The 71800-nt window shown below is 40.3% G+C and overlaps 2 protein-coding genes across 25 annotated transcripts in view; both read left to right on the top strand.

Moving 5' to 3' along the window:
- The first annotated feature begins 13176 nt into the window (after window positions 1-13176).
- SH3BP2 (SH3 domain binding protein 2) lies at window positions 13177-52650 on the top strand. Of its 7 annotated transcripts, XM_062638715.1 has the most exons (14): window positions 33945-34083; window positions 35849-36042; window positions 39507-39646; window positions 40674-40776; window positions 43152-43269; window positions 43858-43928; window positions 44330-44418; window positions 45874-45939; window positions 46468-47050; window positions 48640-48748; window positions 49096-49151; window positions 49558-49639; window positions 49892-49951; window positions 50416-52650. In XM_062638715.1, exons 3-14 carry the CDS (start codon window positions 39511-39513, stop codon window positions 50551-50553), a joined length of 1611 nt encoding a protein of 536 aa, XP_062494699.1. In that variant the 5' UTR covers window positions 33945-34083; window positions 35849-36042; window positions 39507-39510; the 3' UTR covers window positions 50554-52650. The 7 variants fall into 7 exon arrangements, with proteins under 7 accessions (XP_062494698.1, XP_062494701.1, XP_062494696.1 ...); XM_062638714.1 differs by lacking the exons at window positions 33945-34083; window positions 35849-36042 and adding an exon at window positions 13177-13269; XM_062638717.1 differs by lacking the exons at window positions 33945-34083; window positions 35849-36042 and adding an exon at window positions 33622-33643.
- Window positions 52651-60012: 7362 nt separating this feature from the next.
- Window positions 60013-71800, top strand: part of ADD1 (adducin 1) — a 59211-nt gene continuing 47423 nt past the window's right edge. For 16 of the 18 annotated variants that reach the window (XM_062638680.1, XM_062638686.1, XM_062638683.1 and 13 more), the window contains exon 1: window positions 60013-60144. The gene's annotated coding sequence lies outside the window, so the exon portion shown is untranslated. Of the gene's footprint in view, window positions 60246-60333; window positions 60473-71800 lie in introns of those variants that run through there. The other 2 variants (XM_062638681.1, XM_062638682.1) reach the window with 2 other exon arrangements.

Consider the following 71800-nt stretch of genomic DNA (forward strand, 5'->3'; position numbering starts at 1 on the left):
CAGAAGTCAGGATGCTGTATGACTGAGCTGACTAGCAGACTGCTCACCAGATAGAAGCATCAGAGTCAGACACGATGGTGAGAAAGGCATGCTGGTGCCAAAGCCTCGTTTCCATGACAGCTGATCCAGTTTAGAGAAATCTCTAAGAATTTGTAGCAAATTGCCTAAGAGTTGACAGCAAATTTAGATTTAGACAAGGAAATTCTTAGGGAAATGTCTCAAGGCCTCAGGTGCCGCACAGAGCGTAACAAGTATTGGAGGGCGGATAAGAAAACGTGTTGTAGGGAAGTTGCTCTGAATTTTCAGTCGCAGCTGCAATTCTGTACAGATGTTGGTGTAAGTGTCAGCACCCCGAAAGGTGAGTGAGCAATGACTTGTATTTGTTTAAATTATCTTTAGTACTAGTGAAAATTGGAATTTCACTCTAGCGTCATTTAATATTGTTAATGCCAAAATAGATCAAGAAATATCAGTAGGCCATAGTCTGCTTTTTCACAATTCCTGGGTGCAAACAATGCAGGCTGGATGACGTAACAGTATTTATCCCGGGAGCTGCATTTTACCATCATCTGACTTGACCGCAGTCCATCATTTTCATGTGATGTGGGTATATCATATTCCTTCCTCCAAATATAAACTAACCCCCTAAGTACTTCTGCATTTTCTGAATCATTATTGACAGTTTTATAATTTCCTTTGACTGACTGCCCTTCTACAGTAGCTGGGTTTATTTTCTTCCTAATGCGTGTTCAAAATTTCTTCTTGCTATATTAGCTTCACTCCCAACTTCTTTGTAACTTTAGTCTCTTTTAACAGTTTTCTGCCATACTCTAGCAGTCACCCACCCCCATGGCAACCTGTTATGAAAACCTGTCTCTGGTTATAGGCTACAAAACAACCCTTATAAATGTGCTTCCTGGAGAAAAGACCGCTGGCACATATCAGGATCTGAGTCACCTGCATCTCAGAAGACACAAGGGCTCTGTAAATGTTTGATGAGACCATCCATACCTCTGTGCAGGGTTTTAGCTGCAGGGAAAAAAAACATTTCTTTGATAAGCAGTGATAAGCAGTGCCCATTTGAGTTCAAGGAATTTAGTATGTATTTACATGACTGAGCTGCCTCTGAGTGCTGCTGGGGTACCAACTCATTGCATGACAAGCTGAAGATGTCTTTAGTGAGGAGGTAGCCAGAAAGCCTTGAGGTCAGGGTATGGTTTTGCATGAACATGCCAGACCCCAAGAACATGAATTTTCCCTCGGTTTCTCTCACCATCGTGGTAGTGAAGGATGCAGTGGAGGGTTCATTTGCACAGACCACAGAGGGGGAAGAAATGAATGCCTAGCATATCATACCTTCAGATATTAGCATAAATTCAGATATTAGTAAACAAATCTTCCCTGTGAGGGTGGTGAGGCACTGGCACAGATTGGTCCGAGAAGTTGTGGCTGCCCCATACCTGGCGGTGTTCAAGGCCAGGTTGGATGGAGCTTGGAGAAATCTCATCTAATGGAAGGTGTTCCTGCCCATGGCAGGCAGTTGGAACTAGGTGGACTTAGAGGTCCCTTCCATCCCAAACCATTCTAGGATTCTATGATTCTGCACAGTAGCAGAACCTTGGCTTGATGTGGTTTTCATAAATCAACTATACTGATTGTTCAAGGAGAGAGAGCACACAGACATATGGAGATTCTAAACATGAGCATCAAGTGCCATTTGAGGTTCCCTGAGCTGGGGGACCATGTCTGCAGGTGCAGCTCCAAGCACATGAATACCTCATAGCTCCTATGTTATACCTGGCAGCTCAGTGTGAAAGTTCAGGATACCTTAATGCATCTCAAATGGAAAAAAATTGCAGATGTTTAGACATATGACTTAAGCCCATTGAGTGGGAGTCAGATTAATACGCTATAATTGAGGTAGTGAAGTAGAGGTATTTATTTGCAAATGAAGCTTCTTTCTTAACCAGTGGAAATCTAGTGAAGGCACCCTAGTAATTTGATAGAAGAATAAGGGGATGCATCTGGACAAGCTGAGTTGCTCTTTCTAAATGCTGCCCAGGGATAAGAAGCTATTGCCTCAATAGAGGCACAGCGTAGCTAATCAGATGCCTTGGATACCTCCTCTGGCCCCTGGCTGCTGCTCCTGGGTGCAGGCACTGTGTTGTAGCTACCCTCCCCATGCAGATACTTTAGGGCATCTTAAATAACATTAGCCATTTGTGTGTGAGCAACAGGAAAGCTATAATCAAGCTCTAGAACTCTACTGGCTGAATAGGAACATTACCCAGTCAGCTCCCATATCGACATTTACACTTCTACATCTTAATTTGGAGCTGAATCTCACCTGCTGTGTTTGAGACAGGACTCACATAGTTTAAAATAATTGTTATTTTGAAGGCTAATGTTATGCTTTGTCTGGCTCAAAAGATAACATTTCTAGATTGCATGTCAAAATGTAGCTGCAGCAGGGAATACTTTGGTTTATTTTTAACTGATGCAGGATGTGTCATAGGTTCAGATACTCCATTTGTAGAAGCAGAATTTACCATCAGTTTTCTGTCCTTTGCACCACTGAGATCTGCAGTCTGTTCAAGTGCTTGATGCACATCAGTGAGGACAGGAAGGGGAGCGTTAGCATACCTAGCAATGTACATGCATGGCCTAAAGTGAGGGAGGCATATTAATGTTACGTGAGCAAGGAGCTGCACTGCTGTGTGATTGGCCCTTGTAACATAAATAACAGCTTCTGTGACCTTGGTTTTGCTATCCTTTATTCCTAATGTAAAGTGATGTTTTGCAATAAAACAGGATATTGCAAAGACTTTCTCAGGAATCAGTCTGGTCACGTCAGAGGCAGGGAGTCTTTCTACTTCTGCAGACACATCAATTCCGATCAAGGCAAAATTTTCTCCACTTCCCTGGAGGAGAAAAAAGAAACCTCTGGAAATGTTTTGTGGCATCAGTGAGATTTGTGTGAGCAGAAACAGAAGAGAAATATCCCCTTTTTCTCAGTGGTTCAATGTACCATCAGATAACTGTGCCCTGATTCACTGGAGAAGAAGATTCAGCTTTGAACAGGGATGGCAGAATGTAGTGAATAATTACTTGAATATATGACACCTTTCATGAGAAGATTTTGAAGTGCTTTTCAGACAGTAAGAACATAAGCTTTGTACCACTTAGTGATGTAAAGCCAGGTGAAGGAAAAATCATGTCATACTGAAAATATGTGGTTGGCTCCATTTCATTAATATAGGGCTTGGAAAAATAAGCGAGCTCCCTTATCATTGTACCAATAACAGAAATAATAATAATAGTTACAAAACATATGGAGAAACAAAATGAGCACTGATGTTTACACATTAGTTTGAAATGGGAACAGCTCAAACCCTTCAGATTTTGACAGTAGGAATGGATCCTTGCATGCAAGGATGGTTTTATTCTGTGCTGAAACTTCAGTTATCTTGTTTCACCAGTGGTTTGGTAGCCTACGTGTTTCCTGAAAGTTTTCCTAAAGACTTTCAGTTGTTCAAGTAACTCTATGCTTTGTAGCTAGCATTTTTTCTTACCATTCCTGTTACCTGTTCTTGATATACAGACAAATATTAACATAGAGGTGACTGGCTTCAAAGATCAGACTGGTGTAATTCGTCCTATATTCTTACATCCTGTTGTGATGTTTCACAACCCATGGTCCCAGCATCAGCTCTGTTCTGTAACTCCACAGCATCTCTTGTGCTTGCTTATAGTGATCCATCCTATATTGATTCTGTTTCTGCCTCGAGACTATCAGGGCATGGATATAACTTATTGTTTGGATAACTTTGTCCCTTGTAACGCATTATGTTCATTTATGGATATTAAAATTGTCTTCAAGTGATGAGTCATAGAAAATGCCAACCCATGTCTCTCTTGTTTCTTTGTTCCTGGCTCACATAATTTCATTTGAGCTGTTCAAGTTTGGTGTGTAAACTTGCCTTGAAACACTGCATTTCAAATACATTCTTCAATCTAAAGGGAGTGTTAGGGTTTACAGTCATCTGTACCATGTCTTTCACAGAGTATGTGCTCTTCAGAGCTCAACTGCACGGTACCAGACAGCTTCCCCAAGGAGACAGCACTCCTTTGTTCATTTCTTGCTTATTAGTTGAATTCTTGGCACAGTTGTTGGACAGATGTCCACAGCAGTCACAATCACAAGACTGTTTTGAGTCTTCTGGTTGTTAGGGTTGGTTTCTAAGGAGCTTTCAGCTCCCTTTTCATTGTCTGTGCCCTTTTGAGACATAGCTGTCCTTTCCACCACCTTTCTGAAGAGCAAAATAATTTTCTCTATGATTCTGAGTGTAGAACTTTCTTATCTGATAGCACTGCTTTTTCTCAATAATTCAGTTATCATACCCAGTCCACAGATAGTTCAAATCTAAGAATTGGATCTGTATATTAAAAGGAAAGAAAATTCAGAGGTGCTACCTCTGCAGAGCTTTTACCATTTGTATTAGCTTCACCTGGATGTTACAGAAAGTCCCAGCAAAATTCATGCTGAATGTAGCAAGAACGGATTGACCTGGATGAAATATAACATGATGACTCGAGTGTTATGAACCCATCTGCTGGTGCAGTTTATCTGGTGGCTACAGAGATATCAGCTTATGGACTCTCACAGTGACAAGGGAGCAATTTATATAATATATTTTGAGAGCAGTGATGATAATGTAAGAATGTTTTTACTGGTCATATGAAAGGTCCATCTAACCCAGGATTTTTTTTCTCAAGTACTTAGAAACACGTGAACTTTCTCCAACACCTAGAAAGGGGCGGTATATTTTTTTTTAACTGATAATGGGGTTTGCAGCTTTAGGTTTTCCCAGGCTCACTTGAAACTTGTCTGAATTAGCATCTACAGCATCCTGAGGCAAGGAGAACTACAGCCTAATCACACAATTGCCACCTTCTGTGGTATTTGTCTTATTCCTTTTTTGCAATAGGGGAACTAGCACTGTGAGGCTTGATACGATGAACAAATCTCAGATTTGTTCTGGGTTCTCCTGCTAATGATTGCTAATGTTCTGTTTGCAGTTTTACTCACGCTAAGCACTGACCCACCAACTTTTTGGAACTGTTACAGCCCAAGTGCTCATTCCTCAGTGGTAATAACCAGCTCAGGGCCCATCATTTCATATGCTAAGTTAGGAAGATTTTTGCAGTTATTTGCACTGCATTTCTGCTTGCTCAGTTTCTCAGTATTATTAAGTCCTTCCTCACACACAGCACTTATCTTTACTATCCCAAATAACTTGATATCAGCACGTTTTATCACTTCCCTTCTCACAGTAAGTTTTGCATTACAGTACTTATGTATGACTATGTTGAACATCTTTATTTCCATACTAGCTCCCAAGGAAGGAAAATGCTGTTCCTCACTGTGAAGACTCTCTGTTTAACTCCTGCCTTCTTTTTCCCAACTTTTAGCCCTTTTTTTTTTTGCCACACATGCTCAGCCTCTTGAAAAGACTTTAATGAGTAACTGCACTGAGGTTTAGAAATGTGAATAGGCTCTATCAGCCAGATTTCCCTTTTCACATGACTCGTGACTCCTTTAGGGAACTCCTACAAATTTACTTGTGAGGCACAACTCCTCTTTCTAAGAGCTATGCTGACTCCTTCTTAACACCTTATCTTTATTGCCCATCCTAATTATTTTATGACACTCTATTAATTCACCCTGGTCCAGATACATGTCTGAAGATCTCTGACTCTCTTGGAACCATTAAAAAAAATCACGATCACATTTATTACCTTTCTCTTCTCAGATGAAATGCTGCTTTTAAGAAAGAGGTTATACATCATAGTTTGAGTTATATTCACTTAGAACTTCTGTGATAATACAACCTTGTTCTTGTGACTATCTGTCTTGTTCATTTAAGAAATCATCTTTCCTACTGATCCTTCCATTTGTCACAGATTCTCTAATAATTCCCCCCAAAAGAAAGGGTTTTGCATGGAAACTTCCCTAACGCTTTTTGCCTGTTTTACTGTGCTTTTAAGTTTTCCTATTAAATATTTTCTTCATTTGGATATGCATCAGTTTTTAAAGGACACTGTAAGAGATCCTGCATCCTCGCAGGATGAACAAGCAATAAAAGATCTGCTACAGTTTTGCTCAGTTCAAAATGATGATTGGAGTGAGGATTCCTGCCAGAAAGAAAAGCGGTAGTTAGGAGAGTTAAATACTCTTCATGCTGTCTCACAATGTTTTAAAGGTAACTATGGGAGAAACAGTGCAAACACAGCCCACATATGAAGAAAGATTTGAGAAAGGGTGTAAGGATGTCAGCACATCAAAGGTCAAAGGGCAGGATAGGGGCAACTCAGCGTCCTGTTGTTAGGGAGCAAAGCTGGAAAAAGCCCTGGTTTCCTTAGCAATACTTGCCACCCACACCAGCAACTTCAGCTCTCTCCATGAGGCAAGCGTAGGCAGGTGCTCCACGCTTCCTCACACTGAAGGGTTTTAGTGATGCTGCTGCTTTCAACCCTGAGCTGCTCCCTCCTTTTGTTATACTTAAGATCAGCCCTGTTACTGAGAGATGCCTGCTTTCCCATTCTTCTAATGATGATTTCATACCTAAGTTGTCCTACACAATACTGAAACCCTTAGCCACAACCTTTTCTGGTGTTCATGCCTTCTTCAACACTTCTGGAGCTGAAAAGCTCTGAAAGGTTGTATTCCTGTGCTGAGTTTTATGTCTTGCCCTTCACTCTCCTTGGTGTGAGCCATCATAAAAAAGCATTAGTTATGTGACTAGTAATTTCCTGCTGGAAACTTCACAACCATTAAGCTTTATCACTTTGACAAGATGAAAATAATCTTACTCACTAGCATCAGACTGGAATTGTTCTGATGATTTCCGTTACCATGCAGTTTGCTGTAAGGCATTGGAAAGAGTAGGAGGAGATCACAGCATGGTGCACTCAAATCACGAATCATAGCAGCATGTTATTTGGGATCCTCTGCCCCTGCAGCTATGGCTAGATTTCATTTACTCGGTTTGAGAAGCAAAAAAAAAGAGGAATTTATCTGGAGATAAGTTTAACTGTTGGTATAAATTTGGTGTTTACTGTCATTCTTATTTATGTGCTCAGTGTAAAACCGGTTACTGCATTTTGGACTGTAAAGAAATATGCCTTTGGAAATATGATAGAAGCTGATGCTTCTCCTCTGTCTTATCAGAACACATGTTAGCAGATGAGGCCATGTGGGAGAAGTTCATGTTTTCTGCCCATATGAGCAGGAGAGTTAAGGAAAATGCATACTTTTAGTCTCAATAATGGCCTTCACTTAGTAAGTATAATCATGCAGGCTGAAAATCCTAGCTATCCAGAGTGTGGTGATTTCCTCTGAACACCAGGTAGGACACAGACTACTTTCTTGGAATTTTTATGAATCCCTGTTTTTTAAGTACTTTTCACGTTCTTTCTAGATGTTCCATACAACTGCAAAACATGTTAGTCAAATGGACATCCTTGCGTCTCCCATGACAGAAATCAGTAATGTAGATGCCAAACAAGTTATAGCTTCTTCAACACAGAGACACTAAAAACCAGACAGAAGATATTGTTGTTTTCTGTAGAGAGGAATGATACTATTTGATTGCAAATGCAGTGCAGCAAAACAGAAAGGGAATGATCTGTGTTGCCAGCAGCAGTAATGACTGTAGACAGATCACTTTCCTCTCATCCTGCGCATCAGCAAGTCTGTAATACTGAAGACGAGGAGGGATGTACTAGCTGTCAGCCAAACATGTTGGAGAAGTATTAGTGAGTGTATTTCCTTAAAGCTTCAGCTGGAAAGCATGACAGGAATAGGCAAAATGCTTTTGTGAAGCCTTGCTTTTTCTGGCATGCTTCCTCCATCCATAATGAATTGTTCTGTCTCTGCAGGGATACAGTTGAGCCCTGGAATAGGTTATATAAAAAATTAATTTCAGTATTTGTCAGCATTAAGAAACAACAACAAAAAAAGCCAAAAGAGAGGTTTTATTTTTACCAAAAGCTTGGTAAGAGTCCTACAAACACAGCAGAGAATGTCACTAATGAAAATGTTTACTCTTTTTTGGATTTCTTTATCTTTTAAAATATTTTTTCATGCTTCTCTGGCACTTCTAACAAAGAGAAGTATCCTCTATGCACCTAAGTATATTGTCATTTTAATACGTGCCTTTTGGGAGAACAATTGGAATTCTTGTAACTCTTGGAGCAAATGCTATTATTTATGAGTACTGCACTGTTACTGCCAGGCCTCCACTAGGGCCCCTTGTGATAGCGTCTCTGGAGCCGGACTCATGTTTTCAGTCTGCATTCCCAAGTTGGGATAACAACTGAAAGAAACAGCAGCAAGCAAAATCAATACTGGACGTGATTCTAGGGTAGAACAATAGACTTGGAAATACCTGAGCATATTTAAAGCATTAGGTGTGTTGCATATTTAAATAAGTAACTCAGTCCTGAATCTCATGATCGGAAATCTTGCAAGTATAGAATCAAAGAATGGTTGGGGCTGGAAAGGACCTGAAGTGTCACAGTACCAGCTTTTAATCTGGCACTTCTATATTTCTATAGTTATACAGTTCTCTGATGCTTTTCAAGCAGAATACAAATACCTGAAATTTGACACAAATGCTTCTGTCCTTTGGGACTGAACATGTTTTAGCACTTGTTTATAGGGTAATTGACAGAATTACAAATAAACAAAACAAAAACCCAAGCAACATTCCCACCTCGTTGTTACCCCCACTCCAGGTTTGCATTTTGGATGATGCTCAGTTTGGTGCAGGCAGCTTACACTGGGCTCTTTACAACTTTCGTGCCACATGACTGCATTAAAAGCAAGGAATGAAACTTCTGCAGAGCAGCTGGAGCTCAGAGTGTGTAGCAAGCCACCACAAATGGGAAATCAGGTATAACCAGAAATTATGCAAGAAACATAAAGACTGATCAGCAAAGGTAAACCATATCTCGAGGCCAGGAAATGAGACTTGCCGAAAGTCAAGCAAGTGTGAAGATAATTATAACAAATAGACCAAGGGTTTGCAGGCACTTAAAAGGAGAAAGATAACAAGAAAAGAAGAAGCAGGGCCACAGTGCAGCAAGGGCCAGTGTCTTTCTCAGAATTCAGGGTGAGCTGGCTAATGAAATCACAGATACATATTTTTGAACCTCTGTTAGTTTGGGAATCTAGTCCAGCTGAAAATCACGTACTGTTTTTTATAATGAAGCTTATGCAAATTCTGTATGTAAGAAGAATGGAGGTGAAAGCAGCATCACAGCTATAGTCCCTTCAATCTAATGTTATATGCAAATTTGAAGAAAAAATAATTAAGGATGTAGAGGTAAATGCCTTAAAATGGAGGTTTTTTTCCCAAAGTAGACCATGCCAGACAAGTCTGACCATTCTCTTTGATAAGACCACAGATTTTTTACATGGGGGTATTGTTATATTTACTGATAAAATGAAGTTGGGATGTTTCCTCGCTACAGAAGATGATTGTAATTCAGAATTACTGGATGGTCTCAATAACCAGAATAATACTAGTTCAATAGCAGATAATACAGTTGTGAGGTCAAAAAAGCTTTAGATACAAGTAACAAGTTCATCAGTCTGAGACAGCAGAGAAAGAGCAAGCTCATAAGTAACTATGATTTCCTGACATTACACAAGTGTGATCCTAAAAGACAGTGGGCACAGCTGGAACACTGTGCGCAATTTAGGTCACACAGAAAGCTTAGCTCATACAACAAAGGCAACAAAGCTGGTGAAGGGTCTGGAGAACAAATCTTATGAGGAATGGCTGAGGGAACTGGGGCTGTTTAGTCTGGAGAAGAGAAGGTTCGAGGGGACCTTACCACTCTCTACAACTACTTGAAAGGAGGTTGTAGTGATGTTGGGTAGGTCTCTTCTCCCAAGTAACAAGCGATAGGACAAGAGGAAATGGCCTCAAGCTGTGCCAGGGGAGGTTTAGACTGGATGTTAGGAAAAATGTCTTCACATGTCTTTTCCATGAAAAGGAAAACTCAGCTCAGAAGAGTGTGGAGAATGGCCTGTTACCCTGTGACATGTTTTGTATACAGGCTTGTCAGTTTAGCCTTCAGTCTGGGTGTGGGGAACATTTTTCTTCTTAAGGACCATATATGCCTTTCCAACACACTGGGCAGACCACACGCTAATATGCTCTGCTATCCAGTAATAACACACATGCTCATTTTAATCATGGGCTGTACCCTGCAAAATGAAGTCACAGGGCATATTCAGCCAACAAACTGAAGGTTCCCCCACCTGCTTCAGCTTTGTGCTGTCAGTGCACTAATCTGTCTTCTCTGGAGACTGAAAGTTCTGGGTTTAGTCAGGCAGGAAAATAAATGCTGTAATTTCCAGCAGCAAAGTCAGGATGTTCTGACACTGAACTCACACTGAAGTCAGTGGAAGAGCTACATACAAACAGCTTTCCTGCCTGCAGTCTTCATATGAGACTTACATGGGCTGCACTGCCTGCCTTGGCAGTCTTTGGGCAACAGAAAGTTAAGGCCAGGGCAAAGGCTGCTGCTGGCTGCAACTGAGAGACATGCCGTGGGAAAGTTTAAGAAACTCCATTTTCCTTAGGCTCTGCCAGCGCAATTATTCCCTTGCACTCAGAAACAACCATTTTCTTTACCTAAAGTCTCCTCCAAATCCAATAGGAGGAATTAACAGCACTGTACTTATGTTGTAAATCAATCCAAGATCACTAAATCCCATTTCCAAACTAGCTTTTGCTAGTCTATTGTACTTAAAACACAGGGCTTCTTTTCACAGACCAGCCACTCTCTCCACTGTATTTAGAAAAGGGATTGCCTTTACTATTTCATACCATGAGTTTCTGTGCATGACAAAGAAAAATAAATGAAACTCAAAGGAAATATCACACCACCTTGTTTTCTGACCACAGAAACTACTCTGATACCATTGTAAAGGTTAAAGGCTTTAAAAGTAAAATTTTATTCAAATAAATCTACAAAATTAAGCAAAGATCAATGATTTAGGAATATTGCTTTATTAAGTGGTCTGTTTTTCAGTTACCTTTTTGCTTCAAAGGTAAACGGAGTTAAAACTGACCACTTTGTATCTCTCATAGCAGTGCTCTCACAGTACTAACACCACTTTGTGTATCATTTTTACAAGACAAAAAAATGCATTCTGAGTTGCTGAGAATTTTTAAATGGCTTTTGAATTGATTTTTTTTTCATATTTTGCTTCTGAATGGATAGCAAATGGATAAACAAACAAATGTGAGAATGAAGAGAGCTTCATCTTATAAAATTAAAAGTCACCTTTTATACCACTTTAAAATATCTTTCCGACCACATGACATCTCTCGTTGTACAGGTAAGCTTCAGAGTAACGGGTCTAACTACCATATGGGGAAAAACCTGGTTAAAATGAGGGGTGAGTGTAGAGACAACCCAGTGTCTCTGGTGCAGCCAGCCTGGCTGGTGGGGCCCTGGGCTAACTCTGCAGTGGTAACAGCAGCAGGGTGTTGATTGAGGCACCCTGGCTACTTCATGGAGAACCAGCCTGTGTCCACATGAGGTGATTGTAACTTACTGCTGTGCCTCCCCCACAGCATTGCCACACAGTCCAGCCAGACCTTTAGCTGTGCCTGCATCTACTTCCCAATGGACATAGGACACTCACAAAATATCTTCACCACTTGCAGGTACCATAGAATATCAGGTTGGAAGGGACTTCAAGGATCATCTGGTCTAACCTTTTTTGGCAAAGCATGACCTAGACTGGATGTCCCAGAACTCTGTCCCAGTGTCTTCCAGGCAGGGACCTGTGACAGACAGATAACACCCAAACCTACCAAGTCATGGGGGAGATTCAGGCTGGATGTCAGGAAAAAATTCTTTACACTGAGGGTGGTAAAACATTGGCACAGGTGGCCCAGAGAGGTGGTGGATGCCCCATCCATGGAGACATTCAAGGCCAGGCTGGATGTGGTTCTGGGCAACCTGATCTGGTTGAAGATGTTCCTGCTCACTGCAGAGGATTTGAACTAAATGACCTTTAAAGGTTCTTCCAACACAAATTATTCTATGATTCTGTGTCCTCCAGGGCTGCAACTTTCACCCCTTCACTGACAGACCAGAGACAGTAGCTGCCTCCAACAGGGCTCAGAAGGACATGGGGATGCTGACTGATGGCTGCTGAACATGAGCAGCTTGTCCCAGGTAGCCAAGAAGGCCAACAGCATCCTGGCCTGTATCAGCAATGATGTGGCCAGCAGGGCAGGGCAGTGATCATCCCCCTGTACTGGGCACTGGTGAGGCTGCACCTTGAATCCTGTATTCAGTTCTGGGCCCCTCACTACAAGAGAGACACTGAGGTGCTGGAGTGGATCCAGAGGAGGGCAATGGAGCTGGTGAAGGGTCTGTAGCACAAATGTGATGGGGAACGGCTGAAGGACCTGGGCGGGTTTAGTCTGGAGAAGACAAGGCTCAGAGGGTACCTTATAGCTCTCTACAACTGCCTGGCAGGAGGTTGTAGTGAGGTGGGGTCGGTCTCTTCTCCCAGGTAACGACTGACAGGACAAGAGGTAATGGCCTCACGCTGCTCCAGGGAGGATTCAGATTGGGTATTAGGCAAAATGTCTTCACTGAGAGGGTGCTCAGGCATTGGAACAGGCTGCCCAGGGCACTGGTGGAATCTCCATCCCTGCATGTGTTCACAAACCATGTAGATGAGGCCCTCAGCCCTCAGTGACATGGGTTAGTGGTGATCTCGGCAGTCTTGGGGTAATTGTTGGACTTGAGGATCTGAAAGTATTTTCCAGCCTAGTTGAGTCTATGATTCATGGGCCTGCCCAGTTTCTGCACAGGCAGCACGGTGTCGAGCGGTGGTACAGCTTCCAAACCTTAACCCGGCCGCCCTTTGGGCTCCAGCAGCCGCTGCTCCGGCACGGCCTCGTACGGCCCAGCCCACTCCGCTCTCTCCGGCGGCCTCCGCCCCACGGTACCCCGAGCGGAACAGCGCTGCCTCGACGGCCGCCGGCTCCCAGCGCCGGCGGCGGGCAGGCTGGGTGAGGGAGGAGGGCCAGACCCGTCCCGGCAGGTGAAGGAAGGGGCGGGCACTGGGCGCGGTGACCGCTGCGGGGCCGGGCTGAGGAGCGGGGATGAGCGGTCGGCGTGGTGGCTGCCGCCCGCGGAGCTGAGCCGAGCCGAGCCGCGGCTGAGGTAAGCGTCTCCTCATGGTGTTCCCGCTCCCCCCGCATCACTCTTCCTCACACCGCCCCTCGCACCGATCGTGTGGGGCCGGGAAGGGCCTCTCTCACGTCCGCGCCCCTTCTTCGTTTCCCCCTCCCGCCGCCTCAGCGCGGTGCCGCCGGGAAGCTCCTGGGGTGAGGTCCCGGGAGCCTGGGGAAGCGCCGTGAATTGTCCCCGGCCGCATGGGGACAGGGACGGGCGAGGGGCCGGCCGGCTCCCCTCGGCAGCACTCTTTCCCCCGCCTCGGTCTGCGTCCCTCGGCTGCCGTGTGTCTCTGGGAGCACAGGTAATCCTTGCTGCGGCTTCGTACCCGCTGCTGTGAGGAAAACGGCGAGAAGACACCTCGTGTTTCTCCGTCCCATGTGTTGACACCTTCATCTCGGTGCCGCAGGTGGGACGCAGTCAGCTTGGCAGTGTGAGCCCGGCCGTGTGAGAAGGAAAGGCTCTTCAGGGGGAAAAGAAGCGTAGGTGCTTTCCTTCAAAGGCGACAAGATGAAAGGGCTGTGCTGTTTGCACATTTATGCCTGGTTGCTGCTTTGGTGTTGAGTTGTGAGCGTCATGAGTAATTTCCTAGCATGTTTCCAGTGGTAAGTATATGTTGAAGGGTGAGGCAAGACTTTTTAGTGGTAAAGTGCAGAGTACAAATGCATTTTTTACAGCATTTTCTTTAGTGTTACCATCTTGTTCAAGCCCCTTCAGTTCTGGGAGGCTGCTCATATTTACTTGGGCACATTGTCACTTCTATGTAGGTTTGAAGTTCCTGTTCATCTGCAGGTGTAGCCTCTGTGCAAACTATGTACTCTGCTTCTTGTGTCAGCAGAGAGCAAGGACACCACATATGCTTATGGGTCTTGTCAGCTTGTAGCCCATAAGTAACCAGTGCAAATTGGTAGAAACTGAACTAGATCTTTAAGATCCCTTCCAACCCAAACCATTCAATGATTCTATGATACTGCTATCCAGAATGAATTAAGAAGGTGGATAAATGTTTCCCCTCCCACCATTCTGTCTGGTAAGACCTCTTTTCTTGGGTCTTGACGAATGGTAGCAAAGAACAGTAGTGGGACTGAACCAGCCTAGTATCTTGTCTATCTTCATTATTACAGAGAAGTAATGTTGCTGCTGAGTGGATGTCAAAGAGCCTCTCGTGCTGGTGTATGCACTCTCCCTGGCCAGTGCACAGCCAGGACTTCAATTTCCTGTATGAACTTAGTTGCACTAAACTGGTATATTTCCTACTGTGAAAAGCAGATTTCCACTTTTCACTCTGCTTTTAGTCTTAGGGGTTATGCAACAAATTCAGATCTAAATGATTATACACCACTCCTGTTTATTTTTAGTTGTATTTATGCAGGAAACATAGAGCTGGAGTCTGCAGTTTATTTCATTTATGTACATCTTTCATGCTACAGCCAAAAGTAGAATTAACTTGCTATTTTTCTTTTAGGCTTAACAAGTTTTTTTCCCGTCCATTTACTGTGTTTTGGAGCCATCTTGCTGTTGCAGTAGAACTGATTAATAGATACCCCTTGCCAATATTCCATTGTTGAGAAGTCAGTTCTGGGTCAGCTTAGTGGTGGGTTAGATTCTGTTTCCTGTTTGTAATTGTTTTGGTTTTAAGTCTCCTAGCTCTCCATGAACTTTTCCACAAAGCATGACAAACTTCATGCTACAACATCCAGAAAATAAAGAGCTTTTTTTAAAAAGTTATAAATGCAGAGATGCCAGTTCTGGAAAAGGTTACGGTTTTCAAACCAGTAAGAATGAATGTAGCAAGATAAATTCCTGCAGGCATCTCGGGCAGAGCTGTCTAAGTGAGAATTCCTGTGTTTGAGGCCAGTGTGGGCAGTTGACTATGAATCTGTAAGCTCCCACAGAAAGATGAACCCCTTATACTTCTGAGACCAGACTTCCAATCTAAATTTATTGTTAGAAATCTCAGCTTACAGACCACCCCCCCCCCCCCAAAAAAAAAACAAAAAAACACAAAAAACAGGAGGTGTATGTGAAAAGTCTCCTTCTTCCGTTTCTTACTTAGGTGGACATGGAGCAGTCTCCTTTCTATAAAACTGACCAGGGCAGCCACTTTGATAATACTAAGTAGAAGTGGAAATGCTTTAGGAACTGTTAACTTACTCTTTACAACACTGAAACACAAACGTGGATGACCAAAAGGCACGTACATATATGTCATTCTACCTGCAGGAAAAGTACTTTTGACACTCAAACCCCAGCGGCTACACTGTTTGCTCTTTGTTAGTACATTTATTGCTCTGCTTTACAATACCATAATGTTGCAGTAATAGAAGGGTATGTGTTTTAACTTGACGACATTGACTTGGAGTTGGTGCATCTTCCAGTCTGGTTGGCAGGAGATGTTAGACAATGGGTAACTTATGCTTTCATCAGATTATCCAGCAGTTTCATAAGTCATTTGGAATGTGCAGCCTTGCAAGTATTGTGTCAATTAATAGTTGCTGGCTTAAGCCCCAATTTTAAAAGTACTTGCAGATGTAAGTAACCCTATTATTTGTAAAACTGTTAGTTTGTATTACTGGAGGATTAGGATCTTGGCTTACTGCTTCTATCAAACTTTGCAGGAAAGTTCATACAAGCTCAGACTCTCAGCAGAATTGATGGATAGCTCTGTAAACAATGGTGAGGACTCATAACAGTTACTAGGGGACTTCCAGAGCAAAACTGATTTTGTTTAGATTAGAAAGTATTGGTTGATACAATGATTCTTTCACAATGCATTTTTGTCTTCTTATGGGGATTTCTGAGGGAGGAGAGAAAACAGTATCCTATACAGGTACTCCTTTATTATGTAGCTAAGCATTCTTCTGGCCTTCTTTTAAGAATTTAAGAATTTATTCTATGAAGGCAATTCCTGACATTGCTACACATTTGCTTTTGAAGCTGTACTATAGTGGCACTAACAGCGTGTGGAATGGAACTGGGAATCTGGAAATCAGGGGACTTAAGGCAGCCTCAGAGGTAATCTGAGAGTCACAGTGTGTGTCTGTAACGATAGTACTAAATGGAATGTGCATTTTTTATACTGCTATCACATGTATATATGTCACTGTCTATTCCTCCAATATTTATGAACCATTGCTAACTCTCCTGTCTACTCATCTTATGCTAGAATGTCTAGGCAAGTTATGCTCTTTGCAGTGTTTTGAGGAAATAACTGAAAGTACTGAAGTTTTGATCAGTGTAATTATGCTATATATTATTTTAAACTGTAAGGATTTATTTATCATGCTATATCTTACAAGCATATGTATCATCAGATTACTTGCTTAACACAGATGACTGGACTAGAGCATATAACCAGAACTCTCTGTGCTTTTTAAGACCAATATGCTGTATTCACAGTACTTCTCCAAGACTTGTTTGAAGTTTTTTTTCAATCTCACCTGTTCTCCGTAAACTCCTATGTTGAATTTCTTATGTCTTTGTTAAAAAGAAAGGGGGTTGAAGAGTCCACATTTCATTTAACACTGCAAGCATCTGAAAACTATTTTTCCTGAGGTAAGGGATGAATTTTAAACAGGGCAATAGTGAGGGGAGAATGCAGAGACATGACTTTCTGCGGAAGCAAACCTAGATGATGTTCTCTGCCTATCCCAGCATACCAGCATAACTGAAATTATTTATTTTGCTTCATGCCATCTCATTTCCAGTAATGACCAAGTTCTTATCTCTTCCAAGGTATTGTTATTGCTGTAGTTACACATATCTGAATATCTTTGGCAGGAAGATACTTAGAGGTGATGTACAGTGCAGAGAAGGAATTAGTCATCCAGAAATCAGACCTTGGCAATACTTGTATTTTCAGCTTCTGCAGACTTCGGGTTTAGGAGAAGAGATGAGAATAGCTGGCATGTCTGTTGTAAGGATTCCTGTCGTGCTGCAGCCACAGGCTGATTTAACCAGACTAATTCAGGGACACCTAATTTGTAGCTCTCTCTATAGTTCTAGCAAATCTTAGCTTCGTGGGGAGTGAACACATCATAGAATCATAGAATAGTTTGGATTGGAAGGGGCCTTCAAGGGTCATGTAGTCCAACTACCTTGCAATTAGCAGGAACTTCTTCAACTAGATCAGGTTGCCCAGAACCACATCCAGCTTGGCCTTGAATGTCTCCAGGGATGGGGCATCCACCACTTCTCTGGGCAACCTGTGCCAATGTTTCACCACCCTCAGTGTAAACAATTTTTTTCCCTGCATACCAGATCAATATTCTAAAACAGATGTAAAGAGCTGAGCTAAATAGCTGGTGTGAAAGAAGCACATCTTTGGTTAAGTTTGGGAGTAACTGTGTGCTGCTGAATTTTGTTGCCAAATTGATCTTCATATCTGTGGATGCCCCGAGGTAGGGAAAGCAGATCTTTGCTTCCTTACAGCCTTACCTTTCTGGAAAGGCCACAGCTAAAACTCCAAGAAGGCTAGGGAGGGAGCTCCTATTTTCATTCTCTTTGTGTTTGAGAATTCTCCCTGGCAATGGTTAAAGCTTTCTGGATTCTTATTTTATTTACATTAAGTTATAATGTTGACTGACAAACTGTACATCATTAATCACGTATTATCAGGATCACTTCCATCCTAATGCAACAGTAAGTACATTGAATCATTAGGTCTGTTCTGTCTTCCAGGAAATGCATGTGTTTAATTCCCCCCATTCCCACCTCACTCTTCCAATCCTACTTTGTCAAAGAAGGAACTTCCTAATTAAGACTAACTTTGTATCCTTACATTTTTAAAAGGTAAACACTTTTTCCATAGTTAAATGCAACTACTGTATTGTAACTCATACAAACATGATATTTTTTTATCATTCTAGCCTATTTCCTTGAATGTGTTAGAGTGGGAAGAGGCGCTTTAGGTTCTGTTCTTTATACTGTGACTGACTCTTAATTTATGTAAGCGGTGATGCTGTATATTGTAGTGTGCAAGCACTTAGAATCATAGAATAGTTAGGGTTGGAAAGGACCTTAAGATCATCTAGTTCCAACCCCCCTGCCATGGGCAGGGACACCTCCCACTAAACCATGTCACCCAAGGCTTTGTCCAACCTGGCCTTGAACGCCACTAGGGATGGAGCATTCACAACCTCCCTGGGCAACCGTCCAGTGCCTCACCACCCTTACAGTAAAGAATTTCTTCCTTAGGGATGACTCTGGTAATTCCTGATAATTCCTAATGGATTTATATGCCTGCAGAGACTTTTACAGCATGGAGATGGTTTTCAGTCTCTCACAGAACATTTAGAAAACTCAATACATGCACATAGATTTGAGATCATGCTACAAAAACTTCAGAGTGGTCCCTGTAAAGAGATTATGGTTGTTGTTGCTTGATGTAATAGACACTGCAAAAAAAACTTCATTTACATGTACAGTCTCCTCTTGACACGTGTATGCACAAAGGACTTTTCAGATACTGCTGTAAAACATGGTTAGGAGAGCAGTAACAGTCTGAGGCCTTCAGGCAGAGAGGGTCGTTTTTTTTTTCTCCTTTCTTTGTCAAAATTGATGCTGTGACAGAAAGAGTGGAGGTGGATCAACTATTTATCTTGCCAATTATTTCAAGCTGTGTTGTGCAGCAATACCGCAATATGCATTTTGCATATATAGAGTAGTACTGCACTGGTGCTCTAATTCAAGCACTATATCGGTTTCAGTATAGTTTCAGTGAGTGTAAAAAAAGAAACCCTATGCTGACTAACTAGTGCTTCTAGGCAGTGGCTGCTGATAACTAGAGCAGAGGAAAAACAATATGTAGACCAGACATTTACTAAAGGACCCACTTCTTAGCACTGGCTATTAATATTTTATGTTACACTTCATCTCCTGTTTTACAGATATTTTTTTAATTCCCTGTCTTAACACTCATTACTAAGTTCCAGTTAAGTCCCAACTTGCTGTAGAAAAACAACCTGCATTTTGAAGTTTGACTGTTATTCCACATTCTTGCTTCTGGCAGTACTTGGAAGGAAAAGGCTGGGAGTGTCCAATGGCAGCAGTGTGCATGTCTGGAACTGCTGCTACTTCGGAGGTCTTTGTCTAAGTGTTGGCTAGAGGGAGAGAGAGAGATGATGGGAAGTGTGCTGCAAGACTCATCATGAAAGGTGATTTGTACATAAGACGTGACTAGAAGCAAAAGATTTTTCAGGAGTTTGAAGCATATCCAAATAAACAAGAGGAAAGAGAATAGTAGAAGGAAGTAGGAAGATTTAGGATTCCTAGGTGTAGTACTTGTATGGTCAAAACCAACCAACCAAAGACACTAGGTGATGGAAAAGTAGTCTGCATGGATGGATTTTGTCTCTGTTTGGACAAGAACGTGAATTTAGGCTCTGCTTCAGTGATCTGAACTCCATTGTTACTGAGTGTAAATGTACTTTTTCATTGTTCAGGATAGCCAGTGTGGAACTGCCAGCCGAACTGCATCTTTTGGTGTTATTCTGCTTTAACAGATAGAAATAAGGTCAGGTCTAGTTTAGTTGGCAGTCTTCCTATTTAAAGAACCATGAACCCATGCTGTGCAATTTAATAATTAATCCTTAAAGAGAAGCAAGACTTAATTCTAAATATTCCCAAATTGGGATTACTTTAACTCCATCTTAATCTTGTATTAGCCTTGAGTTTTTCATTTAAAGATATGCAAAATAAAACCCAGGAACCCTTGGAGGAGGGAAGTCTTCCTGAAAATGTCAGTTTCCACTTTCATGTTCAGTTTTTTTTCTGGACAAAGAAGCTTCCTGCTCTCCAGGAGAGCTTTACTTTTGCAAAGTCAGTCACTTAGATGTCTTTATCTTTATTTATACAGCACTTCAGGGCAACATTTCAGATCCTAAAACAAGTTCTAGTAAGTGTAAAAGCATGTGTCACTCATTTTAATTTTTAAGGTAATAACTGCTAAGTAACAAAAAATGAAGAGCAGTGGGAGTAGATAGTGTTGTGAATACATTACAATTGTCTTGTCTGGTGAAACATGGCTTGTAAGACCAGAAAGAAAAAGTGGTTTGGTAGGAAGCTTTGTTTCCCTGTTCTATTTTTAACTTCAGCTACTGTAGTGATAGACATTAATCATCATTCTGGAAACAGTAATTTTTATAACTATTTGCATATTTTCCTATTAAATAAATAGTAGTCTGTTGAGGTGGGGAAAAAACTCATTTTGAGGTTAGAAGTCTCACGAACTCATGAATTTGTGTGTGGGGGGGCTTATACCATATTGAACCTATAGAAGGAGAAACTAGATTTGACCTGTGATTTCTTTTCAGTGTCTGCATGTAAATCTTATTCCAAGTCTCTTTGAGATGGTCCTTCATCTCATGTTTTATTAGCTCTATTACATTATTCTATTAAGACTTCTTAACATTCTGACATGAGTGAGGGACAATCTCTTTATTGGTGTACTTGCAAGACATGTTAAAACTCTTCTATAAAGTAAAAAGTTTTGGCTTACATGCCACATCCTTAAATATTTCACCTCAGTCTACTTAGTTCCCCTTAACTTCAGCAGAAGTTGCTTGCGTGCATCTAAGTGCTGAGGTTGGCATTCAGACCAGAATGTAGTTAACCTTGAGAGCTACTCCCTGCAACCAAGCAGCAGAGGTTTAAATTATTAGTCTCTGATCTTGTGAAACCCCACTAAAAAGGGTAATTCATTACCTTGATGTTGCTTAGCAGTAATTCTATTACAACATGTCACATAATTGTTTGTTTCTCCTAGACCAAGGTAGAACTCTGAAGAGTTCAGTGTATTACAACTGCAAGACAGTTATTTCATCAAGTAGGGGCATCTCTTCACTTGGAGCACTGCGATCTTGCTGCAGAGATGCCACAGGTTGCTACTGAACATTGTTCTTTCATTACAAGCTCTTCCAAACCTTTTACACAAATCTAGTTTACTTTGATCAAGGCTATGGACTGAAGTCGGCTTCTGGTATTACCTTATCCTAATAAAACTGTACAGTTCAGATACATACGCTTGTGTAAGAAAGGTCACTTTTCTTTTTCATTGTTCCCTGTACTTTCCTATATTGCAGGAAGAATTAGCATTTTTTCTACTTTGTCTTGATAATGATGTAGAGAGAAATTTAGTACAAAGAAACCTGTGCTATGACCTTACAGGTCCTATTGACAGATGAAAGGCTTATAGTTAGCTAATTCAAAACTGATCTATAAACCTGACTAATCAAAATGAGGCATTTCAAGCTGTGTTTGAGCAGAAGAGTGATCTGACTTGCACAACTGCTGAGCATCTGCAGCTGTTAATTGTCTATAATCTGTCAGGCTTTAGCATTCAAGCTTTCTGCTATATTTTTTCAGGATTGGAGTCAGTTACTGGAGTCAGTTAATCAGACTCCACTATCATGCCAGGTGGGAGTGCTTCCAAAGTACTGTGTGGTCCTGAAGGAATGGAGTGGCATTTGCGTATGCAGACTTTTGTACGTGTTGTGTGGAGAAATATGCTTTCTGCTGTCAGAGTGGGCATACCGCCTGTAGGAGGATGGGATAATCAATGGGACAATGGGTCCCTGTTGTTTGATGTCTAGGAGAGAGTACTTACCTTTGATATCTAAAGGGAGACTTGCATTAGGACTGAAATAAGTGAATATACTCAACAGAAACACTAATCAGAAAGGGTTTTCTGAGAAGACAAAATACCCATTGCAGCAGAGGAGCACAAGTCTTGCTATATGATTAGTAGGTCTCTTTCCCCTAAACAGCTGGAGGTAGAAAACCCCTTTGAAGAACACTAATGGGGTTACATACGACAGAACTGTGATCCTGGTTTAACAGAACCCAAACAAATAATAAGATGATGCATGGTCTGCCCTAAATATATTCCAGTCCCACCTTCAGTAAGCTTGTGTGGGTACTCTTACTCATGAGTAAATTAAGCATGGCAGATTGCTGGGATTATGCTAGATAAGTGCTTGATGTGTTACTGTGCAGTGGGAGAGGGAGGGAAATTTGGAAGGGAAAGAGGAATATTTTAAATGTCCTTTTCATGTTTAAACTCTGAGAACAGAGTTAGATAGCTGAACTATTCTCCATCCACTTAGAGAAAATTACTGTATTTGTGGGAAGCGGTTATGGGAAGAACTCGTAGTGAAATCCTTTTTTCCTTCCGAGCTTGAAGTGAGTCACTTCCCTCCCCTCCAAAAAAGTGCCCTTATTTCTGTCCCTGGGCAAATAGCATAGCTGTTATAAAGAAGGTTGTAGTTCAGAAAGGCACAGATCTGAGTGCCTGACAAGGCAAATTGAAGCATTATCAGGGGAATGTGTGAATTTGTTGAGTCTCACCTCTTGCTTTGAGGTGCAGATAACCTTTCTAATAATGATGGAAACAGTGCTGATAAGATGGAATGCCACATTTCCCCACGTACACATTACTAGATGATATCCAAGTGATTTAAGTCCCGAAACTATCTGTCAATTGGCACTACGCCTGCTTTGCCTCTGCTGCCAGACTATTTCTCCACAGTCATGTCATCCTTGCTCCCGCAGTGGAGTTGTGTTTCTCCTCCTCCTTGCTGGTTGGCAGCTCTTCTGCTTACAGAGCTGGCTGGTGGTGTGTCTCCTTGGTCCTTGGTGGGGTAGAAGGATATCTTAGCAGAAGAAGGGTGTCCCAGTGCAGTTCCCCAGCAAAATTGGTTTGGCAGGTGGCGAGGGATTAGTGACAAATCTGTTAATTACCGAAGAGGTACTAACATCTAATCTAATGGGCTGCAACAATATCATGCTACTTTAATAATTAGTTGTTAGTAGGAAGCTCACTGCTGAGCTGTTGAACTCAGAGCTAAGTCTCTTCTTCCAGAGTTGATGGTCTCACTCCAAGGAGCATGGCACTTGATCGGTGGGTTTTGTGTATTGAGAGAAAGCCAAGGGATCTGCAGAAGTATCTTTGCTAGGAAATGTGGCAAATAGAAGTCTGTGTTTTACACTCTTAATTTGGCAACTTCATACAATTCCCTTCCTTCCCGGAGTGTTCTCTTCCATTTTAAATAGCAAGGAGCAAATTAATTAGATGAGTGCTTCTTGCTTCTATGCCTGTGCCATTTCTACCTGTCTAGTCACCATTACTGAGTAACTTGGCTGCCTACATGTTACTCATTCCCTATAATTTTTGTAGTCCTGAGAAGATGCTGAAACATGCATGGTCTGGTAGGATTTTGCTCTAAATGCTCTTGGTGGCATGTGTCAGTTGAGAAGGTATGTGGAAGAAATGCACCAGACACATGAACTGGGAGCTGTGAAGTGTCTTGTTACCTTCTTGTGGAAGCAAAAGTTGTGAGAAAGCTCTGTCTCCCACATAGTCTTTACCAGTTGTAGTAGTGAATATTGGCCAATCTTCCTTTCTTTTTTTAGTTTCTTAGTGTTGGGGTTTTAGCTTTCTGAGCAGTTTGCGGGTGAAGACCAAATATAAACTTGGGCTAATACTCAGGCATGAGTCCAGATAATAAGCAAATATAAACCTGACATGTTCCTAATCATCTTGTGCTAGGAAGAAGATAAACTATATCACTGTTCATTATTTAACCCTAGTGTCCTATAGTCTGATGGTTTTATGTTGCGTATTTCAACATCACCTAGAAGAAGAGGGAGCTTGTACTAGAATGAAAAGGATTGAAGAAAGTGCTCTGTAGAACAGCCAAAATACCAAAAAAAGGATAGTGAGTCTTGGAGAATAAGACCCCCTTGATTTTTTTTTTTTTTTTTAACTGAACAGTTGCAACTCCTACAAAGGGGAATGAAAAAATGATAAAAAATTAATCAAGCTTAAGATTTGAAGGTGTACAGTACATAGCAAGAACTCATTCAAGGTCAGTAGTGTGTATACTTTAATCATAATACTTTGTAGTATTCACTCTGTCCTTCCTGACTTAAGGCTTACTTTCTTCACATGCTGTTAAACTATAACTACTGCAGCCCTTGCACTTGGTATTTCTGGTTGTGCCATGCCAGCTGCTGGTTCTTTGGTAGACTGCACAGGAGAGGAAGTGGCACTGGAGCAACTGACGCAACAAAAATGATTTTGTTGCTACTTCTCTCTTGCCCATTTAAAAAGAAGAATAAGAAAAGTTTTTACTAACTGTTACTGCAATAACACAATTGTTACTACAATTATAAATGACTTAAAAGGTAGGTATGTCTTATTATGTCTTGTGAGCTATTTGATGCATTCTTTTTTAATATAGGTCAACTGAAGGTTATTGAATCTGTAAGTTAATGCTTTTGCTGCTTCTCTTCTTGTGGAGAGAATCCACATGAGATCCTTGAAATGAGGAACAATTACTGCTCTGAGATCTTACTATTTATTCTTGCATAAATGCAAACAAAAATGGATGTCCTTGTTTGTACAGTTAAAAAGATTTGGCACCATGTTATAGCTGGAGCAATGTAACTGCCATCTGTTCTTCCAAGAAAAACAAAATAGCTGTAGATGCATCAAAATGCTTTTGTTTCTCTGGTATGAGAGGACCTTTGTTGAGGTTCCTTCCAACCTGGTATTCTATGAATAATCAAACTGCTTCTTGTCATTTTCCTTTTCTTTATTTAAGTGATTCTTTGGAGCAAAAATCCTGCTTCTCTCAGTGGTGTATCTCCATTAGTTTATCATATAAGCTGTATGTGCTTTTGTGTTTATAGCAAAATCTTTGTTAACCTGTGATGATGCTAAATTTTTTCAAGTACATAATGGGATGGTTTTAGTTTGAAGCATCAGGACTGTTCTGTATCTGCTGGAGATGTACCTGACAGAAATTGAAAATGAACTCCACTATAATGTGGGAAATGTCTTTCATTAAAATAGTGGCTTACTAGTTAATAAACAACTAGAATGCATGAAAGATTGCCTGATACTTTGTGGAAGAGAAGGCTTTTTGAACAGTGTAATGAATGTCTCTTTCTAGTACACTTCTAAGGCTGAGAGATCTTAAGTGTAAATTTTCAGATGATGCTAAGTGTATCAGGCTGTGTGATTTCAAATGCTATATGAAATGTCACAAATACCATTAAATATTGAAAAGGTGTGCAGGAACAGCATTTATTTGAAGTTCAGCTTCTCTAGACCTTCCGTTTTGTGGTGGGAGTAACACGCAGCTGAATCAATGTGCCTGTGGTATGTACGAACTGCTGTTGTATTTACTATGCAAAGATGTCAGGTTTGATTACTAAGGTTGAAACAAGAGTAATCCCAGTGACCCAAATTCCTGAATTTCCTTTGTGCAAGTGAAATCCAGTTTCAGCTATTCATTGTGTACAAGTGACTTGTATTTAGAATGCCTTAAGGATATCTAGGGTTTGTATAGCAGGAAGATAATCTAAATATTGCAAAAGCTTCTGCTGGAATTGTTATAGGCTTGTATAAATTCTGTGGAGAACCAAACCTTGGAAATGAAAGAATGCTATACAGGCTTCTTAGACATAATGCCTGTTATGTGCACAAAACAAGAATTACTGGAAGTCACAAAGAGGGGTGCCCTTCTGTCCAAACCAGTTCATCTCTGTAAAAAGCCTGGCTGCACAGTTTTGAAAGAGCTTTCCAAAGAAACCTAATGAGAAAGATGTACAAAAGCAATGTATTTTTTGTAGCTCATCTTGCTAAGATGATTAGAAGAGTTGCTGGAGTTTGTAACATACACTATTTCGTTAAGAACTGTGTATGTACATATTTTTATATAGGTATATGTGTGTGATTATACTGTGTGTAATAAATAAAAGTAAGTTTTGGAGGTGAAAACTCACTGAGGCCAGGACTCAGCCAAATGTTCTGTAGACCAGCTTTCATGTGACCACAAGAATGGAAAGAATAGATAATGCAATTAGATATTTGAGAAGGGATTTGGGAAGAAGCATGTTCTCTAGGGTAGGTTAATAGAATCCCAAGAAGCATCTTCAAATTAAAAGAGGGAGAAGAGGGGAAAATAATCTAACTGGAATGTAGAGTGTATGCAAAAAATTCCAGGCTTCTGCTAGATGCAGGCATTGGCAGGGATAAGTCCTTCTGTCTTAATTAAAAAGTTGGTGGGGAGGAAATGGACGTATCTTTTAAAGGGAATGTTCCACTTATGAGTCAATTATGAGACAATAGCAATAGCTGTATGGAGTCAGAGCTGAGGATATAGAATCTTCCAGCCTAAGAATTTGCAGCTCAGGGGCTTACTGGTGTCGTTTTGAAGTGCCAGAGACTGAGATTTTGGAATGTGAGATGGTGTTCTGAATTCCCAGTTTCTCAATCGGTGTGCACTAAGCTAGATGTGTTACAGCACTTTCATTTGGTTGGTTGGTTTTTTTCCCCTCCTCTGAGATATTAATGATCACCACTCTAGGAAAGGTTTGATTTATGTGTGCAGGACCACTAAATCCATTCCCATTATCTTTAGTTTTCTGAGGTCTTTTTCCCAGTGTGAATGAGTTAACCCTTATAAAGGACTTTCAGGACAGGTCAAATGAAGCTGATTTGAGAAGAAGCCTTAAGTGACCTCAAAATCAGATGGAAAGAATCTAAACCTTGTATTTTAGCTCTTTGCCTTTGACCTATCTTATTGTCAGGAGTTTGCTACTTTTGTAATAGGACATGCATTTTTTGTAGCTATTATGAAAACTTCCTGTAGACTTGGTTGTCACTATGCTTGTGATATGTTTGATTAGGCAAACTGTCATCTGTGTTGTAAAGTGTCGTGGTTTAAGCCCAGCTGGTAACTCAGAACCATGCAGCCTCTTGCTCACGCTCTCCCTTCTTTCTCCCCCTGCTCCCGAATGAATGTTGTTGTTCATGTCATATAAAGTATTGCATATGATTGTCTTCTGTACTTGAAAATAGACCTGCATAAACTTACTTCTGAATGCAGCTCAACAGTTTTGGAGGTATAGGTCAATGTCAGGCTAATCCTTGCTTTTGGAGTTCATGTAAACAAGATTTAAGGGGGAGCAAATGTTTCTTCTTTTGGTTGTGTTTGTGAAGCAAGTAGTTTAGTTCCATAAATGATAACATAAATTGGCGTTGTCCAAACTGTCTTGTAGAAGCAGTTCATTGCATGTGATTGTATATTTTTAGGGTTAAGTGATATGAAATCAAGGATACCAGAGAGAGACTCTTCATCAGGGATAGTAGTGATAGGTAGTGGGTTTAAACTTCAAGAGGCGAAGTTCAAGTTAGCTATAAGGGACAAGTTCTTTATTGTGAGGGTGTTGAGGCACTGGAACATGTTGCCCAGTGAAGTGGTAAATGCTCCATCCCTGGCAGTGTTCAAGGCCAGGCTGGGCAGAGCCTTGGGTGACATGGTTTGGTGAGGTATGGGCATTGGCACTGGGGTTGGAACTAGATGATCAGGGATTGAGGTCTTTTCCAGCCCAAGCCATTCTGTGATTCTGCAAATTACTGTTCCTTCTCAAGTCCTCCAGATAAAAATTGCTTGCTAACTGCTTGTCTTCCTGGTGTAGCCTTACTGTGTATGTTTGTTCTAATTTAAAAATTACCTGAAATCCCAATTACATGTGATCTGGTGGTTACAATTAAATTCAGCTTTTGTAGAAAGTAAGCAGGAGCTTGCAGAGATTCTTTTTCCTAGTGTATGTTTACAAAAAGAAAAAAAAGTATTTACCTAAATGATGAAACATATGGTAGTCTTAAATCCTGCTTATTGTAATCCATGCTTCTACCTGTTTCAGTCTTTTGATTTAGTGTTTTGTGTGTTTAGAGCTGGGAGTGGCAAAATACTTAGGCCTTACAACATCCTTTAGAGAAGCTCGTATCGTGATTTAAAAGGGAACAGTCATTGGAATCAGAATAAAGAAACCTTGTTTCTGGTACACCTACTTGCTTGCATAAGGTTTTAGAATCATAGAATGGTTAGGGCTGGAAAGGACCTTAATATCATCTAGTTCCAAGCCCCCTTGCCATGGGCAGGGACACCTCCCACTAAACCGTGTCACCCAAGGCTCTGTCCAACCCGCCCTTGAACACTGCCAGGGATGGAGCGTTCACAACCTCCCTGGGCAACCCATTCCAGTGCCTCACCACCCTAACAGGAAAGAATTTCTTCCTTATATCCAATCTAAACTTCCCTTGTTTACGTTTTAACCCGTTAGCCCTTGTCCTATCACTACTACTGTTTTGAGCACAAGGAGCTTCAAAGCTGTTGAGGTGGGGACTCTCCGTTAGCAACGCAGCCCAGCTGAGCTTTCTAATTCTGTAAGTTGCACTTGCATGCTCATTGACTTAGTTTGAGATTCTGGTTCCTAGTCAGACTTTTCAAGTATGAGAAGAGCAAACTCTGAGATGCTTCTCTGCTTCATTACTTAAAAAACAGTACAGTCTACTGTGTTGTACAGGACTAAAGGATAAAGTGAGTCTTTGCGGTTACACTTTGTCTTTAAGCTGTATCACAGTCTCTTTATAAGCAAAACGAAAATAGGAAATGTTTGTCTTGTTTTGCTTTCCAAGGGTCTGCCAGAAGCTGAGCTTCCCCTTTGGTGCTGGCTGCAGCTGTTTGCCTCCAGAGGTACATTTCCTTAACTATAGGGTTACTATATACTGCAGTCCACCAGAAGAGGGACACGCAAGCTTGGAGGGCTCACAGATGGCAAGGCCAAATGCTTCCTCTAAACCAGAGCTCGCTGCACTTCTTCAGTATGCCATTATAGCTTGTTATTGGGGTCAGCCATAGAGTTTATACATTTACCCATTGCATTGTTTTGCTGATAGACATTCAGAAGGACTTTATAAACTTTATGTGGTTTTGTTGTGGTTTAAAATCCTGCTGCAGTGTTGTTTTAAAATGGGTTATTTTCAGTACTTTTTCTGTTGGCTTGAATATACACTCATATGAAATATTCTCCTTAACTGGCAATTGTAGTCTTGGACTTCAATTTTGTTAGTTTTGTACAAGCACAGTGTGCAATGAACCAGTGATGATGTATGTCTTGCCAAAATGTTTTAGGACCAGAAATGGTAGAAAATGGTGAACATAAATGTAGGCCTCGAAGGTGTGGTTTTTATCTGTTTGTTTTTGTTGTTTTTTTTTTCCTTGGACTCTTGATGTTCTTTAAATCAATTTAAGTAAAATTCTAACAAAACAGAACAAAATATTTCTTAACAACAGATTTTAACTTTATATGGTGAGATGTCTGCTGGTTAACTGTACCTTTCAGATATGTTTTATGGTCAGTAATGGATATTTGACTCCCTTTTGCAAATTTCTAAAAAGCCTTTCAGCTTAAATGCTTAAAGGTGTTCTGACATCTAAGCAGAAATTATTTTGTAGTCTAACAGTGCTTCCTAAATTCAATGATTAGTGATGGAATTATATGCAGTTCATCACAAACTAGCCTAGCAGCAAAATTGTTTCAACAGTAATATCGTGGGATCGAAACTACTGCCAAGGAAATAAATCGCATGTGGAAACTCCTGCTTGAAGTGTCTATGTGTGTTTGGGGAAACTCCCTTTACAGCTGCCTGCAGCACAAGTGTCAGCAGGAATAGGACTTTGGCAATCGTGTTTGTACTTCTGCTTTAAATAAGTTACGTGACTTACTTAAACTAGGGTCTAGTTTAAATTGTCCTATGAGTACTGATTAAAGATATGTGTTAACATAGCTGTGTTTACAGCCTTTTTTACAGGGACTTTGTATATAGTTATCAGTTCTATATACTGTCCATCTGGTTTGAATAGTAAATGAGAACAGAAGTCTTGCCTTGGTAACATGTCGTTTAAATTTATTTGAAAGAAACATGATAAGCAGCAAAAACATTTAACAACTTGCCTTCCATTTCAAGTGTTACTTATGCCAAGTGTTACTGGTACAGTCTGACTGGCATAGACTTGACACCCACTTATCTTGCTGGGTGAATGCTCCTGTACAGTTTTGAGGGGCCCTTTGATTCAGTAGAAATCCCTTAAACTTAACTTGAGAAGCTGCTCATAATAAAATTGTCAACATACAAAATTGACAACATAGAAAATGATGCTAGATAGCTGTGCTGATCTTAATTCAATCCTTATTTGCATCAGGATAAAGCCTTAGGCTAGCTGATGTAAGAGAATCTGTTAAATTATAATGGTCTTATATTAAGAGTTTGCAGAAGGTTCTTCTCTTCCAGCTGCACACTCTAATTTGAGGGTTTTTTACAAGCTATGCATATACTGCAAATATTTTCTACTTTGGCTTGCAGACATTTGAGCAATATATGACATTAACCAGATCCCAAAATCAAAGTCGGTATATCATCTACTAGGACTTGTGCCAAGCTGTTGAAGCAATCAAGAGAAGTTACAACTTTGTTTTAAAGTTGATAGGCTCTTTCTCTGAAATAAGGCTTACTTATTGCAGGTCAGTGCTGGCTGCCATTTTTGAAGTTCCAAGCCAGTAATATGTCCATAGATGTTCAGAGTTTAAGTGCAGTGGGGTATAAATAGAAACTCAGAAGCTTTTTAACCTGAAGTATCTCTCAGTTTTAGATTGAATACGTATTATCAAAGCTTCAGCTACCTTTTTAAATACATATTAGTAAATAAGTAAAAATATTAAGTCATAATCAGCTCTTCCTAAACAAGCTGAATAAGGCCATGGTAGTTGAAGTTTAAAGAACAGGAATTCTTTTGGCATTTAGAAAGAGATTTGCAGAACTTCAAGCCTAATTTCTCCCCTTTGTTGCTGATTTTATTTTTGTTTTCTATTTTAATTGTAATTCTGCAGGTCACCCAGCAGAAGTAATTCTGATGTGTGCTTATTGATGTTTTCCTGGGCCTGCCTTACCTAGCAGAGGGAGAATCCAGGCAAGTAATGTACACTTGCTCTTGCAATTGGCAGTAGTGGAGTATACACTTAACAAATACATCATGTCTCAATATAGTGGATTTCTTTCCACTGTGATCTAGCAACTTAGGACTAAGCTAGTTTGGTAGAGTTAATGAAGGAATAAAACTCATCATAAGCTGCTCCTGATTCAAGCTTATTAAAGTCAGTAAAACTTGAACAGAATGTGGCCTTTAATGCTTTGCTATACTGTAGGCTTTTATAGAAGTATATAATGTATGAACTGTTAGGTTATTCTGAGCAGAACTTGACTACCGAGCTGACTACTTGCAGCTGAAGTGGTTTTCATGCTACTTCATTTTTTTTCTATTGCTCTGTTAGTCTTTCTGCCTCGCCTGTTGCCACGATTGTTTTGTGCTGCTTTTATTTACAGTCCATTCTTGCAGTTTCCTGTAAATTGGTCTGCAAAAGGAAGCTCTCTTGCTGCAGGGACAGCTCAATGTTCAGCTAGGCTAGTGAATTTATATTGGCAAGGACAACATAGTGCTAGAGGTATATTTTATTGCTCTTGCTTTCCTTTAATTAAGGATAAGTAGGATTGCTTTGGACTGGGAGCAAGAGCTGTTCCTAACAGTGGTAGGGATGGTTGGCTGACTTCCTCGGACAGTGGCCCTACTGGAATGAAATCCAAATGGTGGTTGCTGATGCTTTGGTTCTTCCTTTTAAGGCTGCGTGAAACCTCATAATGTTAAAGAAATGAAGTAACTCCTTTTGAGTGAAATTCTCCCACGGCTAGTGTGGTGCAAAGCTGCTTCTCCTCACTGATTCTATGGGGACAAGTGAAGGTTAGTGGTCTGAAAGCCATACACCAGAGTTCCTTGCATGACAGAATTCTGCATTGTGAAGATGGATATATTTAATACCCTTCCACTTCTGTGACAGGCATATCCATGAAGATTTCATCTCTCTTCAGTCTATTCATTTGCAATTTTGACACACAACCCTTCTGGTGAATGTTTGCTGTAGGAAGCTAAGGTGAATTTTCATTCTTCCAAATCTGGAAAGCATCTAAAAAATTGTCTTTTTTTTTTTTTTTAATTCCTTACTGAAACACCACCTTGTGTGTGTGTGTGCATGTGTGAAATGGCTGCTGCTTTAGCTCTGTGACTTATCTTAGTAATGTTGGAAATCACCTGAAAAGCCAAAAGGGGATCCTGGAACTTGAAATGAAAAATCCTGGTTTTCTGAATGCTTAACTGAAGAAAGGGAGAGGACAGCATCAGGAAGGTTAGAGCAGAAAAGAAGTACTTCAGAAATATGTGTTGGATAAATGAGGCAAAAATCAGACTATTGAGGCCAAATAGCATAGTACTTTAAAACTGTGGAGCTTGGAGGGGAAAACCAAGAGGTGTGTCAGACCAGAAAAGGTCTTTTTCCCAATGTTACATAGACTCAGATGCTGTCACTTTGACCATAGCTTTTTTCCTGAGGTACAGATGGTGATGCAAGCTTAGAGTATGCTGAGATAGCAGAGCTATGAGAGGGAAGGATTGCTTTAAATCATTGTGGGTTAATGCTTAAAGGCTTATGCTTAAATTGGTACCTGATTTTGTAGCAGATAAAGCAAGTGAATTTAATTCACAGACTGCTGAGGTGTAGTCCTCTTTACATCTTTTCTATGTGAAAAATCTGTGAATTAAGACACTGAGACAACTGGGCATTGATTCTTAGTAAAGAGCATTGGGATTTTGTGTGGATATGATGATCCTTTTAGCTAACAACAGGTGTGTGATACTTAGTTTGCTGCTTCTTCCTATATAGCCTGGCTGTGGAAGGAGTGCAAACAGGTGACCTGTGGTGAGGACTGAGATTTGCTTTTCTAGCTGATGCAGCCATGGCTGGTATCTGAAATATTATTTTCTCTTGTGCTTTGACTGTTGGGTAGTTTACAAAAAAAAAAAAAAGATGTTTTACAGAAACTTCTTCCTTCTGTCTTGGAGTACAGATTAGTGTCTGTTTCCTGAAAAATATGTGAAGGAAGCTTTACTTGATGTAATTATGTATGTAGGTTTTGGCCATCATTCTAAAACTTGCTAATTGGTTTTGTCTTACTTGAACTTTCTAGCCTGGGGTGCTGTTTAATTCCAGTCAGTGAAACACTTGAATCCTTTTAAGGGCTCCAGATGAAGTGTAAAACAATGGCATTTATTCACTATCAGTTGGTCCTGTAGAATTGTTATACTGTGAGCCGCTTAGGTTCAGATTTTACTGTCATTTCTGGTTTTGTAGCGTCAAATGTACAGGCAAAACTTGCTCTAAAGCACATACATGCTTTCCAAATGCTTATTTTTAACTTCTTGGGTTGAAGAGGAAAGAACAAGCTCTAGCTATGGGGGCTGAAAACAGAGGTGAAATACTTGTCATAGTTCTGCGGTGCAGTGCAAGTACCTGAAGCACAGGCAGCATTTCTGAGCTGTGCCTCTGGCAGTGTGAGGGAGCCGAGCACCCTGTAAGCAAAAGGACTTTCTTTTTCTCCCGTGGGAAAGTAGTTGATTGAAAGGTGAGTAGGAAGCAAGCGAGCACTGGAAAATCCCCTCTGCTTTCTGGCTCCATGACTGACAGAGGTTGAGATATGCAGGGTTTGATTTACAACCTCTCTGGGAAGCTCGGAAATCTGACAAAGATAGTGCTGCCCACTAACATTAGGGGAAACAGGAAGTTACAAAGGAAACAAGTCATTGCCTAGGCGTCACTTTTGGCCACGGTGCGGTGCAGATGCACAAGCAGTTGGGGCAGGGTTTCTTTTGTGTGTTGAGTGTACAGCAGCTACCACCGTCACTTTCAGCCTTACAGTACATGGAAAGGGGAGAAGCGCAGAGATGTTTCTGTCATGCCTGAGAGGGGTCAGAAGTCGTTAATGGCTTTGTCATCACAAAGGAAACAATTGTTCGGTGAAACTGTCAGCAGAAAAAGTATGTGTCGGTCAGGCATGGTCACCAGGTTAGTGCATGTTTGTGGCTTGTGTTTCTGTCATCATTTCTCTTTAAGGTAAAGAGCAGACTAAAACTAGGAGTAGAATATGGTATCTGTGGAAAAATACAGAAAATTCAGGGGTAAAGAATTGAAGGGGGAAGAGATGAAGCGAATGTTGGTTGAAAATTATTGCCAGGAAAGAAAAGCAAGTTGGTGCAAGTTAGACTCAGTGAACTTACAACAGTGTGTATCAGTCAGGCTTAGGTCTCTGTTCCCTTTGTTCTGTAAGATTTATTTGGCTTTACAGTGTTTGTACTGTGTGATTGATCCTTCTGAGAAACTGTTGTGAAAGGGGCTGTTAGAGGCATTAAGAAATAGAATGTTTAACCACAAAAGTAGGAGACATGTGAAAGAGCATTTCAGAAATACTAGAGAATGGTTAATAAATAGAAGAGAGACCTGAACATTTAGCAGAAAGCAGTTTTAAGAACAGATGGTAAATATCTAGATAGTTGAATCAGACTGCTACTTTTTGTTCAGAATTGCTGAGAACACATCGGGGAAGCTTTTATTTTACAATTTTGCTGCATGTAATCTGCCTCATTTTGGCAGATTTCAGATTTCAACCTTCTGTGGAGACTGAAACTTAAGTCTGCATTATACAAGGAATACATTCATTTCCTATGTTACAACTTACTTGTAACATTACATATATGTACTCAGAAGGAAACTAGGATCTTGATTTATGTTTGACTTTAAAATAGAATCTAAAGACTAGAGGCTATGAGATACATGGAGTTTAAAAAGTTCTCAGACCTAAGTGTCACAGAGATACTTGTTACAAATTCAGATCAGGTCTGATTTTTGTACTGCAGCATTGGAGTCTCTTTTTTAATTTTTATATCTAGCATGACCAAACTGGGCTCCAAGACAGACTATAAATACTGTTATAGCAAGTGAGAACTTCTAATACAACTTTTGGCAGCTGTAGTTTCAGAGATGAGGTTAATGTATTTTTACGCCTGTATACTGCAAGATGTGGAGATGATCACATCTGCCATATGTTCTGCTGAAGTTAAGCAAGAACTGAGGACTCGTGGCTCTTCCAGCATGAAATCTGAGGTTGAATCAGCTTGTACTTGCTTTAATTGGGCTGAACGCCAATAGCTCTTAAGGCCAAAAGCAGTAAGTGCTCTTCTATAATGTAATCCAGATTTCTAATGTGGCAGAGTATTATTTTTACCTGCAGAGGGACATTTAGCCTGTAAAGTTATGCTCTAGCCTCCAATACAGCTATTCTGTATGTGCTGACTGAGGGGATAGGTTAAAATTACTTCACACTTGCGTACGACACAGTAACAGAAGTCTACTCTCCATTTAAAGTTTCAGCTTGGTAAGGGTTTTATGATGCAGAAGAAACTTCTGACTGGCATTATCGAGGTTGCACAAAGGGTGTACTTTTTCATTTTTTCATGCTGTTGTGACTTTTATGGTACTCCATATGAAAACCAGCTCATTGTGATAGTGTTTGAGAAAAGTATACTCGTGATATACTTGGACTGACTTTCTTGATACCTACACTGCAAATGGGTTTGGTTTTTAGTCTGGCAGACCAGTTTATGTATATGAAGTAATTCCAATAGTAATTGTATAAGCTCTGTATCACACTCAAGAGTGCTAACTGCACTCTTCTGCCTTTCCAAAAGCACTGTTGGAAGATGAAGCAAATCCTACGAACTGCTGTTCCACCATTTCTCCTACTACACTCTAAGGCCTATCTTCTCCCTCACAGGCATAGAATTGTCATGGGGATCATCTGAGAAACAGTGATGTAAGGCCTTTCGCTGTCTGCTGCCACCTTTTCTGGTTCAGATGGTTCTGTTCAATGCTGTTTCAGTGGGGGAGAAAGTTGATTCAAGAGCCATTTATAATGGGTTTTGGGGCTTGATGGAAAACGTACTTTAAAAATACGCATCTAGTCCCTTGGTGAGTGGAAAGAAGAATAAAGTGTGTAGCTACTACTAGAAGCTTGCCCAAAATAATGCATGGGTAATACCACTTTCTGTTTGTAACAGAGGACCAGTGTCAGAAAGAGCATGGCTTGGCTCTGACTGCACTTAATGGGTCCTTTCTGTTAACCTCATTGTTAGCTCCATGGAAGAGGCTCTGCTTATGCACCTGGGGTGAAAACGAGTAGTGAGGTCTTTGGCTTGTGGTGCAAAAATGTAACTGCATTAGAAACAACTTGGAAATATCTTTCTGTTCTTAATGATCACAGAACCAACAGTCTCTACAGTGACTTCAGTGCTTGCTGTTGTATATACCTGGTAATGCAACGTCGATCTGCTCTTTATGTAATGCATTAAAAAAAATATAAAAGGAATATCAAGAGTGAAGGGAAGAATTTCAGCAAGCTGAAGGCAACATATTATAGGCGCTAAGACCAGAAAAATCTTTAAAAGCATCCATTTTCATTCCTCCCACTCCTACTATAAAGATTCGGGGATTACACTGTTTTGACAGCTTTCTCCCAGCAGCTTGATGCAAAGTAGTGTCCTTCTGGAGTTGTAGTGTCAAGAAAAGAACAAAAATCTGCTTAGGACTAGATTCAAAGTAGTACTTAAATGGATTTTAGAAGCCTACCTCAAACATTTCACTTCAAAATACTAAAGTCCTCCCTATCTGTCTGCAGTGTGTCTGCAAATGAAAGTGCTTCAGGAGCTTACAGATGTGATGGGGAATGCCATAAGCCACAATGAGTTCCAGAAAATAGGCATAAGAGGCTGTTGATCTATTAAAAAGCCTCATGTATTAGGTGGGCTTTTTAGCTCATATAATGTGTATTTGGTTGCGTGGAGTTCAGCCACGTCTCCTTCTATTCACTTAGCGGGGATGGGGAAGTTCTCCGTTGGTCTCTATTTTCAGGACTGTTTTATAGTGAGTAGTCAAAAATAAGAAATGATTATGAATAGAGGAATCAGAACCTCATACTCTGCTGTCATTTCCCCTTGGTAGTCATCACACTGTAGAACTGGATTTATTCCCCACTACTCCTCTGCTTCCATGATTTGAGGGTTTTTATATGTCTGCCTGATATTCTGTTTTTTCAGGAGGAGGAGAAAATGCCCCATCCAGGCATGCTTTAGTGAGTAGCCTAACTAGTCTATCCCTGTACAGAAGGCCAACATGACCTAGTCAGATATTTCTGTTCTATGTATTTACCTAGGGTGGGATACCCTTGTCCCCAGTGTTTGTCATTGGCCTCTCTGAAATCTCAGCTTACTGCTTGTTTTGGATAACCTCACTGAGACATTTAACTCTGCCTCTGCTGGTTTGTATTCAACCTAAGCATGGAACACCAACGGCTAGGCGCTTGAGTTCCTTCTTGTTCTTTGTAGTAAACACACAAAGGATTTGAAGACCCATGATGAACTTGAAACTGTTGGATAGCGTTGAGACTAATGTTAAAGTTAGTTTAAGAAAACTGACATCAGAGTCTGTTTGTCTGAATAAAAAGGTTCCATTTTTACTTAATCTTTTTTCTGAATGTAACTAGAAACAAACTGAAATAACTTAATCATAAATGAATTCCTAATGTTTCAGTGTTGCTAAGCCTGTTCTTAAAAGAAGGAAATGAGCCCAGGACTTCCCTTTGCATTCCTCATTTCAAGGAAGTGACTCTTAGCGGTACTGTAATGGGGTTTGGTGTCAGCAGCCAGCTGGTTAATATTCACCATTTCACTCACTTGGATTTTTCTGCAAGATGTGGGGAAATGATATGAAGAAATTGGGGGTGTATCAACTTTTGTTACTTTTTTTTAATTCTTAAAAGCTTTAAATATCTGTGTGTAGCCCCTTCTTGGACCTTTTAACACAGTGCTGTTGCTAGATATTTCATTGTGAAGGAGAAAGAGGAAGGAACAGCTCAGCTTGGAAAGATCCCTATCATATAATAAGAACAAGGAGGAAATAGCAGAAGGAAGGATGTTGCTGATACAAACAAAAGTAACTTAGCTTTTTGTGAGCAGCAGAGTCCTGGAGGAAAATTGAGAAACCATGGTGCCTTGCAGTGTCTCCTGTGAGAACGTTTCTAGGGCCTTGGATCTGATCTTCTCTCCTTGTGCTTGTTTTATAACACTGGGGACTAAAGCCTAATTTTTGTCATTAGGTTTTCTAGGCTGCCCAGAGAATTTAATTGAGTTTAACTTAATTGCTAGGTAATTTCCACCCCTCCCTCCTAATGCATCATGAGCAAAGGGCAAGCCATTAGGTCGACATCCTGATCTGATCCACTGAAAGATCAATTGAATTGCATTTCTGTTTTTCCTAACACATGTACAATGGATACATACTCTGCTATTGAAATTAATCCCTCAACAAAACTGCATCCCTTGCTTATTCTTTTCAGTATGGGTACTTCAAGTTGCCATCTTATGCTGGAGAGTAGTGCTCAGGTAAGTGTGTTGTACTGCGGGCTCTTGGATTCCTGTACTGAGCTACATTATTAACTTCCAGTACTGTCCCTTTGGGGGAAAGGAAAAGCAAACAAGATCCATTAGACTTCAGTCCTCCACTAAAAGCTCTCCAGTGCTAAACCATCATTCCTTTATCAGAAACTAATTAACTGGAACTTCATTAATTTGCCTCTTAACAGCAAAGGTCTCTAACCCTACATGTGAGGATAATGCCCCTTTTATGTTTAGGGCAAACTTCCCCTTCAGTTCAAACATTATTTCTTTTCTGTATTACACAGTAGGATTTTTAGCCTAGTTCTGTTACTGGTTGAAAAAAGAAAGGGCTCATAGTGATGTATCAGCCAGGAAAAAACTGCTACTTAAGAAACAATTTTTTTTTGCATTATTAATTAATGTATAAATTAAATAGAAGCCTGCAGCAATGTGAGATGAAATTCATTTGCACAGGATGCTGTCACACATGACATCCAATATTAGACAATATGCTAGTGCTTTCATTTGGTATAAAACGTGTATATACGCAGTAAGTACTGTTGGTTACTGCAGTTACAAAATGACTATTGATTCCCCTAATTATATAGAATATTGTATTTCATACACATGTGGCATAGAACTTTGGAGAATAAACTGATTTTCTTGCTAGCTACTTGCCTGATTAAGTCTCACGGTGTTATCTGGAGCATTTTAAAACATAAATACTTAAATAACATTTACCAAGCACTCCTGCATTGTTTCAACAACTGCCAATCACTTTTGAGAGCTGTATAAAAATAAATCGGGACTTTCTGCACCATGGTTTTTTACACATTACAAACTTCCTGGAATCTCTGAGCACCCGTCTGTGCTACATACTTGACTGCTGAACCATGTTAGTTGTTTGGAAAACTTGTTTAAGGAAACAAGCTTTGTTTCCCAGTACTCATTTCTTGAAGTAAAATCTAAGTTTAAACTGGTTTTAATTATTCTAAATTGCAGAACGATGGCCTCCCAGGAGCAGGTCTGGCCAGTCCCAATGAAGGCAATTGGAGCACAAAACCTTTTGACAATGCCTGGAGGAGTGACCAAATCAGGGTATCTTCATAAAAAAGGAGGCACCCAGCTGCAGATCTTGAAGTGTAAGTTGACTAAACTAAATGTTTTAAATGCTTCCCTTCGGGGCCTTTAGCGCATTTCATGTTAACAGACTATTTAATGAAGCTGATCTTCCACTTCACCTATACTGGATTACAGTTTTACTGGAATATATAAATGAAAGACCCATATTGAAAGAATTTCCTTTAATTGTTTTGGAACTGTAAGTCTTAGATGATAAATGTTGTGGTTGGTTTACTTGGTTGAATCTTTTTTCAAGTCCTTCCCAAGTAAGGTTTTAAAGACACAAACACATTCCTGGGGTATGTATCAATTGCAAATATTCTTTTCTAAAAGAAATTAGTACTCAGCTTTTTTTCCAGTTGGTTATTCTGTGTTGGAAAAATATCCCCATCTCCTACTGCTGTTGTGAAATAGAAATTTTCTCACTGCCAACATTAGGTTGTGCTTAGAAACAGTAATTGCTTCTGGAATCAGAATCTATTTACATGGAGAAAACTTAAGATTATGAGTTTGTTTATTTATATGCTGTTCATTTGCTATCTCTGTTTATACTTTTATAGTGAAGGACAAAGATTACTGCCTTTGATAAAGGAGAGGAGTGTTAACCCTTTAAAAAAAGGGAAAATAAATCTTCAGGGAGATACCATCATGAGTTCGGGATGTTCATAAATATGTATTTGTACCCTGTGGCTACCTCCTTCCTTCCATTTTGTTTTAGTTTGCATTGTTGCATTAGCTTATTTGTCTAGTAAAGGAGCGCAACTGGAGGTCAGACCTGCAGTCTCTTAGGCTTCTTTTGAAGTTATCAGATCAACTGCCTCTGAAATGAGGGAAGCAGATGCTCCTTTTAGTCCTGAAACACTGTGAGCAGACAGCTTTACCATGCGGCTGATGGTCAACCAGCTGTCACTTAACTAGTTTGTGTTGGCTTATGATTAATAAGATGACTAAAACCTGAAACAATAGTTCTGCCTAAGTTAAGAGGTTCTAGTTAATCTACTGCCTTTGGATTTATATTTTGCTCAGTTTCTTTCTTTATCTTTTCAGGGCCATTGAGATTTGTGATTGTCCATGAGGGATGTATTTACTATTTTAAGAGCAGCACATCTGCATCTCCACAGGGTGCATTTTCTTTGAATGGTTACAACAGGTGAGTGCCAAAGAACTTATCTAACGCCCAAGCTCCTCTGCTTAACGCAGTGGGGACTATGGTTTACATTTCCAATGAAGTTAAACAGAACTACATCTGTTGTTTAGGTTACGCTCTGATCTCAGCCTCCAAGAGTTGTATTCCTTTCAAACTGTACATATGATATGTCCTGTGCTTTGCAACTATATAGCCTTCATCTTTTGTAATCTAACCAGTAAGGCTGTTAAAATTGCAATAGGCTTACTCTTGTTACTGACTTAGTGCAGACTTTGCACATGCAGGTAGATGTGGATTCTTTTGGATAAATTACCTTTGCTCTCTAGTGAATTCAGTGATTGTCCAAAAATAGAAAGGAATTGGAAAAGAATATTTATGGAGTTACTGGTTCAGTAACACCAGTGTCAAAACTGATTTCAACTACAGTAGTGATAAATGAGAGAATGCACGTGCAAAATGTCTGACTCGTGTGTTACATGTTATAAATCTTAATATTTGCTTTTTAAGTCGAAGACAAAAATACATGGCTTTCATGTTATTAGGAGTACCAGAATCTGACTGAGTGCAGCATAGGTACAAGGCCTACTATTAGAAGCCTAACTTAACTTTAGGAAATTGCTGTTGTAGCTGATGCTCAGAAAGGACTACTGAGAGTATATAAAGAATTATCACATTATTGGTCCTAACAGCAATTTTTTTTGGTATTTTTAAACATGTAAGTGATCCTTTAACTGTATAATGTTCTCAGACTTCTGCAATAAGGAAGTATCTTTATTAGCTTTCTAAGTGGCTGCAACAATGACACATTTTATGGGAATACAGTTGTAAACATTGTAACTAATTAAAAATTCAATATTAATTTGTATAAGAAACTTGTAACTTGGTCATGACTCTAGCTTCTGTAATCACGTTGACATGAAAAATACCATGGAATCTGTAGATGCGAGGGACTGTGTCGCTGCTTTTCATATATATATGCATTCTAGCAGTCTTGTAGAGACTTTGACTGTAATCAGGACCAGATCTTGGTTAGTATTATGCACAGTTATAAGCATTATTGAGAAATCATTTGAAGTGAAAGAATTTGTTAGACTGGGTAGTTGCATAAGGCTGTGTGAAAACAAGTCGCTCTAAGGCTTCCCTGGACTTTTATTTTGCAGTTTTCATTTAATAGATGTTATGTGTGAAGAATAGACATGAGATGAGAATGTGCTGAGTGCACTAATGACTCAAAATGTATAGTGATGCCTATTGCTAGTATCCCTCTCAGCTGTACCAGGGGTATTTCCCACATTAACATCCTTATGAGCCTTACACTAGTCGAAAAGCTTAAAGAGTTCCTTTTGTGCCTTTGTTTTGGACTGGGCAGATGCAGAAAAGTACATCCTCCAGTTTAAAAGGAGGATTAGGGTTCTAAAAAAGAGGTAATTTCTAATTTTGCAGCTTCAGGATGTTAATTAGATTTATTCTTTTTTTCCCCAAAAACATCATCTTGAGTAAGTCCCTAACCAAATGTCAAATATCTCTGAGAATCTTCTTTTCTATGTTCACAAACCATGTTTCCCAGTATTAAGGACTTACGGAAATCCTATATTGCATGAGGAAGTTGGTAAGTTAGAAAAGTTTAGGAACAAGAAAGGAAGACCCAGTAATGATTTGTAAAAGCTTTAATCGGGTTTCTCTTTGGTTTATGTGCAACAAATCTTAGAATTGTTACTTTTAGACTACCCACAGTCTTTGGATTTTAGTCTCCTTTATTTGTTCCAAAGCCTTACAGAGAGCATCTACAACCAAATTCATGCATATGTAAGGAATTTCCTCGTTTGAGACCCCTCTGGGGGAAAAATAATGAGAAACAAACATATCTAGTGCAGTTTGTGAAAGAGGTTGAGTTGTGCTTGGTTTAAAATAATAAAAAAGGTCAAGAAAGTGTTTGTAAGGGAAAAGTGGAAAAATTAACTTTTAATATTAGTTCTCCTTTATTTTCATGGAAAAGGTGTATTTTGGTTTTTTCATCTCTGCCTTTCTGAAATGCAGATCACAGGCACCTTAAATACTTCTTATTGTGGTGTGAAGCTTGTGAATTAATGCAGTTCATTAAAACTATTGAACAGGTTGAAACATCTGTTTGCAAGTGTGGCTGCTAGTTTAATGAGTGCTTTGTCCTATCGCCGTTCTTGCGTTGTTCTTTCTACCCACTTCAGTGCATCAGTGCTACAGATGCACCTACGGGGAGTTTTAAGGCTTTCTTCTGGGCTTGGGGATTATTTTTCCTAAGGCAGAACTGGCCTGTAAAACTGCTTTCTGTCAAAGCCTTATGACTTGCATGGCAGAAATATAGATGAAGGGTTTCATGTATTGGTGGTTCTGTTTCTCAGGGTTATGCGGGCAGTTGAGGAGACGACATCAAGCAATGTGTTTCCTTTCAAGTTAGTACACATTAGCAAGAAGCACAGGACATGGGTTTTTTCAGCTTCTTCTGAAGATGAAAGAAAGGTAACTTCTTCTTCAATTTTCCTTGAAGCAGAAAGTGAATCCTGGACTTCTATAAAATCTAAATGAACTGGATACTCAGCTGTATAGCTGTATAGCTGGTTCTTTTGTCTCCTCTGAAAATAATTTCTGAAGTTTTAACTATGAAGTTTAGTGTTAGTTCAGGTTGTAATTTAGGGACTGGTTGTAAGTGACATATAGATGACATGGTTTTCTCCTTATTCTTTGTTTTATTTTTAGCCAAGGAACAAATTTTTATATGTTAAACATTTGATAAAGTATGAAACCTTTTCAGTGAGATCTCTCACCCATAGACATACAATGAACAAGCACCTGGTTTTAGAAAGAACAGCTTGAAATTTGCAGACTAAAAGTTTAATATATTTAGTATGTTTAATATACGTTCTTATAGCACTTTAGAACATTTGACTGGTAAGTCCTCTCAATATAAAGGATTCATGGATGTATCCTATTTCAGTGTAGGTTCTTTACAGAGTTACTCAGTTCTTACAGAGGATGGATACTATAAATCTTTAACAATTTAAAGATGCTTTTGTTGAATGTTGTTTGGTTGTTTTTTTTCTTATTTAGAATTGGATGCTATCCTTGAGGAGGGAAATTGATCACTACCATGAGAAGAAAGAAACAATAACAGAATTCAGGTATAAATCCTTAATCTCTATTTGCTTTTTATCCCTTTTGCTCTAGTTCTTGACAGTGGTGCTTTAGGCTTTTTGCACCTACAAGCAATTTACTGTTAAACCAAAACAAGTGCAGTAAGGCCCAAGAATGAAAGGCCTTCCTAATACATAGTTTAAGTAGTACTAAGACAAAACCAGATCTTTTTACTAAGAGAACTTTAAATGTCAGTTTTGTGTAAAACACATAAAAACTTTAAAAAGACAGTAGCAACATATCTGGCTGTTAATTGGGAATGAGGAATAGGTCGCTTCTGCTTTTCCAGCATTCCTTTGCAGTGCTGCTGTCCTCCTAACATGCCTGTTTACTGTCCCAGTACCCATAGCACAGTGATGCAGAAGGTACTCTGTTTTTTCTTTTGCAGTGACTCTGGTTCCGATGCAGACAGTTTCTATGGCTCAGTAGAACGTCCCATTGATATCAAGTATTCTCATCATTCAGCAGATAATGAAGGTGATAAATTAAGACACAATAAATAAGATTTACTTGCTTGCTTATTTCTTCTGGATTCTGCAGGAATTATTCCCATAGCTTGAGCAAACTGAACTAATTTGCAACTATAAATTTTTGTTTTTGCAAAGTATGTAGTTGTTGTAATTTAAATCAGAATCAGTTGTTCTATGCCATAAACTTAGTAAAAATAAATGGTAACTAAAGAAATTCAGATCTTTCAAGGAGGTGTCTGACAGCCTTTGGCAGTATGGTCTAGTGTGAGGCATCCCTGCCCATGGCAGGGGAGTTGGAACTGGATGACCTTAAAGTCCTTTCCAACCCAAACCATTCTGTGAGTCTATGATTCTTTATTGGGATGATGTTGTTGCCTGTTTAATATGAAACAGAATTCATCCCTGCGGTTTACAAAGATCTTGCATTAGGCACGGGATGCGCTTCTGTGAAATGCACAGGGAAATGTTCTTTGGTGACTTTTAAACTGAGTAACTTTTCAAAGTAGGGCTCTGAATGTCTGATTCTTAGCATAGCCTGTTTTTAATCAAAGTTTGTTACTTGTTCATTGCTGTAGTTGTTTCATAGTCAGCAGTTTGGGCTGGGTGTGTTTATTTTTTCATCGCAAGTGAGGACATTACAGCAAGCCTGTCAGATAAATGTTCACAACATATTGCAGCTACTGACTTCCTAGTCAAGAAAAGTGCTACTACAAATCAGCATGAGAAGCCTCGCCGCCAGGTTCAACGTAGTTTCTTTACTAGGCCATATCCCACCTGCCCCTTCAGATTTCTAAGCGCAGAGTCAACTGGAGCAAGTACTCTCGTTTCCTGACAGGACATTCCTGACTGTTCTTCCTGACTAGGACATAAAGGCAGGAGTGAATCTTTTCATGAAATCCGGTTCAGTTGCTGCAAAGCTGAGGAGAACAGACTCGGCAGCATTTCATGTAGGACTGTGATTTAGTACTTTGGTGTTTCTGGGAGGGAAAGGTTATGTGAAGTGCAATAGAGTGTTGAGTTAGGCTCCTGTGTTGCAAAATCTAAAAAGTTTTTGGTTTAGGGTTAGGTTTTGGGGATTACTTTTTTTTCAACTGGATTTGCCAGTGCATCCATCTAGTTGTATCTCTGCAACTAAGTAGAATTGTTCTCAGGAGGGCTATTAACACTAGAAGGTGTCACCAGAAAGTAAATTTTAAGCTGATAGATGAGGAAAATGTAAAATGAAGTCTAGCTCATCTCCCACTGTTGTAAGTGATGGCTTTTTTGAACTAACAAGAAAACTTAAGGAAACATCTTTTCTAAGTAGCAAAGAGATGGACCAAAATTCTTCTTTTTTTTTTTTTTACCTCTTTAAAAAAAAAAAAGAACTGAAAACTACTTGATTATGAAAAAGCAAAATGTACTCAGTACTCTTTCATGGTTCCAGGAGTACTTAGTCTGATACACTGATTTTTATTTGCAGATTATGACCAGGAGGAAGAGGATGAGTCTTACTTGCAGCCAGATACTTCTGATATAGTAAAAGATGGTATGTGATTCCTTTCATTGCCTTCACAAAAGGCTCCCAGTGAAGGCACTATTCACGTAGAATGCCAGATTTGCTTGGTCATATCTAAAGCACTGCAGGTGGTAAAATAACAGAGGCAATGCACAGGTATCTAATCTTGAGAGGTATTTAGGGTCAAAAGTTCCTAGTAACAGCACAAACAATTACAGGGAGTGTTACATGCCTTAGGGCATGTTTTCTTGCAGGCCTTCTGCCCTGGAAGGTCCTGTGTCTGGCCATCAGTCTTGAGGAGGGGTAGTGCTTTTAATATGGTCTCTCTGGTCAAAGTCATTGTGACCCGTCCCTGAATAGAAATTGCAGGAGTTTACTACATAAAACATTCAGAATTGTGCTGGAAGTTAAATGCTTGTCCAACATTTGGGTACTGTCAGACCAGATGCCAGTGAAGTATCTTAAACCACATAGAAAATGAATCTGAAAAGTCTCATTTCTTGACATACTGTATTTCCCCTCAGTGTGTAATGTATTTTGGATGTTTTCTTTCTGTAGATATGGTCCTGCCCCCAGCCTACCCACCTCCACCAGTTCCTCATGTCAGAAAAGCTCCCTACTCAGAGTCAAGGGCAAATTCCTTTCCTGGCAAATCTCCTGTGCCAGTCCCACCACCACCTCCAAAAAGAAGCTTACCTGATATCAAATTAGAGGATATCTTAAGTGTGAGAGAATCTCAGTGCCGAGCTGAACCTAATCTAAAGATCCAACCCTCGACTCGAAGGCTCAGTGAACAGCTGCCCCCTGTACCTCCTCTACCTCTACTCAAAAAGACTCTGGGTATCAAAGAACCTTGCTCATCGCCTCCAGAGCCTGTGCCTTTAGGTCAAATTCTTGCTACTCCAGAAGGGTGTGAGAAGCTAAAAACCTTAAACCTTTCACAACGAACTCCTCCTCCACTACCGAGCAATAAACCCAAGCTGTCACAGCTTGCTGAAAAACCAGTAGAGCCCAGAGTGCCAAGAGAACACAGTAAACCTGGACTGTTTGTGCCACCAGTGCTCCCAAAGCCACCTGTACCAACCCACCAGCCACCTGCAGTCAAGCCTAGACCTGAGAAGTTTTCATGTCCCCAGTTACAGTAAGTATGAAAACACAATGCACTATTTTTTCCATTGTGCATTAGGTAACTAGCTGACAAACTGATTTCTCATGTTCACATTGACATCTGTTTCTCTCCCCTGCTCCATCCCTCTCTTCTTCAGTGTTATGCTTTTTTGCCCCTATTGCATTGGGCTGAGCTTCTGAAATAGTTCAGAAAGAAATAGGAAACAAAGCAAACTTAAAAAAATACACCAAAATTTTGTAGTTCATTTCTTTTCAGGTGTGTCTTAAAGATTTAATAGCCTTTGATCACAGCTCTTTATGTCAGAGCCTCAGTGAACTGCAAAAACAATTTTAGGCTTCTGTGGAGACAGGAAATGTTTCATTTCATACTAAGATCAGGGAGGTGTAACTAGTTATGGTGGTGAGTCAGATAAAAATATTTTTGTTCACAGGATCATTTAGAAGCTCTGAAGAACAAATAATACATTCTCTAAGACAGTACAGGGAAGACACTGATACACTGGAGTGAGTCCAGTGGAAGGCCAGCCAGATGTTTGGGCTATAGCACAAGATTCATGAGAAGAGGCTGAGAGAATTGGACTCGTGAAACCTTTAGGAAGGCTAGTGGGAGATCACTGCTGTCTAGAACTACTTAATGGGTGGGTATGGAGAAGGCAGAGTAAGACCTCAGAGGTCTGCAAGTGATAAGGGCAGAAGTCACAACCTGAGGCAACAGGCAGAAGTCACAACCTGAGAAATTACAGTTAGATGTTAGGGAAAGGTTTTCACCATGTGGCTTGTGAAACACCAGAACAGGTTGCTGGTGGGAAAGCTGTGGCATTTCCATCCTTGGAGATATTCAGAACTTGACTGGACACAGCTTTCTGAGCTACCTGATCTAGTTGGACTAGCTTTGTGCAGGAGCTTGAACTAAATGATCCCTAGAGGTCCCTTACAACTTACATTAATCTGTGGTTGCCTAAATTAATCTGTGAGTACTGTGCCCAGCTCGGGGGCTCCAAACATAAGGATGTGGACCTGTTAGAGCAAGTCCAGAGGAGGTCATAAAGATGATCAGAGATGGCACACCTATCCTATGAAGACAGGCTGAGAGAGCTGTGCTTGTTCAGCCTAGAGAAGGCTCTGGGGAGACCTTAGAGCAGCTTCCCAGTACCTTTAAGGGTCCTGCAAGAAATCTGGAGAGGGACTTTATACAAGGGTATGTAGGGACAGGACAAGGGGGAAATGGCTTTAACCTGACAGAGGGAAAATTGAGATTACATATAAGGAAGAAATTCCCTGTGAGGGTGGTGAGGCACTGGCATAGGGTGCCCAGAGAAGCTGTGGCTGCTTTGTCCCTGGCAGTGTTCAAGTCCAGGCTGGATGGGTCCCTCAGCAACCTGCTCTAGTGGAAGGTGTCCCTGCCCATGGCAGGGGGTTGGAAATGGATGAGCTTTAATGTCCCTTCCAACCCAAACCATTCTGTGATTTGGGGGCTAAACTGAAACTTTTTCTTCAGTTCTAATTTTATTATCCCTTCGGTGGTGTTTCTTTTTTTTTTTTTGTATATTTGTTCTGTTTTCCTGAGGAGATGTCCTTCAGTTTTTGTTCTCTTTCTGCCAGGAGATCACCACCAGATGGACAGAGTTTTAGAAGTTTCTCATCTGAAAAACCAGCACTGTCCCCCAAGCCAAAGCAACCTGATGATGATTCTGATGATGACTATGAAAAAGTAAGAGCAAGCAAATGATCCATTCTCAAAGAGTTGGGTTTTTTTTCTTGCTTATGTGCACTTTTGGGAAGCTTTTAAATGCATTTTCAGGGGGGAGGAACCCCCACTTTCTGAAAATACAGTGCTGTGGGGGGTTTCTTGGGGGGGAGGTTGAGCTTTCAAGAATGCCTTGATAAATTCTTGATTTTAATATAGGATATAAAGGAGGAAGAAGAAGTATAAAGTAAAGATTAAATCACTGTTAATAATTTCAAATGCTGATGGCTGTAGCTTATTTGCATAACATGTTAGAATTTTGACTTGTCGTTGACTAACATGGGGACTGATTTTCTTCATATTTCTTACAGGTTGGGCTGCCTGCTTCAATATTTCTTAATACCTCTGAATCCTTCGAAGTTGAAAGGTAAAATATGACTTTAAAGTAGTTGCTTAGAAGTCGTACAATGTACAGATCAGTAGTCCAAAGAGCGTGTTGATAGGTACAATTTGTGTTTAAAATCATAAAATTCCTTTAATGTGGAATCACTGTTTAGGGGAGTTAGCTTGGTGCTCATGTGTCAACTGACAACTTGCAAAGTGATTTTTACTCCATCTGGAGAAGGTTCTTCTGCCAGGGTGCTTGATGGGACAGCAAGCCAGATCTGTACTGCATTGCTGGTTTGGATTCTGGAACAGTGAAGTTCTTCCAGCTATGATGTACTGTGGATTATTGCAACTGAAATAGAGATTTCTTTAATAAGAATTCTAAGAATGCAAGCATTTTACCTGTCTGATTCAGAACATGCCAATACATATAATTGCTGTTTTAGGACATTTAAAGCTAGTAGCCCACGGGGACAACCACAGAATGGATTGTACTGTATTAGGAACTCATCTACCAAGTCTGGAAAGGTAACTTGCAATTGCTTAATCTATCCCTCAAAACCCTTTTTGATTTATAGATACTGTATATTATATATGATAAAGTACTTAAAAATACAGCTGTGCTCTTTTCTTAAAGCAAGAAAATCTGAGACAATCACTATCATAACATCAGTGATTTTAATTCTTTTAATCTGGATTGTAATTAATTCCTTAATAATACATTGACTTAGAAGAGCTTATTAGCACAGACTGAATATGGTGTATTTTTTCTCCTTCAAGGTATTGGTTGTGTGGGATGAATCTGCAGAAAAATTGAGGAACTACAGAATCTTTGAAAAGGTTAGTAGCTGCACTGTGTGGGCGTGTGTAATACATGTGTATACAGGTATGAATTCCATGTATATGTGCATATAAAGTTTGCATGTGTATAGTGTCAGAATTAACAAAGTCTAAACTTTTTCCCATTCCCGAAAGTAAAAATAAGCTGATTCAGAAGCACTTGGTCAAAGATGAGAGTTTGAGGACTTGGATCTGGGCTTTCTAGTTGCTGTATCAGGCAAAAGACAAATCAGCTGTCAATTTTCACATCAAAATTTCAGCTCCAGTCAAATCCTAAAAGAATATTAAATTCCTGAGTTAAATTTGGACTTCTTTGTGTAAGTGACTGGTTTGCAAAGCAGTAGCTTGTTTGAAAGAACTTCTTAGTTTTGATGAGGATGTTATGGGCTTTATTGAAACACTGAGTTGGAAAAATGATTGTCAATCATTACATACATGTGGCTTGTTTGTTTGTTTTACGCCAGGATTGCAAGTTTTACCTGGATTCAGACATCATGTTTTTGAACATGGGGAGTCTGGTTGAATACTACAGCACTCATGTCTTACCTAGTCATGACAGCCTGATTCTTCGATGTCCTTATGGTTACTCTAAGCCAAGGTGACATGACTGGCATAATTCACTGACGTTTAGGACAAATACATTCTCTGCTGCCCTTGAACGAGATGTGGACTCCTGCCACTGCTGGACATCTCATTGTTTGCACACAGAAACTGAGTCTGTTTCAACCACTTATTCTCAACTGAATTGTACATAACCTCCATTTAATGAACTCTCAGTAAAACCTTACAATCCAGATCAGTGGATTTCATGGTATTTTCTTTTAAAAAGAGCTGAAGTGATTACGCTGTGAAAACTGCCTGTGATACCTACACCTTTTATGAAACTGCTGCTATTAGTAATCTCCTTGGAATGTAGAAGATGGACATGAACAAAGAAGTGGTCTGAATACAACCCATACAGAAAAGGGAAACTTCTGAAAGTGTATCAGAATTTGCTTGTGACAGGGAATACTAATACTCTGACTTGAAGGTATTACTCCTTAAGTCAGCACTGGTGCTCAACTGAGAAGTTTTGTATTACTCGTATAGTTGACGTGTAAATAATGAAGACTTCTGTGCAAATAATTTGATTTACCATAGGTAAAGATGGATCAGGAAATGTGGCTATTGTTTTTTAAGCCATGTCATACATAACCACATAAACCTTCAGATGATGATGTCTGCAGTAATCAGTATCAGTAGGGTACTAGCCATCTGATAGAGCTGTGGCATCCCACAGGCTGGTTTGTTACATGCACTTCAGGTGGGTTATTACTGATTCGACTTTCCTGGGAGCCCCACTGCTTAGTTCTGAACTGGAAGAGGAGATGCCGCTGGTTTTAGTGGGTATGAGGAAAGAGAAAGGGCTACTTAATTTTAAAGGGGAAGGGAAGGAGTCTTGTGAATACCCCAGATTGTGGTCAGTCTCTTGGGCTCAGATTGTGAGCCCGCTGCACTCTGTGCTGTTCTAGGGCAAACACGCTGCCTTAGTCTGCTGCTTGTAGATCACCAATAATTTTTCCATTATTAAAATTGCTCTTTGTAGTTGCATGCAAATGAAATCTGTTTTTAACATACTATCAAGCAATCACTGATAGGCATTTTCAGGGTGCTTGTGATACTCATTCCATAATATTTCAGGGACAGGTATCCTAAAACCAAGGGCTTGATATTTATGCCAAAATTACCCTATTCCTAAATTTTAATAAGAATAAATTTATTTTAATGGCCTCTTAACTGATTCAAAGTTGTTATGGCCTCATACTCTAATAATGTTTACAAGACTTGTAATTCTGTCACTCCTGAAGCAGAAGAAGGAATCTAGTTTCCATCAGCCTGAATCTGTACCCATAAACTTCACTTTTTCTATTACCTTTTCATATGTTGGTTTTAGTCTTGTTACAGTTAGATGGTCACAAGCTTTGAAAACATCAACAAAACCATTACAGAATAAGAATTTTCTGTTTATGAAAACAGTAAACCAGGAGTTAAACCTTAAGGGGTTTTCCTTAATGAATAGATGCAGCATTAGGACCAAACATAGGAATCAAGACAAGAAACTCTGTCTCTGCCTTTTGCAAGTGACACAGACATATGCAATATCAGCCTTTTGATCTGTGTCCCTGCTGTAGTAGGTTTTATGTGCATAAAGAATATGCAGTACTTAAATGTCAGATTCTGGTGGTAATAGTGGATATTTTGTTTCTAATTACTTCTATTTTAAAGGAGAATCCCTGTCGTTCATACCCTCATATGAATCCACTCTCTAAAGAAGTCTCAGCCAACAAAGCATTTAAAAACTGGCTTCAGCATATCAATATACGGATGTCAAAGCAAGTTCTAGTTTCTTGCAGTATTTATACCTACTGCTTACAGAGTACATTTTTCTCTGGGAATAACTGACTTCACAGTGTTGTGACGGTTAAACTCACACTATGTCTGGGGCCCTGCTCAGATATTTACTTCTTTTTGGCAATCATATACTCTTAAGATTTTTAAACTGTAAAAATACTTATGTAATCTAGTACCTATAAAACATAACACTGTCTAGCTGTGTAATACAAGATTTGCAAATATGTACATGTTTGTGTTAATATCCTATTTTTATATGAACGTATATTTTTCTGAAGTGGATAAACTTTCAGTGCCAGTTCACCAAATTCTGTGCAGTTGTCTTTAACTTCATGGAGGGGAGAGGGAGGGCTCATGCTTTTGTAGTTGTGTTGACTAGTGCTGAATTCTTCTGGCTGTGAAGTTACATGAATTAGTTTCCAACCCCCCCAGGAAGCAAATCTTCGTGTAAGCAACACTATCAGAAATTGAGCATTCTGGTCATCAGACTGTGTGGCTGGGGGTGGAAATGACCTTTGTCCATTTACATCAAGGTTTCTTGAGTGCAGGCTTGAGGACTGCAGCAGCCACCTTATCTACATGCACACAATGCAAGTATAGCCGTAATAAAAGGAGCATCTTGGAGGGACAGAGAAATCTAAGTCTCCAAAGGTATACTTCAAGAGCTTGCTTGAGGAAAGAGAATCTTCCTGCTCCCCAGCAGCAAACAGGCCTCCTGCTCAGAAACATCTGTGTAACCTGGTGTGTTTACATCTGCAGGTTAGTACAAGTACAGCAGGCTGACAGCCTGGTAGGTTTACACCTTAGACATCTCCAGAGTTTAAAGTAGGGAGGTATAGATACGAACGTGCTGGGTAATTCCCTCATCCCTCCAGAAACAGGTAGAAGGATTCCAGACAAATTTGCAATTGCTTATGCTCTCTCTTCCAAGTCATCTTGCTCCTGCACACTAGTCTGTTCTGTGCAGAATTAGATGCAGTTAAATATCTGGTGTTTGTAGAGAGCACAGCTTGATTGTGTGGCTCAGTCTGTCTCCTACACCTCTTGATAATCTGGCTCTCCTATTTCCTTCCCCACAAATAGGCCGCCTGCATCTATAACCTCCTGCAAGCTCTGTAGCTTTAAAACAGTTTGTGGAGAAGTGTAAAAGCAGTATTTGGTGTGCCAGGAAAATGCAGTTTGTGAGTTTTAACAATACCCAACTCAGTCATTGATCCTAGTTTGGAAAGGTCTTGCCTCTTAGATCTAAACTCCCAAGAAAGACCGTTACAGGTGATACTGGGTGTGGTGGTGGTGGTGTTCTTTCAGGGGAAATATATTAAGAGTGCTTCTGAAAAGAAAGATTTCAACAAGGGGCTGTCAATCAATAGGCAGTGTATTGTAACAAGTAAACCCAATCTTTCTACAATAAGGGCGCTTTGTGCCAGCAGTGAAGTATTCCCTAGCTCAGAACTTCGGGTTTTACAAGAAGGTAAATAAGCAGTGAAAGTATTGGTGGCCTCTGGTGTGCTGGGCTGTGGCACGTTCAAAAGGATGCCAGAGATTTCTGAAGCTGTAATCAGTTATTTTGAATCTGGGGACATCTGCTGGTCAGGTCAGGCTGTTCAATGCAGAGATTCCAGCAACGGGAATACGGCGTGTACAAGTCATCTGGGTAGAAATCAGTCTTGCATGACTTCAGATAGAAGCTGGAAATGAAAGCTTAACGTGAGGTGGCAACTTGATGGGCCAGTTCTTCGAAAGGTAAGATATCTTCTGGCTTGTCTTTCTTATACACGTAGCAATGTTGTTTAGCAAAATTACTCATTTGAATGTCTTTTAATCTAGATGATAATAAAATGAATTTTATACTAATGCATTTAAATTATTCTTAAAATATACTTTGAGGTAGAATTTACATAGTGGACATTTGAGCACTGCCTAAATTATCTACATCGTGCAGTATTAAAGTTAGTCTGAACACTAAACAGTTAAGTTGGTCTCAACATGAAATACTTCTAGCAGCAAATCTCATGATGTTGCAATAGTTTCTGTTACTAAACAGCCAACTCCTCAATGTCAAGAAAGTTATTATCTAGCAATGGGAGTGCTTGAGATAACTGTGATTACAACCCCTTAAAGACGAGAACTCATAGTACTTTTACTATAAATACTCAGAGAACTAAAGTCCCAAATAACAAAGGCTACTAAAACTTTTACATCAGGTAGCATTTGAGCTCATGTTAAAATCAGATGAAGTGTGGGCTTAGGGTATGTAGTAAGCCTCATAGCATAGCCAACCCCAAAATCTATTCCTTCAGGACTTCCATTCCTGCATGTTAATCACAGGATGGTCTCTGCTACTCCACACCTGCACCGGCTTCCTTACAGCATCTCCTTACCAGGGAAGTGGGTGACCCAAACTTGCATTCATGACATACCCTTAATGGGTGTGTAATCATAGAGATTTCAAAAGACTCATTTTTAACATTGTTTTACTCACACCTATCTCTACTGGAACTGGTTTGCACAGAAATGACAGTAATAATTGCTTGCGGGGTTAGATCTGTAGATATATAAACCCAGGGAACAGCACCAAACTCTTTTTTGAGTCACCACTTCTGCCTTTTAACAATCACTTTGCACTAACTCCCCCTCTGTACAGTCCTGGCACAGCTTGTTCTTGCCCTGGGAGGCTGATGGGCACTTCAGTTCTGACCTTGAAAGCTTTTTGCACGGGCTGAGCCTTGTGCTAGTACAGAAGCTGGTGATTTAAAAGATGATCTGGAAGGTCTGCCAACAGCCCACAGGAAACAGAAGGGCCTGTTCCACGTAAACTTATTAAAGGGTTTTATTCCAGGCAGAAGAAGAAATATGTGAGGTGTGGCCTCACAAGCTGTCTGCTTCAGGCTCCAGTGGTTATTAATTTGCACTGCACTAACATTCATTCTTTATTTACTTTCTCAGTGAAGTTCCAGCCACAGCCCAACCACGGGAGTACTCCTGAAATGTGCCTTTAAAAATTAAACACAATTTAAAGGAATTCAAAACATGATATTCTAAGATTATAAAGCTTCTCCCTTTCTCCTGTATAGAACAATGATTAAAATATTAAATACTTTATAATATTTTTCTTACATTTCTCAGCACTCCTCCTTACTTTGAACTTGCCCGGGTACCTTTTTTTCTTTTTCCATTCTTTGTTTCTTTCTCCTGGGGCTGTTTTCGGTTCTAAAGTTAGTTCAAAAGTTCTAACTTCTGTTAAAAGCACTTTTCCTTCTCCTCTGAAGGATGAGGGTGTCATTAGGGAGCAGCTAAAAATGATCTCAGCAGCTGTCCCGACACTGGAATTGCTACAGAAGCAACTCCCAGAAAACATACATCTTAAAGGTACGTGATGCTCAGGAAGTCATCCATACAGCAATTAAAAGAATCAGCTCTACTTGGACAAGGATTTTAGAAAAGCCAACCCAAACCTCCATAGCGTGTTGTAATGTTAAAACAGTTGGTTGCTTGAGTTCCTTTTGGCTGAAGCAATCGTTTCACCTTTAGTTGTGTTTAATTGAACCTGTTATTAACAAGCTTGAACCATGAAGGTAGATTTACATTTAGTCTCAATTGTGCAGAATAATTTCCCTACGTCCCCCTGAGCATAAAGTCAATATTTGTCAATCTTAAAGCCAAAGTGGCCTCTCAGCTGAACAGTGCGTAAAATCTGGCAACATTTAGTGTTCCAGCTGCTCTGCCCTTTCCCACCTGCTGCTTCAGTTTTCTTGATTTTTATGTTTTTTACCTCAAATAATCCTCAGATGTGTTTTTGTTTGGTTGTGGAGAAAGATGAAACAGATCAGAATACATTTATTTTTTATCTTCCATGTGGTTGTTCCATCAAATATTTCTTGTGTATATATATATGTACATTAAAGATTGTTCCCACATACTACTTTCAAATCACTGGGGAAGTTCTTCTTTACACAGAACATAGAATGGTTTGGGTTGGAAGGTACCTTAAAGATCATCTAGTTCCAACCCTCCTGGTAGTAACTAGTTACTAATAGTAATGCTCCTTGCGTGTAAGCCCACCTCTGCCACCACCAGCAGTGTATGTACCAGGTACCAGGGACACACACAGCACTTCCAGGGTAATTCATAGAGAGAATTTGTGTTTTCCTACACACACCATCCCACCACTCCAAGTCTGGTACAACTACTCCAGGATCAGCTTTTATTTTGCTGGCACCTGACATGGAAGTTTCAACACCAAGACTCCCCTTTTGAAGGCCCGTGGGAACAGCAGCAGAGAAATCACATGGTGGCATTGTTTTGTTTAAAGAAACCAGAACTTTGTCCAGAAGTGCAGTAAAAAGTCTCTGTGAGATGAAAACAAGTGATCACAGCTGGGAAGCAAGTCCTGTCTGGTCAATAGATTGTCCATGGCTCTGACAGGCTAAGAGGGAAAGATCTGTTTTGATCAGGGACTGTAGTGATAGGACAAGGGGTAATGGGTTCAAACTTCAACAGGGGAAGTTCATGTTCAGATGTAAGGAAGAAATTCTTTCCTGTGACGGTGGTGAGGCACTGGCACAGGTTGCCCAAAGAAATGGTAAATGCTCCATCCCTGGCAGTGTTCAAGGTCAGGTTGGACAGAGCCTTGGGTGATATGGTCTAGTGTGAGGTGCCCCTGCGCGTGGCAGGGGGCTTGGGACTGGATGATCTTAAGGTCCTTTCCAACCCAAACCATTCTGTGATACTGTCATTCCTAGTCTGTAGGTAACAAAACTGACCTGGAACTGCTTTTGTAGAATGAGTGTATCACATATAAAGGAAAAGATAAATGTCATGATGCAAGATATGTGACATTAGCCTACTGCTGTGCTTCTCACAGGTAGCTGTAAAGTTTGGTCATCAAGGAGCACTAAAGCCAGGTAAAGAGGTTGGTTGTGTAAAAATAATTGTACAGTCTTATTTTTCTGATACCTAGTAAAACCAAACTAAAATAATGTATAAATAAATACACTGGTATTGACCCTCTTACTTGAGATTGTATTATGCGAGTTGAGCCCAGAGCCTGCCAAGGAAAAAAACTTCCTGTGGAGCAGTCAGCAAGCTGAACACCTATACTGACCAAACAGCACCACACTGGTAAGAGCTAACAGACAAGTTCTTCATGTCTTAAAATAACACACAAGTGCTTTTTCAGATTGTCCTTGATGCCTTGTTTCTGCATACAGTGAACTGCTTTAGTACCTGTCAGGGTATACATGTCCTCCCCTCTGTTTCTACCCATGTAATCCTGCCTTGGCCTTCACACCAGCCTTACTGTTCCCACAGCTGGGTAGAGGAAGTCCAGGAACCTGCTCAGGCCAAAAACTGAACAGGCAAGGTTAACACCATCACGCATCTGCTTCAGTAGTCTTGGGCTGCACAGTGAGTTGGTGGAGTTGGCTGATCCAGCAGAAAGCTGGCCTCACCCCTTCCTCACCCCTCTGCTTTTCCACCAGGTTAGCCAAGTGAAACAACATCTCTGGCCTCGTGGTTGTGGGGTATGATGCCAGATGCAAGGGGAAGGCTGGAGGAACTGTGGGCAGGTCACAGAATGAGACAGCAGAAACAGCACTTGTCTGCAGCACTTCACTAGAGCAAACACCCCTCTGCTTTTCCACCAGGTTAGCCAAGTGAAACAACATCCCTGGCCTCATGGTTGTGGGGTATGATGCCAGATGCAAGGGGAAGGCTGGAGGAACTGTGGGCAGCTCACAGAATGAGACAGCAGAAACAGCACTTGTTTGCAGCACTTCACTAGAGCAGATGGGATGATAAAATGCATCATTTGATCGGCCTAAGCTGCTTGTGACACCACACCTGGCAGTTACACAAACACTCTAATCCAGCACTGCTAGTGCAAGAAATGACCCTGCCCTCCTCTGGTCCTGGGGCACTGCTGCTGTCCTTAATATCCCCCTCCTTCCTGGCACTGCTTATCTTGCAGCCATGCACCGAACTGGAGAAGAGACCCATTCATTTTACAACAAAGCAGCATTTTTTTGATTAATTAGTTTTAACATGGATCTGTTCTCCCATTTACTTTATCAGACAAGAAGATTCATGCTTTGAATGCTATGGCTAGGAAAGAAAGGTAAGTGAGGTGACAAGATGAAGGAGAGTTTTGGCAGGTAGTCACAAGCATGCCAAGGGGAATGCAAGGTGTGAGGCTGGTGGCTGGACCCTGCAGTAGACCCTGTACCTCCCTGAGCAGGCTTTGAACAAAGGCAAAACAATGCTCTCTGGTACATAAACATACCTACTGCACTTAACAGCATTCAACGCTAGGCAGATGAAGTGACTTTAATGTTTCAGGTCTACTGCAACAGTTCTTACCAAAAAAACCTCAGACATGATCTGCTAATTATTAGTAATTACACTAACATGTGTCCTGTTGTGGCATGTTTTGCACTAGGCAGACCTATGTCCACCATTGTTTCTTTTTGTCAGACATGCCATAATCATTGTGTCAGCACTTCACCACCAAACCACCGTTTTTGGTGGTTGAATTTACACACATCTCTATGGCCTATTTTTCCATTCTAAACAGTGAAGAAATGAAGATTAATTGCCAGACAGCATGAACTAGGTAAGCAGAGCATGTTTCCTCAGTGGAGGTGGTTGGAGCAGGCTAGATTCCTCCCATATTACAAGGGAGAGATGTTCATGGCTCTTGAAGGTACCCATCACGTTTTGCTTGCAGGAATCTGTTTTTCTACTGAGTGTACGGATAATTTGGGTGTTAAGAGGTAAATATAAAAGAGAAGTTTAGTGATTCTGAAAGCACCAACTCTTTATGTGACCTGAGGTAGACACTATTCAAGTTTCAAAAAAAAAAAAAAAGTGTAAAACAGCAGTATTAAAATGATATAGAAATGACAGTAAAAACATACAGGAGGAAAAAAGGTAGCTAATAGGAGAAATGAACTTTATAGTTGTTGATTTGCAGTGCCTAACACACTGTGGAGTTACACTACCAACAGAGCTCCTCGAGGGCTTTAGAAGATCTAAGGGAATGATTTATAAAGATCTAATCAGGCCTCCTATATGCATGCTATACAGTATATCCGCACACTTCCTGAATCAGGTATACAACTCCTCATTAGACTGGAACTTAACATCCCGAGGATATTCGACTGACTCAAATACCTTCAGTTCTGACAGGTGTCTCTAACCCTCACCAACGCAGTTCTTACACTTGACTGCTATCGCTGGGTATCTGCACGCCTGGATCGACCTCGACGACTGGCTCTGAGCTCCCAGCGATTAGATACCGCCACCTCTCTGTGTTCAGGAACCCTTTACCGTACCGCTTCCTTGGCAATTACTTGATTTCCGCTCCTATCTCCCAACCTGCTGTAAGATAAGCTTCCCAGACAACTCGCTGCTTCTTTCTGAAGGGATGCGGCTCCACAAGAAGCCCGTATGTCGGCGGTGTCAGTCGCGCGGAACCATCGCAACCGACGAGGCACAAACCCGACCGCGCTGCCCCCTCCCTCGCTCACCACCGCCGTCCCCCTCACACTCCGCCTACCCACCTGCCTCCACCAATAGCAGAGCCCCTTACTCGCTGAGCTCACGCCCTCCAATGGGCAGCGTGGTTGTTGGCCTGCAAGCTCGGGAAGCCGCACCCTGTGGGGAGCGGGGGGGCGCTCGGTGGCGACGGTGGGGGAGGAGGAAGAGGAGGGAGTGCGGCGGGGCGGAGACAGCGACAGCCTCGGCGGGGGCACCGGCTGCGGCGGAGCCTGTTCCTGCTGCTGCCCTTTCTCTTCTGCCCTCGGGTGAGTGCTGCGGGAGGAGGCGGGAGGCGCAGGAGGGGCGCAGCCGGTAGCGGTCGGGGGGAAGCAGAGGGGCGCAGCCATTAACGATCCGCGAGAGGCGGGTGGGTGCAGCCGTGGGTGGCGGGCAGGCTGTGAGGAGAGGCGGGCTCTGCGGAGGGGAGGCGGGGGCGCCGGGGCTGGAACCAGCTTGTTTAGCCCGGGGCGGCGGGGAGGAGAGGGGCGGGGGGTGTCTCTGGCTGGAAAACAACCAGCGCTCGGGTGTGGGGGGTGTGTGTGTGTGGAAAACCCAGCAGCCTGCCGCTCGCACGGTGCCTGCGGTGAGCGGCTGGTAAGGGCGATGTCGGCACTGTGGGGTGGTGGGGGGCACAACGCGGGAGTCCCCAGATGCTGAGCTGGACGGGGCGGCGGGGGTCGGAGGGGCAGGTTCCTGTCAGCGCTCCCTCAGGAGCTACGGGCCTGCCGCGGTGAGCGCGGTGCGATGCTCCCACTGCTCTGGCCGCCGCAGGAAGCGGCCGCTCGGCGTTTAAATCTTCATTGCACCCAAGCGATGCGTCTGCGGCCCCTTGCCCACCGCCCTGCTGCTTCACCTGCCCCTTCCTCTAGGCTGCGAGGTGACGACCTGATTACGGTTAGCGAAATGCGGGCATTAGAGCGTCCAAATAATCGCCCGCAGAGGACGCAGGAATGAAGGTGGAGATGCGCCGCGTTTGTGCGGTGTTACTGATTGGCAGGGTACCAGCAGCAGCGAACGGGCAGCTGTTTTGTTTCTTCTGCTGGAAGGGGTATCTCTGTTTTAGTATTTCCAGTGCCTGCTTTTGATTCAGAATGTTACCTGTCCTTCTGCACGTAATCCATGCTGCTTTTAAGGTTGATTCTTAATCTACATTGGCTTTAGTTAAAACTAGCAATTAGAAAGGGGGAAAATCCAGTCAAGCTGGAAAAATATACTGAGATAGGGGGCTAGGAATAGCACTGGGTTTGAATCTTTTATGAGATACTGCTGTAGCTCAGTTGCATGAGCTTGTTGCTGGTTTTATTTTATTCTCTGCTTTTTGGAAAGTTGCTATAAGTCACAACGTTATCATATGCCAAACGCATTCTGTTTTCTTGCCTAATGATTTATGGCTTATACGGAGCTTTACAAACCACGTCTCTCTTCAGTTTATGAATTCCTAAACTGCAGCTACTGCTAGATAAATTCTGTATGCTTTGCTGAAAGCTACAGGTATCTTCGTGCACGCTGGCTATTTACAGCTCTGGGTTTGTAACATGACTGGATGTGTTAACAGAATACTTGGGAGTTCTTAACTGCCACAATTTGTTGTTTTTTATAGAACAAAAAAATTTGGTTTAAAAATACAAATTATTTCTAAAATAGGCTTCCGTTTTTTATTATATTTATTGATGTAACAACTCTGTACCTCGATAAGGAAGTACTCTTTTTAGAGCTGTTGTATAATAAGTGAGGAAAAAAAATGCAACTATGGACTGGACTTCTGGAACAGGTGGTAGTGGTAATTTTTTATATTCAGTAAGCAGATTTGATGTGATCATACAGAAGTAGTCTTAAGTGAACGTAATGATCTGTGTCGTTTGCTTCAATTACAGAGCTTAAACTTGGTGATGTTCTTAGGACAGTTTTGAGGCAGCATGTTTTGCCAGTGAGTTCATTAGAGTATAGTTCGCTAATGCTGCAGAATGTAGAAGGTCATTACTGAATCGGTATTTTTCTGTAACAGATCTATGTTAGATGTCTCCAGCAGAAAATGACTCAACTTTTCTCGTTCCTTGAGATTCGCTGTCAATATTAAAAGTTATTTTTCTTGTATGGAATTGGATCATTTGATGCGATTATGTGGGCAAACGCATTTGAGCACTGAGGAACTTTCACAGGAGTGAGGCTCAAGCTATTTCTGCCCTATTCAAGTCCCGGGTTTTGAAGGGTAGCCTCGCAGTATGAAGTGCTTTTAGTGAAACTCCGCAGTCAGTGTTCTGTGATTTGCTATAGGAGGAAGAAGCTGAACTTTGAAGCAGCCGATTTTGTTAATAAATAGAGTGAAATATTACAACTGGACGTTTCAGACTAGGAGAAGGGTGCTTAGCATGCTGATTGCTGCTAAGCATAACAACATATATGTGACAAGTGTTTTCTGACTCCGAGGAGGATGGACAGTAAATCTTGTACCCACAGCTTTTCTGAGTTGTAGAAATAGTTTTTTTAATTATTTACAAACTGGAGCAGTGGTGGATAGTGAGTATTTTGTAAATCCCAAACTGTTGCTATGCCAATGAGCCAGTCCTGCTTTGAAGGAAAATTTCGTAGTAACAAAACTTGACCTGTACTTTTATGGAAGAAAGCGTCTCAGAGAAGTGTCGCTTCTGTTGTGGGTGGAGAACACCTGAAGCATGAGAACCTGAAGTAAAAAATAACATTACATTTCTGATTTTCATGGCTTTTAAAGTAGAATTTACTCTTGGACTGTCCTGCACGATAGAAAGCAGTCTGAAATAACATTGTATCAGTAATTCATGCTGTAACTAAATATTAGACACTTTCAGAATGATAGGTGCTTTATATTTAAAAACTGATTGTGAGCAGTGTTTAATTCAACAAATGCAAGTTTGAACTGCTCATTCTTTTGTGCAGGTCATTTGACATCTGCTGAGGAGCCTGTCTAAAACTTTCCTGTTATACATTTCCTATGTTAACAGATTCAAAAGCAGGTATTTTTTAAAATAAGTAGAAGTTCCTAGATTACCTGAGTTTTGCAATTTTCATTCATATAATTTAATCAGCCTTCTCAGGGGAGTAGGAAAACATAACCTACTCGTGCCACTTAACCAGCATTTCTCTTCAAAAATACTCCTTTTTGGTAGGGCTGAGAACAGTAGCAGTACAAACCTGTTGGTAAAGAAAGCTGTAAAGTGCAAATCATGTAAACAAGTGAATTTCCTGAGGAAAGCTTCTTTTCATCAGAGGCAGAAGAGGACTGGTTATACAGATACTTTGATCTATGATGATTTTCACTTTAATATTACCCTCCTCTCTGGTTACTTTTCTTACCGCTTTAAAGTATTGCATGTACAATGACAGGGTTCTAGAGTAGTATTTTTGAATATTCAACATAACTTTATGATAACTTGTTACCATCTCATTAAACATCTGTTGTTTATTGAGAATAATCTTTATAATATTTAGTCAAACTGAAACAAATAATTGGTTTCTGTCCTGCTTAGTCAGAGGACATTGTTTGGCGTGGTCTTGTCAGGTCAGAAATTTTAGTGGCTGGTACTTGCAGAAGTTGTAAGGGCAGAGACTCCGGGAAACGCCCTTGTTGGAACTACTCCTTTTCAAATCAGGTATAGGCTGAGGTGATGTCATTTGTCATGAGGGCTCTGGTTTAACATTCTAACCAGCAATCATGTGAAGTATTGCTGCTACTTTGGGGAATTTTGAGCCTAACTTCTTCATTTCAGGGGCAATTAAGTTTTAGTATAGGGATGCATGTAAATAATTACCGCCAGTCAGTCAAGCTGCTGACCAGCATGTATGCTTGCTGCCTTTGCTGGGTTGACTCTTTACCTGTTAAGGAGAAACTGAAAATGTTGTCCTTAAAGGTGTAGCCAAACAGGAGTAACAACCTGTGCACCTTCCTGACTTCCTCCTTTTGACCTTGCTGGGTAGATTTCATTTTGATAAATGATCTCTGCCTGCTCTTTTCGATGCAATTATTATTCAGTGAAAGATCAACCTTGTAACCTCAGATCAGTTGTGTTACTGAGCGGGACACCGGAAGGGTTTTACACTATGGCTTATTTGAGTGGCTTTTCTGCAGATGAATTAAAAATCAACCTATGTGAAAGCACAACTCAGTTCAGTTTTAAAACTAGGATATTAAGAGCTACCCTTTAAAACTTGAGATCTGGAGTTTGTGTTCTTCACACTAATCAATTATTCCTTTGCATTTTTAATTGACTAATGTATTGGGCTTTGTCTTTTTAAATGATTCAGGGTTTTTTTTTCAAACCATGTGCTATGTATGGTTTTCAGATTTTGACTCATGAAACTGAAAAAGTAGGGAGTAAAATATTTCAGAGTTCTGAGATTTTCTTGTTCTCTCGTATGCCTAATTGAATTGCTGAAAAGGGGTCATGGAAACAGCAAGCAGTAAATGCAGTTAATCAGTAACATTTTATGGTATCTTTGATACTTTCACATCAAATGAGTAGATAAATGTTGTGGTACATTTATGCCCTGAAGACTGGGGGGAAGTCAAACTGCTACACTCACTTCATCTAGGTTTTGGGTTGGAATCAGTAAATTTGTAAAAGCAACTTTGTCTTAAAACCTGCAATTTTACTTGCAGCCATTGAAACTTAGTTTAGGTTTGATTTCATTTTGCATGTGCAAACTTCAAAATCTTGTTGTGGTGCCTTTAATGCTTTTTATCTCTATCTTGTTTTGGATCTTGAATCTTGAGAGGTCTGATATGCTGTTTCAGGTTTATTATACCTAATAACAGATTAAACCAGAAAGTATTTGGGATAACCTCAACCCATGAAGATTGTCTTCTGTGGTGTTTTGGTGGGAGTTTGTTAGGGGTGTTTTTTGTTTGTTTGTTTGTTTCTTGGGGGTTGTGTTGTTGTTGTTATACACTGCTGAGTGTAAAGGTACTGTTTCTGCATTGTGACTAGGGAGGTGAAGGATAAGGTATGCTTTTCAGTTTAATCTTCTTTTAACAGATGAAATAATTTCTTTAGGTATTGTCACTGCTAAATATTGCTGAAAATTTATAAAGTATGTATGCATGTGAAACATCCCTTCTGTCTAATCAGCAAAAGAAGATAGTGCTGCTTATGTGCATTAACAGAGAGATCCAGTATACTTGTGGGTTTTTTTTATCAAAACCAGTATCTTGTCTAACCAAGCTTTGCATAGTAATCTTGCATCAACACAGCTTAAAGTACTCTGAAGTTAAAGGCACTTCTTTTATTTTTCTCTTCAACTTCTGAACCTGTTAGCTACATTCAGCTAAATACACCAGGAAAAAGGTGACTTCAAACACATGAAGTTTGTGCCAGTAATGGGATAATCTGATGGCTAGACTTGTGTCCCCACTAAGAGAGGGGCATGGCACCTGGTTTGTTTTGAGGAGCAGGATCATCTGTGTAGCTGTTAGACACTTCCCTGCCAGTCAGTGTATGGGTAGCTCTGGACCAGTTGTCATGTATTTTGCCACTTACGTGGCCAACCCTGAGTGACCTAGTGGTAAAGATGGGAGCAAGGGTGGGCTCAACAAGATGTAGGGGGAGAAACATGAGGACTTGGGATAAGAAGGGATAAGTAGGGAAGCATAGGAGACTTGAGTTTATGGGAAATCATGTTTCATTAGTTCTGACATATTTCTGTAGGTGCTTTCAGTTCCTGAAAAGGATTTAATGATTTTTAGGTAAAATTCTATACAACTAAAGTGTTGCTTTATTTTTGAATATCACTTCAAGTTTCCATATGACTTGAATAACAGATTCAGCGTAAAGCACAAGATTCTATTTTGATTCCAAAGTCCCATTTTCTTTCCTTACTGTGGATATCAGTTTTAGGCCTGCTAGTACATATGGTGAGGTGTATCATGTTCCATGACCCTTCCCTCCCTTAAAGTAAAATTTACTAGCTGGTGAGTTTTCAAAGATATTCTGATAATTTTGATAACTTGGAAGCATTTCCAAAGAACTGTATATCTTTTGTGAGTGAATTAAGGATGAAGATATTCAAGGCCAGGTAGTATAGTGTCTTGGGTGACATGGTTTAGTGCGGGATGTCCCTGTCCGTGGCAGGGGGGTTGGAAGTAGATGATCTCAAGGTCCTTTCCAACCCTAACTATTCTGTGATTCTATGTCAGGAAAATGGTGTTCATTTTTGTAGCTTATTTTTTCATAAAGTGTCAGTGGCCAGAAATATAAGAGTAAATATTTTTTGGTTATGTAGAACATTTGCAGCACAGTGTTAAATTATTTTGCAATCTATTAATAGGCAGGAAAAATAGATTAAAAATGATCTTAGATATTTGCTTAGATCTCAACTGTACACATGAAATTAATTTAGGGATTTAGGTAAAAAGTTAGTAAATTCTTTAGAGCTTTCTCAAAGTAAGTGGATTGTACATGGTTTGGATGGAGAGGGAGATAAAATACATATGATTAATCTAAGGGAAAGCTATTATGTCTGAAGTTTCAAGGAAAGGTGGTGGATTTCTGTGCCTTGGAGTTAGAGAGGGCCGTCCTGTTCTTTTTGATTGCTGCTACTTGCAGCTGAATGTCTACCTATGCGGTTTTCCCACTTTACTTTCAATGTGCTTTAGAACCTGCACTTACCTGGATACTGCTGAGTTATATGGATCATTTTAGACTGAGCTTCTTGCCTTTAGCCTGGAAGGAGAGGGTGCTTGTCATTGCAGCATAAGGTAAGAATTTCGACACATGGGACATCTTCTGGATCTGAGTAGTAGTCTTTGTTGTTGATCCTAAGGCATTTCCTTTCTTTATTGATTTAAGGGCAAGGAAACCCCAGTTAAGATGCCTGTACCCTTGCTTCATAGTTGTGGAGTGGTAGTCCTTCCAGTATCCTCTAGTTTTCCATCACTGTAGCAATTTGGGGAGGAGCCAAGAGCAGAGAACACAGTGAACAGTTTGCTGCACAAATTGGAAGAAGGTAGTCTCTTAAACTGTCCTCTGGCCTGCTCAGCCACCAGAAAATAAAGAGCTTTTTGGCAGCTGGTCAGTGAAAGCCAGAAGTGGTGAACAGAAGGCTGGGAAGCATGGTTAAAACCTGAATGTCAGCCAGAAAAGCAGGACTTAGGCAGTCTTGCAAATTATGAGGGCAGCCTTATTAATTGAATGTTCTGGCTGGTGGAAAAGTTGCTGGAGGCTTAGAGTCTTTATGGGTCAATACTTAGCATTAAAGTGGGGAGACACCCCTCCATGCCTCAAGCAAAGCTCGCAATGTCAAAAATAAACCTTTTTAGCTGCATTTGCCACTTCCGCTGCTTGTTTAATGGGTTTGGGGTACTATCTAATGTGAGAGGGCTAAAGTATTGAAATAGCTGCTCTCCCAGTAGGCTGTTATTTTTCTTGCTCTTTTATTCAGTCATTGACATAAGTGTAATATTTCTTGCTTGATACTGGAATAGTGGCTGTTATGCTAATTATTTTTAAGCATATATTAAAACAACCCCAGTCTTGTAAGATTGCATAATGAAAATACATGAATAGTTGGTTACTTAGGGTATCCTGGGTTTATTTTTCACAGTGTCACCTATTTAAAGAGCTTAAGCGTGTTTCTGCATTCTCAGGTTTTCAGGTCATTAAGTCACTACTGTGTTCACATATGTTGTTGAAATACTTTAGTTCTGTAATAAGTTAACTATATTTTCAGTAATTCCTCATACCTCCAAGTCAAATGGGGGCAAATTATTGCGTATTTTCAGTAGTGTACTTCATGGAGTCACTTAAGAATGAGGCACATGCCTCTCTTTAGTTGCAGACCTTCAGTCAGGATTAGACACCTTCCTAAATAATGCTCTATTTGTTATCAGTGGGCAGTTTGAAGACCTGTTGTCATACCAAATACTTAATGGTAGCAGGAAAAGGTGAGGTCATTCAGTCTGAAATTTGGTATTTGCAACTTGTACTACAATTTTGGATTATGCAATTTAATCCTTGATTTGATATGTTAATTGTTCATGAATAGGATAAATTCAGTTCATTTGCCTGAAACTGAAAGCTAAATTTATTCTTTCAAGGATTTGATGATTTGAGAGAGTAATCTGGTAATTTTCCCCTCCCTCCTCTCTGTTGCTATAGTAATCCTAAATTTGAACCTTCTTTCTGTAGACTTTTTTTTCCTTTAAGCAAATTCTATAATAGCTGTGCGTATGTTCTCAAACCAAAATACTGATAATACAGTTTGTGTGGTTGCCTTTTTTCTTTTTCATTTGGATGTAACATCTGAGGTACAGATGCTGAAATGGAGCAGCCTTAACTTGTCTTCTCTTTCTAGCTCTGGGGAGACCTTGTGGCATTAATCTTTTCAATAGTTTTTTTTAGGCATGTATCATTTATAGGGGGGAAAAAAAAACACCAAAAAAAAGGCCCAGCTACAACAAAATAAGACCCAAACCCCTCTCTGAATGTCATGGAAAGCTGTTTATAATTGTAACTGCAGAAGCGCACATTCAAATTGCAAAGGCCATATCTTAGTTTAGTATCCAAATTGTATTGCCATTTCAGTTTTACAGCAGTGTTCAGGGCTTATTTGATTAGGTGCTTTCAGCCGTTTGTGACATGGCTGAACATTTGATATGGCAATAAATACACGTAGTTCTGGCAAGTGTATAAAGTATTTGTTCTCTTGCCAAACTTTGATTTTATTTCATATGCAAGAAAGTGGAGATGAAAGATCCGACAGCGTTAATAGCAAACTGAAGAGGAGCATCAGGAGTAAGCAGAAAACCTGAAAAAGACTTGTCAGGAAGCATGGGGGACAATGAAGTAAGACTAAAAATAATGTGGATGCAGATGAAAGACTACATGAAAAGTTTGTCTTGATTTTGATTGAAGACAGTTTCTAACACATGTGCACTGGCAGATAGATCTCACTGAAGTGAGATTATAAGAATGATTTCCATAAGGATAAAGTTGAACTTGCAGGGTGCATAGCAGTGGGACTATGCAGTATTTACTCTGGAATTTTGAAATAGGTAGTTTGTGTAACTAGAGACTTAGATGCAAGAATTGCTATCAAATATAAAAGCAGAAGGGTATTGGGTAGATTTCAAGCACCTATGTAGTCAGTATAGAAAAGGTATTTTGAGCTAGTTATTGCATCATTAACATGACCTTAATATTAAGGGTTTTGTTTAAATTTAAAAAGAGAAGCTGTTCTATATGGAGGTAAGATGAAAATAGGGTATGAACAACAGAGGAAGACTTTGCTGGAGAAATTTAACATCTCTTTCTGTAAGATACCTGACTTCTTGGAGAGGGTGCATGGTTAGAGCTGACCTCTTTTAACTTAGGTACCATATAATGTGTGATATGATTCCATGTAAAAACTAAAGTGATGTTTCTGGGAAAATTGATTTAGAATGGTCACAGGGTGTGTCGAGTATGGATAGAACTGGATGACCGGAAGATGATGTCTTGGAAATATGTTAGTAGTGGAATGTGTCAAGGATCAGTTTTAAGAGTTAGTATATTCATTAAAAACACTGATGATTTCCTACTTCTTATGCCAATCTCAATTTTTCTCATCAGATGTCAAGTGTCATCAATACTAAAGTAGTTTTGCACAGAACGAAGTTGAGACCTTAGGACGTGACCAGTAGAAAAAGGAGTCATATTTAATAGCATTAAAAAAATTAAAATGTTCTTACAACACTTGAGGATGACGAACCTATCAAAAGTTAGCAACTATGAAAAGTATGGGGATAACAAAGGTACTGTTGTTGCACTACTAATATTTTCCTTTAAAGAAGTAAAGTGGTATTAACATGTTTCTGGTACTGGTGAAAGCTTATCTGGAATATTGTGTCTAATACCTATCACCTGGCATCAAGTAAGAAAGACTGTTTGGACTGGAAGAGGTGCAGGGACTGATTCCTGGAATGACAAAGGGAATGGAGAGTTTGTTCTCTAAGGTGGACTCAGAATGCCTTCTTTGATCTGAGAAAACAAAGCATGAAAGAGGTTGTTCTTCATGAGAATGAGTGAAACAACACAGGTGGATAAAAGGAGCCTCTTAAGCTTGAGGTATAAGAACAAATGGGCATAAACTATCCAAGAATAAACCTAGTCTGGAAATTAGAAAAGATGGTTCCTAAGCAACAGAGGCATAGAAGTCTGCAACTGCCTTCCCTTAGGAGTAGGGGAATAAGGCTGTCTTTAAGATGGAGCCGGTTAGCTTATATAAGGGGAGGGGGAGGGAATATAATGTAGTTTTCCATAGTACTTTGGGATTCGAACCCCTTAACCCAGAACAGCTGTTTGTTCCCATGATTCCTGTGGTGTTAGTCGAAGATGATGCAGTCACTTTGACCAGATAGTGTCCAGATATCAGTGGGTACATGGGTAGTCTGTTTCTTGGACAGACTAGTTGCATTCTAGGGTATATAAATGGGTATAATAAATGTTAGAGAAGGATGTTAAATACTGTTTCATGTCATGCACTACATTATATCTTGTGTAGTGGATATAATGTTTATGTTAAGAAACCCCAAGCCAACACAGAATTGAGCAGAATTGATAACAAGCCCTGTATTGTTTTCTTCTCATGCTGTCCTGTGTGTTGGAAGGAAGTTGCCCACAACATATGCACAGCTACTTCATTGTCTTCATATTTCTCTGCAAACTCTCCTTTGAGCTGTTTATAAAAAATTACAAGTTAGTGCAAGCTGAAGGGGTGATGTGGTGAAAACGCTGTGTACCAAGTTGCTGTGTGTTGCCCTGCTGTTCCTGTATATTGCTGTAAGACTCTATCTATCTAATAAGCTTGGAATGTAATTTTTTGAGGAAGCATTGTGCTTGTGTTTGCAATAATATCTAATAGAAGATTGGTGGTTGACAAAGAAAAGGGTTCTACTGCCTCCTTCCTGACAGAAGGATGCTAACTGGCAAATTGGGGATTCGTGTTGCCTGAGGTTACATTGTTTTTCTAATTTATTCAATTGTTAGGGCATGTTAAGTCATGATTTAATTCCTGCTGAGGTATTTCAGACCCAGGAGAAAAGTTGTAAATGCTCATTTGTGCAATTGTTTCATCTATCTCAGTAGCGCACATTACTGGATATGTTTTTTACACAAACAGAAATGGAGGCAGAAATACAGTATCTGCTTTATATTTTCCTCTTCTGTAACTCTTCGTATTTGTCTGAATGTTCATGGTGAAAGCTTCATTTCTGGAAGGAAGTTCAAGCATGGAAAGTAGTTTGGTTGGGACAGGATAGAAATTTAATGATGTTTGAAAGGTTCCTTCCTGACTGTGCTTAATGTGTGTTATTGACTTCCCTTCAGCTGTTAGCTGAATTTCCTGTTGATTTTAGGTATAAATAATTGCCAAAGCAGTGACTACCCCTATGTGTGTGCTTGAACTGGATTTGTTTCCTTTATTCACAAGGTTTTTTTCCTTTATTCACAATGTTTTCAGAACTAATGTAGAAGACTGAGGGCTAGATCTTACTCTCTTAAATTGCTGTATTCACACATAATTATTAATATGAATGGTAAGTAATTGCATAGGCAAAACATCAATGACTTAAATGGTACTTTGCACATGTTTGTTAATGTTAGCTAAGTTACATCCCAAAATGGAATCTTTTGGGGAAAGTGTGTGACAGTTATAATTTTAAAAGCTGATAAATAATAGTTAACACTTTAAACCTTGAGGGAGTGTTCACTGTTATATGGATATTGACTTAATTGTATTTCATCTGCTTTATTGTTTAGACATTCTGTCATGTCAGTTACTGTTAAACAGGTGTGAGCTAGAGATAGTATCATATAATAAACCAAAAAAATCCAAAGTCTGAAACTGTTTGGCAATGGTCTCCAGAGAGTGGATGACTGAACAGATGTCATCTGGAAACTCTTGCCAATGAGCAGA

This window comes from Pezoporus occidentalis, unplaced genomic scaffold, assembly GCF_034315485.1.
Source record: "Pezoporus occidentalis ecotype Australia unplaced genomic scaffold, CSIRO_AGI_Poc_V1 ctg58, whole genome shotgun sequence".
NCBI lineage: Eukaryota > Metazoa > Chordata > Aves > Psittaciformes > Psittacidae > Pezoporus > Pezoporus occidentalis.

Excerpts from the sequence above, each read along its gene's own strand:
- SH3BP2 (XM_062638711.1), top strand. The coding sequence starts at position 33,974 with ATGCCTGAGAGGGGTCAGAAGTCGTTAATGGCTTTGTCATCACAAAGG. Across the intron at positions 48,749-49,095 it reads CTGATGATGACTATGAAAAA|GTTGGGCTGCCTGCTTCAAT; the intron begins GTAAGAGCAAGC and ends TATTTCTTACAG. Across the intron at positions 49,152-49,557 it reads GAATCCTTCGAAGTTGAAAG|GACATTTAAAGCTAGTAGCC; the intron begins GTAAAATATGAC and ends TTGCTGTTTTAG.